The sequence below is a fragment of the Pleurodeles waltl genome, chromosome 2_1 (assembly GCF_031143425.1).
Source record: "Pleurodeles waltl isolate 20211129_DDA chromosome 2_1, aPleWal1.hap1.20221129, whole genome shotgun sequence".
NCBI lineage: Eukaryota > Metazoa > Chordata > Amphibia > Caudata > Salamandridae > Pleurodeles > Pleurodeles waltl.
In genome coordinates, this window is record NC_090438.1 from 21,484,809 (window position 1) to 21,556,897 (window position 72,089).

Below are 72,089 nucleotides of genomic sequence, written 5' to 3' on the forward strand. Positions count from 1 at the left end.
CTGAAAGTCAAGAAGAAATCTCCTGTGGGTCAACTGAATCTTCCTCCTGCTCCTGCAGGCACCAAACTTCAGCTTCACTGGTACTCTGGGTCCCCTCTCATCCTGACGAGCATGGCCCCTGGAACATAGGTGGTGGACCCAAGTGAGCCAGACTGTCCAGTGGTCCAACTGTCTGAATTTGGAAGAGGTAATTCCTTGCCTTCTCTCCCGAGACAGTAATCCTGTGCACTGTGTGATCTGCAGCTACAAGGGCTTCTGTGCACATTTCCAAGAAGTTCTGCATGCACAGTCGAGCCTAGGTCCCCAGCCCTCCGTCCTGCACTGCTCAGCTCCCTGAGTTGACCTCCAGTGTTGTGGGGCCTCTCTTTGCAGTGTTGAAACGACCGCCATGTTCAGTCTTCTTGAACCCATGTTCAAGTACTCCTGTGGGTGCTTCCCTCCTTTCAGTGGGCTCTCTACATTGCTGAAGGTCCCCTCTGTCTCCTCACCTGAGTGGTGACATCCTGGTCCTTCCTGGGCCAGGGCAGCACACTTTTTCTTCAACTGTGACTCTTGCAGGTAGCAAGGCATGTTTGTGGTATTTTGCCAAGGAAACAACGCTGCATTGTCCAGCACACCGTGGGACATCTTCTGCACAAAGTAGAACCTCCTACCTCCTTTTGTTGGTGCAAAACCAGCATCTTCTTCCAACCGGAGGCAGCCATTTTGCACCTTCATCTGGGGTTTAGTGGGCTCCTGCCCCCCCTGACACTTTAGCGACTCTTGGACTTAGTCCCCTTCCTTTATAGGTCTTCAGGTCCAGGAATCCATCTTCAGTGCTTTGCAGTCTGTTGTGGTCCTTGCAAAATCCTTTATCATGACTTTAGTGTGTTTTGGGGGAAATAGTAGTACTTTACTCCTACTTTCTGGGTCCTGGGGTGGGGTCTCTTTTACACCCTTATGCCCATATTTATACTTTTTTAGCACCACATTTGCATCATTTTGTGACACAAAAGCAGCACAAATTTACTAAATATAATTGTATTTTGTAAGTTTGCGTCGCTTTTGCGTCAAAAAGCAGCGGAAATGCAGCACTAAAAAAGTAAATATGGGCCTTAGTGTTTTCTCACACTCCCAGCGACCCTCTTCAAACTACACTTGCCTAGGGGTGCATTTGTGGTTCGAATTCCACTTACTTAGTATATGGTTTGTGTGGCCCCAAGGCCTATTGCATCCTATTGTGTTTTACAGTGTTTGCACTACTTTTTGACTGTTTTACTTACCTGATTTGGTTAGTTGTGTATATTTTGTGTATTCTACTTACCTCCTAAGGGAGTATATCCTTTCAGATGTTTTTGGCACATTGTCACTAAAATAAAGTACCTTTATTTTCAGTAACTATGAGTATTGTCTTTCTTATGATATAGTACCTATTTGATATAAGTGGTATTGCATGAGCTTTGCATGCCTCCTAGTTCAGCCTTTGCTGCTCTGCTACAGCTACCTCTATCAGCCTAAGCTTCTAGAACACTACTACACTCTACTAATAAGGGATAACTGGACCTGGTATAAGGTGTACGTACCATTGGTACCCACTACAAGCCAGGCCAGCCTCCTACAACAACCCATCCCAGCGACCAGGACAGTAGGAGTAAATCACAGCAAGTTTCCCAGAACACTCACAGACAATAAAAGAAGAAGAATGAAAAACCCAGAAAAGACTGCAAGACAACAACAGTGGATTCCTGGACAAGAGGACCTGTGGAAGAAGGGGACTAAGTCCAAGAAGCACAACAGAGTCCATGAAGGGCAGGAGCCCCTACCCACTAGGCTGAAGGTGCAAGAGGTGAGTTGACGGTGGAGAAGAAGAGTCAGCACTGCACCCAAAAAGACGAAGTTGAGTTCCTGGAGGATGCAGGTTATGTCCCACGCCGGAAGGAGGAATGCAGTCAGGTGTGCATCTTCAGATTCTGTAAACAAGTCTTGCACACGCAAAACTTGTGGTTAGCAGAAAGTGGAGCTGCCAGGACTAGCAAGGACTAGGTGGACTCTACTAAGGAGGGGGAATCAGAAAGGGCCCTCAGCAACCCAGAGAGCCCACAGAAGACCAGGCATTGCCCACAGAAGTCCCACAGAACGGGGACCCAAAAGTTGCAGAAGAGGCCCATGCAGCACTACGAAAAAGTTTCCTGCGCCACCGGAGAGTCACTCAGGGAGCTGTGCGTCGCAGGATGGTGTGCTGGGGCCTGGAGCTTCAGGATACCTGAAGATCTGATGGAGAAGTTGCCAACAAGCCTTGGCAGCTGCAAATGATGCTGTGCATGGGGGTACTGTCCTGTGTGAGCAGTCGACGGCTTACCTCCACTCAAGTTGGACAGCTGGAAGAGAGGACCGTCAAAATGACTTCAGTCTACCACCAGTGATGCAGAATCCACACAACTTGGCAGGATAGGGGATCCATGCAGCCAGTCATCAATGTGATTGGTGCCTGCAGAAGCAGGGGAGAGACTCCTTCACCCCAAGGGAGATTCCTTCTTCCTTCTGATGCAGGCTGAAGATAGGCTGTCCTCAGAGGATGCACAACTGGGGAAATGTTGAAGTTGCTGAAAGCAGCCATGGATACAATGTTGCAGAAGGCATCTTGCTTCTTTGTTGCAGCATGCAGGGTCCTGGAGCGTCCAGATGCAGTTCCACAGTCAGAAGTCAAAGTGGAGGGTGCAGAGGATTCCTGCTGGAGTCATGAAATCAGAATCTGAAGAACCACCCAAGAAAGGGACCCTAAATAGTCCTGAAAGGGGGATTGGTCACCTACCTGGGTGACCACCTATCAGGAGGGGACTCTGACGTCACCTGCTGGCTCTGGCTACTCAGATGCTCACGGAGTTCCCTGCCAACCTTGTATCCAAGATGGCAAAACCCAGGGACCCTCTGGAGGAGCTCTGAGCACCACCCCTGGGGCGGTGATGGACATGGGAGTGGTCACTCCCCTTTCCTTTGTACAGTTTTGTGCCAGAGCAGGGACTGGGGGTCCCTGAACCAGTGTAGACTGGTTTATGCAAGGAGGGCACCAAATGTGCCCTTCGAAAACAATGCAAGTGGCTTAGGGAGGTTACCCCTCCTAAGCCTGTAGCACCTTTTTCCAAAGGGAGAGGGTGTAACGCCCCTCTCCCAAAGGAAATTCTTTGTTCTGTCTTCGTGGGCTTGATCTTCTCAGGCAACAGGAGGGCAGAAACCTGTCTGGGTGGTGGCAGCAGTTTGGTCTGACTGGAAATCCTCAGAAGGTTGTAATGGCAATACTGGGGATCCTCTAAGGAGCCCATAGAGTGCATGGGATTATACAACCAATGCCTGCAAAAGCATTGGGGTATGATTCCAACATGTTTGATACCAAACATGCCTATGTTCGAAGTTACCATTATGGAGATGGGCATGGGTATTGACCTATGTCCAGTACACGCACAAGATGGCATCCCCGCACTCACAAAGTCCAGGAAAATGGGGACACCTCCGCTAGTGCAGGGGTGCCCTTACACAGATACTTTGCACCCTGCTCTCTGGGCTAGAAGGCCTGCCATAGGGGTGACTTATAAATGACCTGGTGGAATGTAACGTGGCAGTGAAAGGGTGCTCACACCTTTTCACACAGGCTACACTGGCAATCCTGCAGAACCCTTTTTCTTGGGCTCCCTATGGGTGGCAAAATATATGCTGCAGGCCATAGGGATCCTCTGGAACCCCAATGCCCTTGGAACCTAGGTACCATATACTTGGGACATATAATGGGGTACCAGTGTGCCAATTGTGGATAAAATACAGAGTTTTGGGGGAGAGAGCATAATCACTGGGGTCTTGGTTAGCTGGATCCCAGTGAACACAATCAAACACACTGACATCAGACAGAAAAAGGTGGTAACCATGGCAAGAAAGAGGGTACTTTCCTTTAGTCAGAGCCACATGTTTTTGAAACAATAGCACCATTAGTCTGCTTAGCTTGTCAAACTTTACATTAGAACTAGAAATGTGAAGCCGCAAGTCTGCTACTTTTATCTCTAATGTGGGGGGAATAAAACATGACCACAAGTTGCCATTTGAAAAACCAAAATTATGTAGTCAAATCCCAGTTTCATTTCAGCAGCAGCTTTGATCACTTAGTTCCATTAGAAAGTACAAGAGGACTCTTTAGGCAGCATGCCAAGTTCATGCTCCCTCCAGAAGTGGGGGTTTGCAAAGGGGGAGGCCATCAGCTGCTAGCAGCAGGCCTGGGTACTGAGTTTCAAAGGTGGTAGGAATTTGAAGCTCACTGCACATTCCTGAAGGAGGGGGTGTTAGCTCCTCCACCCAGGAAGGGCATTGTTTCAGAAAGCAGAGAGACAGGGCTCTCCCCCAAAGTTTGTATATTGGGTGCCTGGATGTGGCAGGCTTGCTGAACCCAGTCAGTAACCATGCCAGGATAGTTAGTTTTTGCAGAGGGCACCTCTAAGGTGACCCCTGGGTTTGCTTTATGATAAATCTAGTACTGGTACCAGTTTGGATTTATCATTGTGAGTTGTTTGATACCAAAACACCTAGGGTCCAGAGTAGCCATTATGTAGCTGGGAAACTAATATTGACCAGTATCCAGCACATATATTAAAATGGTTGCTCTGTTTACTCACTATGTCCCAGGTTTGGTAATGACACAGTGGTGGCATATTGCTCATGCAAATATACCTTCACATATTGTATGGTGCACCCTGCCTTAGGGCTGCAAGGCCTTCTAGAGGGGTGACTTACTCATAATATATGCAGTGTGGTGGACAGGGCACACTGGGAGTGTGCCACGCTGGGTTTGTATTTTAGGTTTGCACCAGTACACTTAGCCTTCTACGGCTTACCCATAGTACCCCATGCCCTGGGTACCTTAGTACGTTTTACTAGGGACTTATAGTGGTAGCTGAAGGTGTATCCAATTACTTTAACAATGTTTTAGGGAAAGAACGCTGACACTGGGAACCTGGTTAGCAGGATCCCAGTGCACTCCAGGCAAAGTTGCATTCGGAAACCAGGTAAAAAGTGAGTAGGGGGGTACTGCAACAAGGTGCCAGTCTCTCTCACAAGGTAACCTTGCTAAGTCTGAATGACAACATCACACATGAGTACTGAAAACAAACTTCTCAGTGCCACTCACATGTATTAGCAAGAGAGTGACATACAGAGACCAATACACACAAATGTCTAGATGTATTACACCCAATTAACTCAGAATGTGCATGTAAGTCAAGCTATGTACTAACAAGTCACAGACCCTTGCCAAATTGTTTGTGTGAAGAATGATATAGAAAACTTGATTGTGTCATTCCTTCTACTCATAGCTGATGTGAGTAATCACAATAACAAGATACACTCATTGGGCACGTTATATAGGTTGTGAAAAGCAAATGTGAGCATGTGCCATGTATGAAAAATTATGTGAAGCCACAGTAGAACACTTGTGAGAGAAGTTGGAAGACTTGGAGGGCTGGTCCTTCTGAAATGATCTACGGATACTAGTGGTACCTCAAAATACGAGGGCTCCAGCCATGGACCTGTTTGTGGATGATCTCATCCTGAAACACCTGCAAACATTTGGACTTCCAAAAATCTTTTAGTTGAGAGAGCCCACCACATTCCAGGTGAACCATGAAAGCCTAGAGCACACTCTTGACCGATCATAGCAAGACTTTTTAATGTCCCATATGGGACGTGAGTTACCAAGAAGCTCTCTGTGCCCCTCCATTGCATATAGGTAAAGCTTGGGTTACCTTCATCCACAATTTCTGTCTTTGGGTTCAGAGGCTGCGTCACAGTGTGCTCTAGGTGAAGAAGGCTCTGAGGAAATGGGATCACAAGTAAATAATGACTTTTCTGGCCCAGCTTTAATTAGTGGCAGCACACAAAACTCACTTCTTAGCAAACCCTAGTCTCAGTGCCACCAAACTTGCCACATTTTCAAGTATTGTCATCTGGGTCCATTCGGTGTAATTTGGTCAGCCTGCAGTGTCTGATTCCTTGGTTAGCAGTAAGCCAGTGAACTGGACTTCACTGATCTTTGGGTCTTTGTTGCAAGAGAATAATGCCTTCACTCTCGAGGGAGATCTTCAGTGATTTTCAGAAGAGTCGAGGTCTCTGGGGATATAACCCCTCAGAGGCAATTTTCTAGTCCTGGATGCAGCAGGCAGGGTTTGGCGCCATTTTCTTTGTTCAGCAGGAATGCAGATCTCGAACCTTGGGTTTTCTTTGTTGCTGATCATCTTGAGTCCTTCAAATTTGATCTGCAGGTCTAAGGGTGCCCACCGAATACTGCATTTAGTGGGAGTTAGGGGAGTTCCTGGTAGTAACCAATGGGTTATCAACTATGTGACCACTTTCTGTGGGCAGAGGCCACTTCGCTATCCCTGATAGGCCATTTTCCCACCATGCAAGAAGGAGGAAAATTAAATGGAGGGGTCACCTTGCGTGCAACACCTTAGGGGTGGTGAAAGCTGGGGGTGGCCACTCCTCCTGTCCTTTGTGCATTTTCCCACCATTGCTCCGACCAAAAGTGGGGTTTTGCTATAGGGGCAGCCATCTGCAATAAGCCCTTTGAAGCTTGCTGGCAAGGCAGTACACATGTCTGTGGGAGGAAGTGTAACACCACTGCCTAGGAAGGACTTTGTTCTCTGGACCCAGAGAGCACATACTATTAGCACAGGGTTCCAGGATCTTGTTCTGCCAGCAACCATTCCAGGGTAGTTAGATTTTGTAGGGGGCACGTCTAAGGTGGTCCTTGGGTAAATTTTGCAATAATTCCAATACTGGTACCAGTTTGGATTTATCATTCTGAGTTGTTTGATACCAAACAACTCAGGGTGCAGAGTGGCCATCATGTAGCTGTGAAACTCGTACTGACCAGTGTCCAGCACATGCAAGTAAAATGAATCCTCTGTTCACTCACTGTGCCCCTATGTTTGGCAGTAACACAGTAGGGACATATTGCTCATGCACCTATGCCCACATATGCAGTAAAGTACACCCTGCCTTAGGGCTAGAGGACCTGCCGGAGGGGTGACTTACCTATATTGCATGCAGTGTGCAGTGGACACAGTACACAGGCTGTGTGCCATGTCAGCTTTGTAATTTAGGATTGCACAAGGAAAACCAGTCTGCAATGGTAGTACTGGGTGCACTTGGATGCATAGTCCCTGAGGATGGCACAAGCTGTGCTGCTGTCCTCATGGACCTACCCTTGGAACCTCATGCCCTGGGTACCTTAGTACCATTTACTAGGGACTTATAGTGGCACCTAAAGGTGTTTCTAGCTGTACCAATGCATCACAGCAGTTTTGGGAAAGAGATCTGGCCCAAGGAACCTGTTTAGCATGGGCACTGGGCACTATCCACTTTGAAACCATATACAAAACTCAAAACTTATATACAGCCAAGCAGGTAAGAACTTTGTATTATTGCTAGTCCCTTGAAAAAAATCAGTTCTCAAGGACATTTAGCCCTGAACTAAAAACTATTTTCAAGACCATGGTGCACCTGATTGCACATTCAGATTGTGTTCTCTATGCTGTGTGTTGAGTGTCATGAGATGGTCCTTGAGCTGGAAAATATCAGGTGATGGAAAATAAATTCAAAACTTAGGGGGTCATTCTGACCTCAGCGGTAAAAGGCGCTTACCGCCGGTCAGAAGACCGCCATAACACCGCCGCGGCCGCGGAAAGCCGCCACGGTCATTCTGACCCACAACGGCCAAACCTCCAAAAATCCGACCTCCACTGCAGGCCGCCACATCAGCGGGCAGCGATAAACTGGAGATGACCAAACCTCCACCGTCACGCCAACAGAAATACGCCCATGCCATTTCGACCCACGAATCAACGCGGCGGGCTTTCCAACGCGGTATTCCATTGGCGGTACACACCGCCGCAGTCAAAATACACACACAGCACCAAAACACAGGCACATTGGACAATTACAAATACACACACCTGATACACATACACAACCCACTCCCACACAATCAACCAACCATAAAACACACCCCCACATCACCCACAAACCCCTACGACCACAATTACTGAGAGAAGGAGAGAGAGACACAGCAGACAATCCCTAGCAAAACACACTGAGGCACACTACACCATCACACACACCACATAGTAGCACAAAGGACCACACACCAACATACTCATCATCACATACACCACCCCACACCTCACCCACACCACCCCATGGCACCCCAAAGGCACCCACGCTTTTCGGACCAAGAACTCCAGGTCATGGTGGAGGAAATCCTAAGAGTGGAACCCCAGCTCTTCGGCTCACAGGTGCAGCACACCAGTATAGCTAGGAAGGCGGAGCTATGGCAGCGGATCGTGGACAGGGTCAACGCGGTGGGACAGCATCCCAGGAATAGGGAGGACATCCGCAAACGATGGAACGACCTACGGGGGAAGGTCCGATCGATGGTCTCCAGGCACAACATCGCGGTCCAGAAGACTGGCGGCGGACCCCCACCCACCCCTCCCGAATTCACATCATGGGAGCAAGAGGTCTTCAACATCCTGCATCCTCAGGGCCTCGCAGGAGTAGCCGGAGGAATGGACTCTGGTAAGTCCAATCTCAACTACTATATCCCCCCCACCCCACCAGCATGCCAACCCACACCCCCACCCTCACCCCCAACCCCCCAGCACACATCCTCCCTGACAATGTCTCACCAGCACAACCCACCCATCCCAACACCAACTCCTGCATGCCAACACAATCCATGGACACCCATCACCCAAGCATGACCACTGCACTTACCCCCCCCCCCACTAACTACCCTCACAACACCTCCCTCAAGGGAATGCCTGCACTGGGGGACGAGGGCACCCATAACACGCACGCCATTGCACACACAGAAACAATAACCAAACTCTCTTACCCCATGCAGGACCCGAACGCCAACACACCAGCCAGGAGGGTCCAGAAATGTCCATCCCACCCCGGAACAGGCCCACAGTGAGGACAGCAGCTCTGTCGACACTGAACCTGATGACCAGCCCGGACCATCGGGGACCTCTGGGCAGTCGGTTCCCCTCACCCAGACACAGGCCACACCAGACCCGACCCCCCCTGCCAACACCAGCACAGCTCCCACCCAGCGGGCCCATGCCTCTGTCTCTAGGACACGTCAATCAGCGGTGTGTCTGCCACTACAGGGCACCCAGGCTAACCCAACACCCCAACAACAACAGGCACCTGGGGGCAGTGGGAGCGGGCACACCGTCCAGGAGACAGAGGCCGGGGGAAACCGGGCAGCTCGAAGGGCTGCTGTGCGACAGGGGGGGGGGGAGAGGCCCAGGGAACCCACTCTCCAAGAGGCCCTCACCACCATCATGGGGGCCTACCACCACTCCCAAGAGACGATGGCGACGGTACTGTCCAGGTTCACGGAGATCCAGGCACAGCAGGAGGAACGCTACATGGGGTTCAGGGAGGAGCTGAGAATCATCGGGACCGCAATGGGGACCATCGTCCTGGCCCTCAACAGGATAGAAGACGCGTTGCGGGACCATGTGGCACCACACAGGGCCCCTGTCACTAGCCCGGACCAGGAACAGCCTACCACCTCCGCCGGCGCTAGTGGACAGGAGGCCCCAACACCACGACAGGGCACCAGAACCCCACCTCCTGCTGAAGAACAACCACCCCGTAAGAGGAGCCTGAGATCCCAAAAAAAGACAGAGTAGGATGTCAAGACCCCCGCCAGCAGGACATACCCCCTGAACTCTTCCCACTGTCCCACATTGCCACCCTGTCCAACCATGAACTGCCTCTGCTCCATCCTTCCACAGGCAAAAGGACAATGCACCTGTGAGACTGAGAACTGGACTCTGCCATGGACATTACTCCACCCCCACCCATCACCCTTATAATCACATGTACCAATATCTAGCACTGTAAATAAATCACATATTGCACACAAATCAGTTTGGAGTCATGCTGTATTATTAGCAAATGTATTACATATTACTGTTCAATATCTGTTCTGTCAATTAGTGATGACAACATACCAATGTCAATACGCTGTAGTTCATGGGCAAACCAAGCAGAAGTCAGGCACTGAGTCATACAGCACTGAGAAGGGAAGGGAAAAACAAAAATTACCCAAATAGCTCTGGTGGGAACTACAGAAAGTACAGATGCAGGAGGCTATAAGCAATTGTGAAATGGCGTGGGTGATTCTTACCTGGGTGTTACTGGAAATACTGTTGTATCACTCTGTCCCTATTGTCTGTGTCGTCCTCTGAGTCTTCCTCCTCTTCACTCTCCACAGGCTCCACGGCTTCTACAACACCACCATCTGGACCATCCTCCTGCAGGAAAGGCACCTGGCGTCGCAAAGCCAGGTTGTGAAGCATACAGCACGCCACGATGATATGGCACACCTTCTTTGGTGAGTACATTAGGGATCCACCGGTCATATGCAGGCACCTAAACCTGGCCTTCAGGAGGCCAAAGGTTCGCTCAATCACCCTCCTAGTACGCCCATGGGCCTCATTGTAGCGTTCCTCTGCCCTTGTCCGGGGATTCCTCACTGGGGTCAGTAGCCACGGCAGGTTGGGGTAACCAGAGTCACCTATTAGCCACACACGTTGTCTCTGTAGCTGCTCCATCACATAGGGGATGCTGCTATTTCGCATCACATACGCGTCATGCACTGACCCTGGGAACTTGGCATTTACATGGGAGATGTACTGGTCAGCCAAACAGACCACCTGGACATTCATCGAATGATAACTTTTTCTGTTTCGGTACACCTGCTCATCGTCTTTTGGGGGTACCAAAGCCACATGGGTCCCATCTATGGCACCAATGATGTTGGGGATATGTCCAAGGGCATAGAAATCACCCTTCACTGTAGGCAAGTCACCCTCCTCTGGGAAAATGATGTAGCTCCGCATGAGTTTCATCAGGGCAGACAACACTCTGCTCAAAATCTTAGAAAACATAGGCTGAGACAATCCAGATGACATGGCCACTGTGGTCTGGAATGACCCACTTGCCAAAAAATGGAGGACTGACAAAACCTGCACCAGAGGGTGAATCCCTGTGGGTTGGCGGATGGGGGACATCAGGGCTGGCTCCAGCTGGGCACACAGTTCATGGATAGTGGCACGGTCAAGTCTGTATCGAAGTATTATATGGCGTTCTTCCATTGTCGACAGGTCCACCAGCGGTCGGTACACGCGAGGATTCCTCCTTCTCATCGCAAGTCCCAGCGGACGGTGCCTAGGAAGGACAACATGGAGCACAGAGTCAGCCAAACCACAGGTACGTACAGACAGCTTGCACAGTTAAAGAATGGCAATGGGTTGAAAGGCGTGTATGTGTGGCAATGCAAGGCCTAGGCCTGTGTGTCGCAGTCAAAATTAAGCCATGTAGGCCCTTGAAATGGCGGCTGCCTGACCTGTGAAGTGGGACAATGGGATGTGAGGTCAATGCGCTGGCGGGACACACCGTGGCGGTAGGCGGTCGAAGACCGCGGCGCAAAGCCGCATTGGTTAATATTGAAGCCTATGGGTTTCAGGAGCCAATGACGAAGTGCGCCGGCGGTCGCGGTACGCACCGCCGCGGTACGCACCGCCGCGGTACGCACCGCCGCGGGCGTGACCGCCATTTTCTATCTGCTTAATCACTCGAGACCTGATCATCCACAGGAGAGGACCTATACTGCAAGTGCTGCTGTGACCTCGGTCTGGAAGATACAATGGCTGCTGCGACTGGGGAAAGGGCCCCTGCCTTCACGTCTGAAGAGTTGGAGAAGCTCGTGGATGGGGTCCTCCCCCAGTATGCGCTACTCTACGGTCCTCCAGACCAACAAGTGAGTACACCGGGTGCACATGGAATGGGCTATGCCTGTGTGGATTGGTGTGGATGTAAGTTGGTGGGGTGGGGGGCGAATGAGGAGTGCAACGCCCGACAGATGAGAGCATGTGCCATATGGCAAAGTTGGTGGGGGGGGGCAATTACATCTAACATGCAGGTCATTGATGATTTCCTCCTTTCCACCCTGTACATGTCAAATAGGTCAGCGCCCATCAGAAGATCGAGATTTGGCGTGCCATCGCCAAGGAAGTCCGGAACTTGGGGGTCCACAACAGACGGGGCACCCACTGCCGCAAGAGGTGGGAGGACATCCGCCGCGGAACAAGGAAGACCGCAGAAACACTGCTGGGGATGGCCTCCCAACCTAGGAGGGGTGCCAGTCGCACCATGACCCCCATGATGTCCCGGATCCTGGCGGTGGCCTACCCTGAATTGGATGGGCGCTTTAAGACATCACAGCAGACACAAGGGGGTGAGTATCAGCACATTCTCCTATCTTTCTGCGCAGTGGAGGCGTCTGGGTGGGGGAGGAGGGCTGTGGGTGACATTAGGCCAGGGCGCTTTCTGTAGTGTAGTCCTCTCCCTTAGGCATGGCCCTGTGCCCCCGCCCCCCACCTCGGTAGGGTGACAAGTACAGCCATTGAAGGTCCAGCATCTCCCATGTGCGCGTTTGACGTCTCTTGGCCTGTTGTCTTAGTCAGTAGTACTGAGTAGTGTACCCCGAATGCGCGGCTTAGTGCATTAGGCACCTGTGTCTGTCCTCTCCGCCAACGGTGTTGACATTGCATGCACTCAACCTGGTCTTCTTTTTTCTCCCCCCACCCTTTCTCTTCATCTTCTTGTGCATGTGTGCATTAGCATCATCAGGCGGAGGAGATTTGGCATCGGAGCCCGAGGGAGCTGCAGGACACAAGGCCCCGGTGGGCCCAGGAACAGACACCGAGGGCACCAGTGATCCGGAGGGCGAGGGGAGCACCACGACGGGGACCGCTGGTGAGAGCAGCGAAAGCGACACGTCCTCGGATGGGAGCTCCCTAGGGGTGGTGGCAACATCCGTGCCCCCCGCCTCTACAGGTACAGCCGCCACCCAGCGCACCAGCCCCGCCCTCCCAGCAGCCCCTCAGTCTTCGATCCGTGCCGGTTTGCCCAGGAAGGCGCGCGTCTCCTTCGCCCCAGGCACCTCAGCCCCTGCCCCTGTTGCCCCTGCTGCCCTCAGTGCGGAGCTCATTGACCTGGTAAGGACGCTCATTGTTGGGCAGACGACCCTTTTGAATGCCATCCAGGGTGTGCAAAGGGAGGTGCAACAGAGCAATGCGTACCTGGAGGGCATTCATTCGGGTCAGGCTGCCCATCAACGAGCGTTCACTGCTCTGGCCTCAGCACTGACGGCAGCCATTGTCCCTGTTTCCAGCCTCCCTCTTCTTACTGCCTCCAGCCTTTCTCTGTCTCCTGTTCCTCAGCCTATCCCATCCACACCATCAGACCAGCCTGCACACACCTCAACACCCAAGAGCAGCTCATCCAAACACAAGCACCACAGATCCCACAAACACTCACCCAAGCAACACCCAGATGCAGACATGCCAACAGCCACTGCCACCCCTGTGTCCCCCTCCTCCTCGTCTCCCTCCTCCCTCCCTGTGACGTCTACACTCACACCTGCATGCACCCCAACATCAGCCAGTGCTTCCATCACCACCTCACCCTCCAGTACAGTCCACACTCGTGCAGTCACCACCCCCACTGCCATTTACACGTCCCCTGTGTCCTCTCCCACTGTGTCTGTCACCCCCTCTTCCAAGACACACAAACGCAGGCAGCCACCCACCCAACAGCCATCCACCTCCTGACAGCCTACAGCACCAGCACCTTCACCCAATGACAGCACACCTGACTCTCCTACAACCACCTCCTCTACCTCCACTTCCATCTCCACTTCTCCTACCCTTTACCTTGGACCTAACAAACTTTTCATGGCTAACCTTGACCTCTTTCCCCCCGATGAGCTCCCCCATCCATCTTCAAAGAGTCCCAAGAGCACCGCAGCCACCACCAGCCCAGCTTCGGGTGTCACTGTTGTGCATGGGTACTGGAGCCCACCCTTTGCCAGCAGTGACACATCGATCAGCAGCAAGGACACGTCCAGCCCCCCCCGGCAAGAGGACCCGCAAAAACAAGGGCCGCCGTGCGAGGACCGACAGGGCTGCCCCCAAGGAGCAATGTGCGGCCACTTCACCACCCACACCATCTAGGGGAGGCAAGGGCCCGAGAGCCCCATCAGAGGAGCGGAAGGGCAGCAGGAGCGCGGAGAAGGTGGACCCCACATGCCACATCCCAGCTGGGAAGGAGGACACTAAGGAGGCCAGGAGTCCGTCCCCGAAGGGTCCAGAAACATCACGGTCCGAGGGCGACTGAGCAGGGAGTCCAGGCCAGGTCTGGCTCCCTTGACCTGCTGGATGAGCACCGCTGAACAGGGCCCGCCGTGCAGAAGAGCACCGCTGAACAGGGCCACGCCGTGCAGAAGAGCACCGCTGAACAGGGCCCGCTGTGAAGAAGAGCACTGCTGAACAGGGCCCGCCGTGCAGAAGAGCACCACTGAACAGGGCCCCGCCGTGCAGAAGAGCACCGCTGAACAGGGCCCGCGGTGAAGAAGAGCACCGCTGAACAGGGCCCGCCGTGCAGAAGAGCACCGCTGAACAGGGCCTGCCGTGGAGAAGAGCACCGCTGAACAGGGCCCACCGTGCAGAAGAGCACCGCTGAACAGGGCCCGCCGTGCAGAAGAGCACCGCTGAACAGGGCCCCGCCGTGGAGAAGAGCACCGCTGAACAGGGCCCGCCGTGCAGAAGAGCACCGCTGAACAGGGCCCGCCGTGCAGAAGAGCACCGCTGAACAGGGCCCCGCCGTGCAGAAGAGCACCGCTGAACAGGGCCCGCCGTGGAGAAGAGCACCGCTGAACAGGGCCCGCCGTGGAGAAGAGCACCGCTCTGCTGGGCCCTTCATCTCAAGCACCGCTCCGCTGGGCACCGCCGTCTCAAGCACCGCTCCGCTGGGCCCTTCATCTCAAGCACCGCTCCGCTGGGCACCGGCGTCTCAAGCACCGCTCCGCTGGGCACCGCCGTCTCAAGCACCGCTCCGCTGGGCACCGCCGTCTCAAGCACCGCTCCGCTGGGCCCTTCATCTCAAGCACCACTCCGCTGGGCACTGCCGTCTCAAGCACCGCTCCGCTGGGCCCTTCATCTCAAGCACCGCTCCGCTGGGCACCGCCGTCTCAAGCACCGCTCCGCTGGGCACCGCCGTCTCAAGCACCGCTCCGCTGGGCCCTTCATCTCAAGCACCGCTCCGCTGGGCCCTTCATCTCAAGCACCGCTCCGCTGGGCACCGCCGTCTCAAGCACCGCTCCGCTGGGCCCTTCATCTCAAGCACCGCTCCGCTGGGCCCTTCATCTCAAGCACCGCTCCGCTGGGCCCTTCATCTCAAGCACCGCTCCGCTGGGCCCTTCATCTCAAGCACCGCTCCGCTGGGCACCGCCGTCTCAAGCACCGCTCCGCTGGGCCCTTCATCTCAAGCACCGCTCCGCTGGGCCCTTCATCTCAAGCACCGCTCCGCTGGGCACTGCCGTCTCAATCACTGTTTATGGTTCACTGTGCCCACCATGCCTCCTCCTTGACCAGTGGAGACTGTCATCCACCTGATGGACTGTGGCTTTGCACTCCCCAGGATGGTCCAGTGGGCAGCCCACCCACTGTAGAGACATTGAGAGACTGTGGCTTTGCACTCCCCAGGATGGTCGAGTGGGCAGCCCACCCACTGTAGAGACATTGAGAGACTGTGGCTTTGCACTCCCCAGGATGGTCCAGTGGGCAGCCCACCCACTGTAGAGACATTGAGAGACTGTGGCTTTGCACTCCCCAGGATGGTCCAGTGGGCATGGTGGCTCCTCGTGGATCTGGCGTCGTGGACTCATGTGGCTGTGGTGCCCCCCCCTTCCCTTCCCCCTGAGGTGCCTGTAGTTTTTACATCTGATGCCCCTGCAGTGTTCTCTCCAAAGGACTCAGGTCTCCTGTGTGGGCTTTGCCCTTGTTTCTCAAAACTTTGGCCCACGGACATGATGAATTCGTAGGATGTGCAGGACTTGTTACTTCAGTTATACACTGATGTGTATGTCATTTGTTTTCTTGTGAATATCTTTCATGGTTGTACGATATTTTTCAGGAGCTTTTTGGTACATAAATATTTATTCTAAATTTGATTATGTCCTAGCATTTTTCTGGGGTGTTTGGGTGGTGTCACTGTGACTTGTTGCTCTGCATTGGTGTGTACATAGTTGGGGGGGGGGGTCGCATATGTGTGTGCCTGTAACCTTTCGTCCTCCCCCCTCCCGTGTGTCGTAGGTGCAGTACTCACCGTTGTCGTCTGCGCCGGACTTCGTACTCGTGGTAGATGAGAAGGTAGACGAGAGCAGGTAGGATGTTTAATTCGGGTTCCATGCTGTCCTCCTTCCTCCTGGAGTGCGTAGTGGTGAGCGTTTTCCCGTTCGTAGTCTGTTTCCGCTGTGTTTTTATTGGCGGTGCACCCGCCCCGGAAAAGGTGGCGGATTGGTGAGTTGTGATGGTGTGGGCGGTACATTGTCTGCCGCCTGGCTGTTGGCGGTGACCGCCGCGCTGTTTGTTTGTACCGCCGTGGCGGGCGGAGTGTTAAAGTGGCTGTATGCGTTGGCGGTTCCCGCCAGGGTCAGAATTCCATATTTTTTACCGCCAGCCTGTTGGCGGGTTGGCCGCCGCTTTAACACCGACCGCCAGGGTTAGAATCACCCCCTTAATCTGTAGCACAGTGCCAAGCAGGATCTTATCCCCAGATCCCACCTGCTCCAACAGTGTTGAAGGCTGAGGGACGGTCAAGAAGGATCAGGACAGCTGATTCTCCTCTATCGAGGTGGGTGTGAATGTCATCTGTGGCGACGATCAAGGCTGTCTCGGTGCTATGGTTGGCTCAAAACCTTGATTGGGAGGGGTCTACTAGGTTGTTTCTCTCCAGGTGTTTGGTGAGCTGATGGTTGATGGCCTTCTCCAGGACTTTGGTGGGAAAGGGGAGCAGTGACATGGGTCGGTAGTGCTGGAGATCACAGGATCTGCAAGGGTTTCTTGAGAAGAGGTCTGACTTCTGCATGCCTCCATGCATCAGGAAAGGTGGCTGTGGCGATGGATGGGCAGAGAATTGTGGTGAGTTGGTGGCAGATTTTGTTGCTTCCTAAGTTGCAAAGGCAGTGAGTGGGGACATGTACCAGTGGGTGCTCAAGAGCAGATGGATTTCCTTATGGCTGTGGTGTCCGGTGGAGTGAGCTGATTTCATGCAGTGAGATGTTGGTCGGGGAAGGCTTCTGTTGGAGTCGGGAGGCTGAGGATGTCAGAGGGTTGAAGTTCAAAGTTCCTGTGGATGGTAGATACCGTTTTGTAGAAGTGATTTACAAGAGCGCCACAGAGTTCCTGTGAAGGAGGGATCATGTTCTTAGTGGTTGTTGGGCAGATGATCTTTCTGACAATGGTGAGGAGCTCCTTGGAGTGGTTGGGGCTTGCCTCAATAAGGTCTGCAAGGGTGACATTTTTCATATCTTCGAGTTGTTTATGGTGTTTGTTGAGGGCTGACATGAAGGTGGCTCAGTCTGTATCATCTCTGCTGGTGCGTCATCCTCTTTCTAGTTGTTTGCAGCTGTGTTTCATTGTGCTGAGTTCTGGAGTGTAGCAGCTGGCTTGTTCAGTGGATATTCAGTTTTGGCTGGTTTGATGGTGGCAACTCGATCCGTGGCATTGGTGATCCAAGTGTAGAAGTTCCCGACTTCCTGTTTCAGGTTGTTTGCGGTGTCAGGCTGATTGGTGTTGAGGGCGTCCATCCACTGGTTCTGTGTCACTTTGCTACAGCTGTGGAAGGGCGTGCTGGGAGAGTTGGGAGTGGTGCAAGGTGTTCCTGCAGTGGTGAAGTGGACGATGGAGTGGTCCAGTTGAGTTACGTCAAATGGCTGTATTTAACTCTTATGCTAGAAGTGAAGATAGGGTCCAGTGTCTGTCCTACTCTGAGTGCGAGGTCTGTGACCACCTGGGAGATGCCAACATCCATTTGTTCTAAAAGTTTGGCAGAGATTTTGTCTATGGGGTCGTCCACGTGGAAGTTGAGATATCAGAAGAAGATGTTTTGCTTGGATTCTAAGGTGAGTGGGACGATGAAGTCTGTGATGGTGTCGCAGAGGCCAGTTCACGGTTCAGGGGGTCTGTTGGTGAGGGTTTCTTTAATGGTTTTATTGCTGTCAGTGTGGAGTTGGAAATTCAGGTGTTCCATGATTGGCATAGTTTTGTGTCTGGTGGTGGTGTAGTGGATTGATTCTTTGTGGATGATGGCAATGTCCCTTTCATGTTTGCTGGTGCGGTGCAGTCTTTCATTTCGTAGATGGTGGGCATTGCGCTGGTGATGTCAGGAGCCAGAGAGGGGTTAAACAATGTCTCTGTGGTGAAGGTCACATTGGGGGCGAGGGTGGAGATTGTGTCCCAGAATTCGACTGCATGTTGGCAGAGTGATCTGGCTTTGATCAGGAGGCATCAGAGTGGTCCCATGGTGGTGTTGGCTGGTGGGGTGGGAGTGGTGCAGGTTCCTACGAGGGCGGGCGGTGCTAGATTGCAGGGGAACTGACATTGGTGGCAGCTGAACGGTCCTGCTGTCTGGTGAGGAGATGTGAAGCAAAGCAGTTGTTAGGGCATCCGTGGTCTAGGACTCAGAGCTCTGAGGTGGAGTGTCGGTGGGTGTCCGGAGGTCAAGGGTTTCTACCGCTGGACTCAGTCCAGGAGAGGACAGGCACAGACAAGCTTGCCTTTGGTGCGTCTTCAGCATGTTGGTGGCACAATCCCACTCCAGCCTCCATGAAGTAGGTCCTGGGAGGGGAGCTGGAGATGCAGGCAGAGAGAGCGGCTGGCAGGAATCGATTGGTGGGAAAAATGGGAGACAACAGCGTGGAAACTGCCACAGGCTGGCAGGCGACAACCAAGGAATGGCAGGGGTAATAAAATTTAATTAAAAATAAAGAGTAGAAGCTGACTGACGGGGCATGCTAGGTCTGACCCACAAAGGGCAGGGAGAGCCTTAGAAGCAGTGCGGCAAAGGAAGCACTGATTGCAGCAAGGGGAGAGCTGGTGTAGGCCTGCTCAATGGGGCCATGCTGCGGCCTCCGTTAAGGAGGTCCTGAAAGGGTGGAGGAGGGCTGGGGATGCGGGCAGCGGGCAGCGGGAGTGAGTGGTGCAAAGCGGGTGGTGGGAAATACAGGAGAACATGGTGCAGAAACTGCCAAGGCCTGGCAGGAGACAACCAAGGAATGGCAGTTGAAATAAAATACATTTAAAACTAAATCGAAGAGTGGAATCTGACTGCAGGACAGGCTGCCTAGGACTTACCCATACTGGACAGGGACTGCCTTAGCAGCAGTGTGATGGAAGGAAGCACTGACTGCAGAGAGGAGGGAGCTGGTGAGAGCCTGATATCATTGCTCATAATACGGATGTTAGTTACTAGGATAGCCTGATATCAAGGGTGGTGCTATTGTACATTACGGCAACGTTTTCCTAGATTACAGTATGGTCATTTACTTTGCATGTAAGTATGTTTTTCATAAATAAAATATAAATAATCCAATGAATAAATGTGTATAAATATATGTGTGTATAAAATGATTGCACATCATAAAATTTTGCATAAATATTGTTTAACAATTAAAAGGTATTTTCTATCATACATATGTAATAGCTTTTAGTTACCAACATTTCATTAAAAATGCATGTTATAGTTACGTATTAGCAGCTTTTAAGGGTTCATGGGTGGGTGATATTTTTCTTAGATTGAGGCCTCAAATGTCAACAGTCTATTTTTGTGTGACAAGTGCTCAGATCAGCATAGGGAGCTCATGAGTGCTGGCTATGAGTTCCTGCTTGGCACTGTGGTACAGAATGTGTTTTGAATTTATTTTCCATCACTTGATGTTTTCCAGCTGAAGGGCAATCTCATGCTGTAGGAAAGTACCATCTTGCCTGGCATGTTACCCCCATTTTTCACTGTATATATGTTGTTTTAGTTGTATGTGTCACTGGGACCCTGGCATCCAGGGCCCCAGTGCTCATAAGTGTGCCTGAATGTGTTACCTGTGTAGTGACTAACTGTCTCACTGAGGCTCTGCTATCCAGAACCTCAGTGGTTCTGCTTTCTCATTTCTTTCAAATTGTCACTAACAGGCTAGTGACCAATTTTACCAATTTACATTGGCTTACTGGAACACCCTTATAATTCCCTAGTATATGGTACTAAGGTACCCAGGGTATTGGGGTTCCAGGAGATCCCTATTGTAGGAGGCTGGACTGGCTTGTAGTGAGTACCAAGGGGTACTTGCACCTTGCACCAGGCCCAGTTATCCCTTATTAGTGTATAGGGTGTCTAGAAGCTTAGGCTGATAGATAATGGTAGCTTAGCAGAGCAGCTTAGGCTGAACTAGGAGACGAGTGAAGCTACTACAGTACCACAAGTGTCACTTGCACAATATCATAAGAAAACACAATACACAGATTTACTAAAAATAAAGGTACTTTATTTTTATGACAATATGCCAAAGTATCTCAGTGAGTACCCTCAGTATGAGGATAGCAATTATACACAAGTTATATGTACACAATACCAAAAATATGCAGTATAGTCTTAGAAAACAGTGCAAACAATGTATATTTACAATAGGATGCAATGGGGACACATAGGGATAGGGGCAACACAAACAATATACTCCAAAAGTGGAATGTGAACCACGAATGGACCCCAAACCTATGTGACCTTGTAGAGGGTCGCTGGGACTATTAGAAAATAGTGAGAGTTAGAAAATTAGCCCTCCCCAAGACCCTGAAAAGTGAGTGCAAAGTGCACTGAAGTTCCCCAAAAGACAAAGAAGTCGTGATAGAGGAATAATGCAGGAAAGACACAAACCAACAATGCAACAACTGTGGATTTCCAATCTAGGGTACCTGTGGAACAAGGGGACCAAGTCCAAAAGTCACAAGCAAGTCGGAGATGGGCAGATGCCCAGGAAATGCCATCTGCGGGTGCAAAGAAGCTTCTACAGGACAGAAGAAGCTGCGGTTTCTGCAGGAACGAAAAGGGCTAGAGACTTCCCCTTTGGTGGACAGATCCCGTTCGCCGTGGAGAGTCGTGCAGAAGTGTTTTCACGCCAAAAGAATGCCAACAAGCCTTGCTAGCTGCAAATCGTGCGGTTAATGTTTTCGGATGCTGCTGAGGCCCAGGAGGGACCAGGAGGTCGCAAATTGGACCAGAGGAGAGAGGGGATGTCGAGCAAGACAAGGAGCCCTCTCTGAAGCAGGGAGCACCCGGAGAAGTGCCAGAAACAGGCACTACGAGGATGCGTGAAACGGTGCTCGCCGAAGTTGCACAAAGGAGTCCCACGTCGCCGGAGACCAACTTAGAAAGTCGTGCAATGCAGGTTAGAGTGCCGTGGACCCAGGCTTGGCTGTGAACGAAGGATTTCCGCCGGAAGTGCACAGGGGCCGGAGTAGCTGCAAAAGTCGCAGTTCCCAGCAATGCAGTCTAGCGAGGTGAGGCAAGGACTTACCTCCACCAAACTTGGACTGAAGAGTCACTGGACTGTGGGGGTCACTTGGACAGAGTTGCTGGATTCGAGGGACCTCGCTCGTTGTGCTGAGAGGAGACCCAAGGGACCAGTAATGCAGCTTTTTGGTGCCTGCGGTTGCAGGGGGAAGATTCCGTCGACCCACGGGAGATTTCTTCGGAGCTTCTGGTGCAGAGAGGAGGCAGACTACCCCCACAGCATGCACAAGCAGGAAAACAGTCGAGAAGGCGGCAGGATCAGCGTTACAGAGTTGCAGTAGTCGTCTTAGCTACTTTGTTGCAGTTTTGCAGGCTTCCAGCGCGGTCAGCAGTCGATTCCTTGGCAGAAGGTGAAGAGAGAGATGCAGAGGAACTCTGATGAGCTCTTGCATTCGTTGTCTAAAGTTTCCCCAGAGACAGAGACCCTAAATAGCCAGAAAAGAGGGTTTGGCTACTTAGGAGAGAGGATAGGCTACTAACACCTGAAGGAGCCTATCAGAAGGAGTCTCTGACGTCACCTGGTGGCACTGGCCACTCAGAGCAGTCCAGTGTGCTGGCAGCACCTCTGTTTCCAAGATAGCAGAGGTCTGGAGCACACTGGAGGAGCTCTGGACACCTCCCAGGGGAGGTGCAGGTCAGGGGAGTGGTCACTCCCCTTTCCTTTGTCCAGTTTCCCGCCAGAGCAGGGGCTAAGGGGTCCCTGAACCGGTGTAGACTGGCTTATGCAGAATTGGGTACATCTGTGCCCAAGAAAGCATTTCCAGAGGCTGGGGGAGGCTACTCCTCCCCTGCCTTCACACCATTTTCCAAAGGGAGAGGGTGTAACACCCTCTCTCAGAGGAAGTCCTTTGTTCTGCCATCCTGGGACAAGCCTGGCTTGACCCCAGGGGGGCAGAAACCTGTCTGAGGGGTTGGCAGCAGCAGCAGCTGCAGTGAAACCCCAGGAAAGGCAGTTTGGCAGTACCAGGGTCTGTGCTACAGACGACTGGGATCATGGGATTGTGCCAACAATGCCAGGATGGCATAGAGGGGCAATTCCATGATCTTAGACATGTTACATGGCCATATTCGGAGTTACCATTGTGAAGCTACATATAGGTAGTGACCTATATGTAGTGCACGCGTGTAATGGTGTCCCCGTTCTCACAAAGTTCAGGGAATTGGCTCTGAACAATGTGGGGGCACCTTGGCTAGTGCCAGGGTGCCCTCACACTAAGTAACTTTGCACCTAACCTTTACCAGGTAAAGGTTAGACAGATAGGTGACTTATAAGTTACTTAAGTGCAGTGTAAAATGGCTGTGAAATAACGTGGACGTTATTTCACTCAGGCTGCAGTGGCAGGCCTGTGTAAGAATTGTCAGAGCTCCCTATGGGTGGCAAAAGAAATGCTGCAGCCCATAGGGATCTCCTGGAACCCCAATACCCTGGGTACCTCAGTACCATATACTAGGGAATTATAAGGGTGTTCCAGTAAGCCAATGTAAATTGGTAAAATTGGTCACTAGCCTGTTAGTGACAATTTGTACAGAGAGAGCATAACCACTGAGGTTCTGGTTAGCAGAGCCTCAGTGAGACAGTTAGGCACCACACAGGGAACACACACATATAGGCCACAAACTTATGAGCACTGGGGTCCTGACTAGCAGGGTCCCAGTGACACATAACAAACATACTGAAAACATAGGGTTTTCACTATGAGCGCTGGGCCCTGGCTAGCAGGATTCCAGTGAGACAGTGAAAACACCCTGACATACACTCACAAACAGGCCAAAAGTGGGGGTAACAAGGCTAGAAAGAGGCTACTTTCTCACACAACCCCCCCCCAAACGAAGGACAATAAGGCTAACCTTGGCCAGTTGAGACTTTATTGTCTAAGTGGTGATAAGTAGAGAGTAGCTCTGCAATAGACTGGTTACTCCCTTTATCATCCACTATATGGTTACTTCCCTGTGGGGATGTAAACCACCCTGTTTGAAGTTTTTTAGCTAAGCAACAATGTGAAGATGTATTTTCAGAGATTCTATCAGTAAGTTTTAGTTTAGAGCAGTGGGAATTGTCCACTGAACCTATTTGTAGTGATGGAAATGCCAGACAGGGATGCTGTCTCAGTAAAGCCATAGCTGGGCAAAAACTTTGTCCATATGGCTGGAAGAGAGAACAGTGATGTTGTTTCTCTTGAGTTGGAGCAGGGCAGGGATGCTGTCCTATGAGCTCCACACTAGGGCAGGGATGCTGTCCTAAGTGTTGTGAGGCAGTGCAGGGTTTCTGCACTAAAATTTCTCTGGGAGGGTTGGAGGGGTGCTCCATGTTAACTAAAATGGTGCTCTTTTTCTCACCAATGTTAGTTATCCCACAGAGAGGTACTTCCACCTCAGGGAGTACAGTTTTGCCAACTGACGATTCCCTTGGAACAGGTGCCACCCCAGGAGAGGTTTCTCCCACCACAGGAATGGTATCCTGAATGGTAGGGTGGTTAGGGATACTGTGATACCCTTTTTACCTGTTGATGGAGAGGGATCCTGAGTTTTCAGGCCTTCTCTCCTTTGCTTTTTCATTTCAATTGAAATGAGAGGGAACAATTCCTCTGGGATGCCCAACATGGCTGCATGGGCATAAAACTCTACATCAGCCCAACCTGAGGCCTCTAGGTCATTACCTAAGAGACAGTCTACAGGTAAGCTAGGTGATACCACCACCTGCTTAGGGCCAGTAACTCCACCCCAACTAAACTGAATTATAGCTAAGGGAAGAAACTTAGTGGAGTTATGGACATCAATAATTTTATACTGTTGTCCAATGATGTGTTGATCAGGGTGCACTAGGTTTTCAGTCACCAAAGTGATACTGGCACCTGTGTCCCTGTAGGCCAAGGCCTCAACACCATTTATTGAAACTGTCTGCCTGTACTTATCCATTGTAAGGGGACAAGCAGCCAGTGTGGCAAGGGCAATGCCACTAGGTGTGACAGAAACTGTCTTGGGACTGACTACCCCAGTTTCTACTATGGACCCATAAGTGAACCCAACTACTCCCTTAACTTGACTGTTGCCAGCAGTCCCACCACTAGTACCACTACTGCTAGGGGCACTAGAGCTTGATGTATTAGTGGTGGTAGGCTCAGGGGGTTTACCTTGACAGGACTTATCCCCTGGCCTATGGCCTTTGTTTTTACACACAAAGCACCAAGGCTTTTTAATGTGTGTGGGTTGAGAAGAAGAGGAAGAATTTGTTTTATCCCCACCCTCTGAAGAGTGTTTAAGATTTGAAGAAGGATCTTTGGTTTTACCCTTATCCCCATGCTTATCTTGAGATTTTTCACCATCTTTCTTCTTATTGCCATCTTTGTCACCCCCTGTATGAACTTTTCTGTTCACCCTTGTTCTGACCCATTTGTCTGCCTTCTTTCCCAATTCTTGGGGAGAGGTCAGATCAGAGTCCACCAAGTACTGGTGCAACAAATCAGACACACAATTATTAAGAATATGCTCTCTCAGGATCAAGTTATACAGGCTGTCATAATCAGTAACTTTACTGCCATGTAACCACCCCTCCAAGGCCTTCACTGAATGGTCAACAAAATCAACCCAGTCTTGTGAAGACTCCTTTTTGGTCTCTCTGAACTTTATCCTGTATTGTTCAGTGGTTAAGCCATAACTATCCAGGAGTGCATTCTTAAGAACTGTAAAATTATTGGCATCACTTTCTTTCACAGTAAGGAGCCTATCCCTATCTTTTCCACTAAATGATAGCCATAGGATAGCAGCCCACTGCCTTTGAGGGACATCCTGTACAACACAGGCCCTCTCAAGTGCAGCAAACCACTTGTTAATGTCATCCCCCTCCTTATAAGGGGGAACTATCTTGTGCAGATTCCTGGAATCATGCTCTTTTACAGGATGACTATGGGGAATACTGCTTTTGCCACCATGGGTTTCTAAACCCAACCTCTGTCTTTCCTTCTCTACTTCTAGGGATTGTCTATCTAAATCCAGCTGTTGCTGTTTAAGCTTCAGTCTGGATTGCTCCACTCTCAATCTATTGAGTTCCCTTTCTAACATTCTGTCATCAGGGTGGGTGGGAGGGACATTCCTAGACACAGAAGTATGGTGAGAATGGACAGAAGGAGACCTGTCCCTTACAGAGGGCACCCTAACAGCTTGGCTGACAGTGTAATGTGAGAGCACATCATCTGTATGATGTGACTCCACCTCTTTACCAACTATGCTAGACTGTCTTGTAATGGGAAGGCTAAGAAGTTTCTTTCCTGAACCTTTACCTGGGGGAGTCCCTGGATCAGATTGAGAACCATTAGCTACTTTTTCAACAGATGGGGCACTTTTAGCCTTATCCTGTTCTCTAAGCATGTTAAGTAACAGTTCCAAGGAAGGATTCTTCCCTACACTCAAACCTCTCTCTATGCAGAGACTCCTTGCTCCTTTCCAGCTAAGGTGATCATATGCAATCTTAGACAGGTCAACATTTTGGCCTGTGCCAGACATTTTTAGAGAGAGTTAAAGTGATAGAAAAAGAGAAAAAAGTTTTCAGAACTTTTTAGAAAGACAGAAAAAAACTTTTTAAACTTTTAAGAACTTTTTGAAAGTTTAGAAGTACTTTTCAGCACTTTAGAAAAGAGTGAAAAGAGGAAATGCAAAACTTTTTAGCTATGTGTACACACACTGAACTTGTTTTGTATATTTTTCTCTTATGAAAAGTACAATGACAAGAGTGGTAAGTAGTCTCAAAGCACTTATCCCACCGCTGCACAACCAATGTAGGAGGCTGGACTGGCTTGTAGTGAGTACCAAGGGGTACTTGCACCTTGCACCAGGCCCAGTTATCCCTTATTAGTGTATAGGGTGTCTAGCAGCTTAGGCTGATAGATAATGGTAGCTTAGCAGAGCAGCTTAGGCTGAACTAGGAGACGTGTGAAGCTACTACAGTACCACAAGTGTCACTTGCACAATATCATAAGAAAACACAATACACAGATATACTAAAAATAAAGGTACTTTATTTTTATGACAATATGCCAAAATATCTCAGTGAGTACCCTCAGTATGAGGATAGCAATTATACACAAGTTATATGTACACAATACCAAAAATATGCAGTATAGTCTTAGAAAACAGTGCAAACAATGTATATTTACAATAGGATGCAATGGGGACACATAGGGATAGGGGCAACACAAACCATATACTCCAAAAGTGGAATGTGAACCACGAATGGACCCCAAACCTATGTGACCTTGTAGAGGGTCGCTGGGACTATTAGAAAATAGTGAGAGTTAGAAAATTAGCCCTCCCCAAGACCCTGAAAAGTGAGTGCAAAGTGCACTGAAGTTCCCCAAAAGACAAAGAAGTCGTGATAGAGGAATAATGCAGGAAAGACACAAACCAACAATGCAACAACTGTGGATTTCCAATCTAGGGTACCTGTGGAACAAGGGGACCAAGTCCAAAAGTCAAAAGCAAGTCGGAGATGGGCAGATGCCCAGGAAATGCCAGCTGCGGGTGCAAAGAAGCTTCTACTGGACAGAGGAAGCTGTGGTTTCTGCAGGAACGAAATAGGCTAGAGACTTCCCCTTTGGTGGACAGATTCCACTTGCCGTGGATAGTCGTGCAGAAGTGTTTTCCCGCCGAAAGAACGCCAACAAGCCTTGCTAGCTGCAAATCGTGCAGTTACAGTTTTCGGACGCTGCTGAGGCCCAGGAGGGACCAGAAGGTCGCAAATTGGACCAGAGGAGAGAGGGGACGTCGATCAAGAGAAAGAGCCCTCTCTGAAGCAGGTAGCCCCCAGAGAAGTGCCAGAAACAGGCACTACAAGGATGCGTGAAACGGTGCTCACCGAAGTTGCACAAAGGAGTCCCACGTCGCCGGAGACCAACTTAGAAAGTCGTGCAATGCAGGTTAGAGTGCCGTGGACCCAGGCTTGGCTGTGCACGAAGGATTTCCGCCGGAAGTGCACAGGGGTCGGAGTAGCTGCAAAAGTTGCGGTTCCCAGCAATGCAGTCTAGCGAGGTGAGGCAAGGACTTACCTCCACCAAACTTGGACTGAAGAGTCACTGGACTGTGGGGGTCACTTGGACAGAGTTGCTGGATTCGAGGGACGTCGCTCGTCGTGCTGAGAGGAGACCCAAGGGACCGGTAATGCAGCTTTTTGGTGCCTGCGGTTGCAGGGGGAAGATTCCGTCGACCCACGGGAGATTTCTTCGGAGCTTCTGGTGCAGAGAGGAGGCAGACTACCCCCACAGCATGCACAAGCAGGAAAACAGTCGAGAAGGCGGCAGGATCAGCGTTACAGAGTTGCAGTAGTCGTCTTAGCTACTTTGTTGCAGTTTTGCAGGCTTCCAGCGCGGTCAGCAGTCGATTCCTTGGCAGAAGGTGAAGAGAGAGATGCAGAGGAACTCTGATGAGCTCTTGCATTCGTTATCTAAAGTTTCCCCAGAGACAGAGACCCTAAATAGCCAGAAAAGAGGGTTTGGCTACTTAGGAGAGAGGATAGGCTACTAACACCTGAAGGAGCCTATCAGAAGGAGTCTCTGACGTCACCTGGTGGCACTGGCCACTCAGAGCAGTCCAGTGTGCTGGCAGCACCTCTGTTTCCAAGATGGCAGAGGTCTGGAGCACACTGGAGGAGCTCTGGACACCTCCCAGGGGAGGTGCAGGTCAGGGGAGTGGTCACTCCCCTTTCCTTTGTCCAGTTTCCCACCAGAGCAGGGGCTAAGGGGTCCCTGAACCGGTGTAGACTGGCTTATGCAGAATTGGGTACATCTGTGCCCAAGAAAGCATTTCCAGAGGCTGGGGGAGGCTACTCCTCCCCTGCCTTCACACCATTTTCCAAAGGGAGAGGGTGTAACACCCTCTCTCAGAGGAAGTCCTTTGTTCTGCCATCCTGGGACAAGCCTGGCTTGACCCCAGGGGGGCAGAAACCTGTCTGAGGGGTTGGCAGCAGCAGCAGCTGCAGTGAAACCCCAGGAAAGGCAGTTTGGCAGTACCAGGGTCTGTGCTACAGACGACTGGGATCATGGGATTGTGCCAACAATGCCAGGATGGCATAGAGGGGCAATTCCATGATCTTAGACATGTTACATGGCCATATTCGGAGTTACCATTGTGAAGCTACATATAGGTAGTGACCTATATGTAGTGCACGCGTGTAATGGTGTCCCCGCACTCACAAAGTTCAGGGAATTGGCTCTGAACAATGTGGGGGCACCTTGGCTAGTGCCAGGGTGCCCTCACACTAAGTAACTTTGCACCTAACCTTTACCAGGTAAAGGTTAGACAGATAGGTGACTTATAAGTTACTTAAGTGCAGTGTAAAATGGCTGTGAAATAACGTGGACGTTATTTCACTCAGGCTGCAGTGGCAGGCCTGTGTAAGAATTGTCAGAGCTCCCTATGGGTGGCAAAAGAAATGCTGCAGCCCATAGGGATCTCCTGGAACCCCAATACCCTGGGTACCTCAGTACCATATACTAGGGAATTATAAGGGTGTTCCAGTAAGCCAATGTAAATTGGTAAAATTGGTCACTAGCCTGTTAGTGACAATTTGTACAGAGAGAGCATAACCACTGAGGTTCTGGTTAGCAGAGCCTCAGTGAGACAGTTAGGCACCACACAGGGAACACACACATATAGGCCACAAACTTATGAGCACTGGGGTCCTGACTAGCAGGGTCCCAGTGACACATAACAAACATACTGAAAACATAGGGTTTTCACTATGAGCGCTGGGCCCTGGCTAGCAGGATTCCAGTGAGACAGTGAAAACACCCTGACATACACTCACAAACAGGCCAAAAGTGGGGGTAACAAGGCTAGAAAGAGGCTACTTTCTCACACAACCCCCCCCCCAAACGAAGGACAATAAGGCTAACCTTGGCCAGTTGAGACTTTATTGTCTAAGTGGTGATAAGTAGAGAGTAGCTCTGCAATAGACTGGTTACTCCCTTTATCATCCACTATATGGTTACTTCCCTGTGGGGATGTAAACCACCCTGTTTGAAGTTTTTTAGCTAAGCAACAATGTGAAGATGTATTTTCAGAGATTCTATCAGTAAGTTTTAGTTTAGAGCAGTGGGAATTGTCCACTGAACCTATTTGTAGTGATGGAAATGCCAGACAGGGATGCTGTCTCAGTAAAGCCATAGCTGGGCAAAAACTTTGTCCATATGGCTGGAAGAGAGAACAGTGATGTTGTTTCTCTTGAGTTGGAGCAGGGCAGGGATGCTGTCCTATGAGCTCCACACTAGGGCAGGGATGCTGTCCTAAGTGTTGTGAGGCAGTGCAGGGTTTCTGCACTAAAATTTCTCTGGGAGGGTTGGAGGGGTGCTCCATGTTAACTAAAATGGTGCTCTTTTTCTCACCAATGTTAGTTATCCCACAGAGAGGTACTTCCACCTCAGGGAGTACAGTTTTGCCAACTGACGATTCCCTTGGAACAGGTGCCACCCCAGGAGAGGTTTCTCCCACCACAGGAATGGTATCCTGAATGGTAGGGTGGTTAGGGATACTGTGATACCCTTTTTACCTGTTGATGGAGAGGGATCCTGAGTTTTCAGGCCTTCTCTCCTTTGCTTTTTCATTTCAATTGAAATGAGAGGGAACAATTCCTCTGGGATGCCCAACATGGCTGCATGGGCATAAAACTCTACATCAGCCCAACCTGAGGCCTCTAGGTCATTACCTAAGAGACAGTCTACAGGTAAGCTAGGTGATACCACCACCTGCTTAGGGCCAGTAACTCCACCCCAACTAAACTGAATTATAGCTAAGGGAAGAAACTTAGTGGAGTTATGGACATCAATAATTTTATACTGTTGTCCAATGATGTGTTGATCAGGGTGCACTAGGTTTTCAGTCACCAAAGTGATACTGGCACCTGTATCCCTGTAGGCCAAGGCCTCAACACCATTTATTGAAACTGTCTGCCTGTACTTATCCATTGTAAGGGGACAAGCAGCCAGTGTGGCAAGGCCAATGCCACTAGGTGTGACAGAAACTGTCTTGGGACTGACTACCCCAGTTTCTACTATGGACCCATAAGTGAACCCAACTACTCCCTTAACTTGACTGTTGCCAGCAGTCCCACCACTAGTACCACTACTGCTAGGGGCACTAGAGCTTGATGTATTAGTGGTGGTAGGCTCAGGGGGTTTACCTTGACAGGACTTATCCCCTGGCCTATGGCCTTTGTTTTTACACACAAAGCACCAAGGCTTTTTAATGTGTGTGGGTTGAGAAGAAGAGGAAGAATTTGTTTTATCCCCACCCTCTGAAGAGTGTTTAAGATTTGAAGAAGGATCTTTGGTTTTACCCTTATCCCCATGCTTATCTTGAGATTTTTCACCATCTTTCTTCTTATTGCCATCTTTGTCACCCCCTGTATGAACTTTTCTGTTCACCCTTGTTCTGACCCATTTGTCTGCCTTCTTTCCCAATTCTTGGGGAGAGGTCAGATCAGAGTCCACCAAGTACTGGTGCAACAAATCAGACACACAATTATTAAGAATATGCTCTCTCAGGATCAAGTTATACAGGCTGTCATAATCAGTAACTTTACTGCCATGTAACCACCCCTCCAAGGCCTTCACTGAATGGTCAACAAAATCAACCCAGTCTTGTGAAGACTCCTTTTTGGTCTCTCTGAACTTTATCCTGTATTGTTCAGTGGTTAAGCCATAACTATCCAGGAGTGCATTCTTAAGAACTGTAAAATTATTGGCATCACTTTCTTTCACAGTAAGGAGCCTATCCCTATCTTTTCCACTAAATGATAGCCATAGGATAGCAGCCCACTGCCTTTGAGGGACATCCTGTACAACACAGGCCCTCTCAAGTGCAGCAAACCACTTGTTAATGTCATCCCCCTCCTTATAAGGGGGAACTATCTTGTGCAGATTCCTGGAATCATGCTCTTTTACAGGATGACTATGGGGAATACTGCTTTTGCCACCATGGGTTTCTAAACCCAACCTCTGTCTTTCCTTCTCTACTTCTAGGGATTGTCTATCTAAATCCAGCTGTTGCTGTTTAAGCTTCAGTCTGGATTGCTCCACTCTCAATCTATTGAGTTCCCTTTCTAACATTCTGTCATCAGGGTGGGTGGGAGGGACATTCCTAGACACAGAAGTATGGTGAGAATGGACAGAAGGAGACCTGTCCCTTACAGAGGGCACCCTAACAGCTTGGCTGACAGTGTAATGTGAGAGCACATCATCTGTATGATGTGACTCCACCTCTTTACCAACTATGCTAGACTGTCTTGTAATGGGAAGGCTAAGAAGTTTCTTTCCTGAACCTTTACCTGGGGGAGTCCCTGGATCAGATTGAGAACCATTAGCTACTTTTTCAACAGATGGGGCACTTTTAGCCTTATCCTGTTCTCTAAGCATGTTAAGTAACAGTTCCAAGGAAGGATTCTTCCCTACACTCAAACCTCTCTCTATGCAGAGACTCCTTGCTCCTTTCCAGCTAAGGTGATCATATGCAATCTTAGACAGGTCAACATTTTGGCCTGTGCCAGACATTTTTAGAGAGAGTTAAAGTGATAGAAAAAGAGAAAAAAGTTTTCAGAACTTTTTAGAAAGACAGAAAAAAACTTTTTAAACTTTTAAGAACTTTTTGAAAGTTTAGAAGTACTTTTCAGCACTTTAGAAAAGAGTGAAAAGAGGAAATGCAAAACTTTTTAGCTATGTGTACACACACTGAACTTGTTTTGTATATTTTTCTCTTATGAAAAGTACAATGACAAGAGTGGTAAGTAGTCTCAAAGCACTTATCCCACCGCTGCACAACCAATGTAGGAGGCTGGACTGGCTTGTAGTGAGTACCAAGGGGTACTTGCACCTTGCACCAGGCCCAGTTATCCCTTATTAGTGTATAGGGTGTCTAGCAGCTTAGGCTGATAGATAATGGTAGCTTAGCAGAGCAGCTTAGGCTGAACTAGGAGACGTGTGAAGCTACTACAGTACCACAAGTGTCACTTGCACAATATCATAAGAAAACACAATACACAGATATACTAAAAATAAAGGTACTTTATTTTTATGACAATATGCCAAAATATCTCAGTGAGTACCCTCAGTATGAGGATAGCAATTATACACAAGTTATATGTACACAATACCAAAAATATGCAGTATAGTCTTAGAAAACAGTGCAAACAATGTATATTTACAATAGGATGCAATGGGGACACATAGGGATAGGGGCAACACAAACCATATACTCCAAAAGTGGAATGTGAACCACGAATGGACCCCAAACCTATGTGACCTTGTAGAGGGTCGCTGGGACTATTAGAAAATAGTGAGAGTTAGAAAATTAGCCCTCCCCAAGACCCTGAAAAGTGAGTGCAAAGTGCACTGAAGTTCCCCAAAAGACAAAGAAGTCGTGATAGAGGAATAATGCAGGAAAGACACAAACCAACAATGCAACAACTGTGGATTTCCAATCTAGGGTACCTGTGGAACAAGGGGACCAAGTCCAAAAGTCAAAAGCAAGTCGGAGATGGGCAGATGCCCAGGAAATGCCAGCTGCGGGTGCAAAGAAGCTTCTACTGGACAGAAGAAGCTGTGGTTTCTGCAGGAACGAAATAGGCTAGAGACTTCCCCTTTGGTGGACAGATTTCTCTTGCCGTGGAGAGTCGTGCAAAAGTGTTTTCCCGCCGAAAGAACGCCAACAAGCCTTGCTAGCTGCAAATCGTGCGGTTAACGTTTTCGGACGCTGCTGAGGCCCAGGAGGGACCAGGAGGTCGCAAATTGGACCAGAGGAGAGAGGGGACGTCGAGCAAGAGAAGGAGCCCTCTCTAAAGCAGGTAGCTCCCAGAGAATTGCCAGAAACAGGCACTACAAGGATGCATGAAACGGTGCTTGCCGAAGTTGCACAAAGGAGTCCCACGTTGCCGGAGACCAACTTAGAAAGTCGTGCAATGCAGGTTAGAGTGCCGTGGACCCAGGCTTGGCTGTGCACGAAGGATTTCCGCCGGAAGTGCACAGGGGCCGGAGTAGCTGCAAAAGTTGCGGTTCCCAGCAATGCAGTCTAGCGAGGTGAGGCAAGGACTTACCTCCACCAAACTTGGACTGAAGAGTCACTGGACTGTGGGGGTCACTTGGACAGAGTTGCTGGATTCGAGGGACGTCGCTCGTCGTGCTGAGAGGAGACCCAAGGGACCGGTAATGCAGCTTTTTGGTGCCTGCGGTTGCAGGGGGAAGATTCCGTCGACCCACGGGAGATTTCTTCGGAGCTTCTGGTGCAGAGAGGAGGCAGACTACCCCCACAGCATGCACAAGCAGGAAAACAGTCGAGAAGGCGGCAGGATCAGCGTTACAGAGTTGCAGTAGTCGTCTTAGCTACTTTGTTGCAGTTTTGCAGGCTTCCAGCGTGGTCAGCAGTCGATTCCTTGGCAGAAGGTGAAGAGAGAGATGCAGAGGAACTCTGATGAGCTCTTGCATTCGTTATCTAAAGTTTCCCCAGAGACAGAGACCCTAAATAGCCAGAAAAGAGGGTTTGGCTACTTAGGAGAGAGGATAGGCTACTAACACCTGAAGGAGCCTATCAGAAGGAGTCTCTGACGTCACCTGGTGGCACTGGCCACTCAGAGCAGTCCAGTGTGCTGGCAGCACCTCTGTTTCCAAGATGGCAGAGGTCTGGAGCACACTGGAGGAGCTCTGGACACCTCCCAGGGGAGGTGCAGGTCAGGGGAGTGGTCACTCCCCTTTCCTTTGTCCAGTTTCCCGCCAGAGCAGGGGCTAAGGGGTCCCTGAACCGGTGTAGACTGGCTTATGCAGAATTGGGTACATCTGTGCCCAAGAAAGCATTTCCAGAGGCTGGGGGAGGCTACTCCTCCCCTGCCTTCACACCATTTTCCAAAGGGAGAGGGTGTAACACCCTCTCTCAGAGGAAGTCCTTTGTTCTGCCATCCTGGGACAAGCCTGGCTTGACCCCAGGGGGGCAGAAACCTGTCTGAGGGGTTGGCAGCAGCAGCAGCTGCAGTGAAACCCCAGGAAAGGAAGTTTGGCAGTACCAGGGTCTGTGCTACAGACGACTGGGATCATGGGATTGTGCCAACAATGCCAGGATGGCATAGAGGGGCAATTCCATGATCTTAGACATGTTACATGGCCATATTCGGAGTTACCATTGTGAAGCTACATATAGGTAGTGACCTATATGTAGTGCAGGCGTGTAATGGTGTCCCCGCACTCACAAAGTTTAGGGAATTGGCTCTGAACAATGTGGGGGCACCTTGGCTAGTGCCAGGGTGCCCTCACACTAAGTAACTTTGCACCTAACCTTTACCAGGTAAAGGTTAGACAGATAGGTGACTTATAAGTTACTTAAGTGCAGTGTAAAATGGCTGTGAAATAACGTGGACGTTATTTCACTCAGGCTGCAGTGGCAGGCCTGTGTAAGAATTGTCAGAGCTCCCTATGGGTGGCAAAAGAAATGCTGCAGCCCATAGGGATCTCCTGGAACCCCAATACCCTGGGTACCTCAGTACCATATACTAGGGAATTATAAGGGTGTTCCAGTAAGCCAATGTAAATTGGTAAAATTGGTCACTAGCCTGTTAGTGACAATTTGTACAGAGAGAGCATAACCACTGAGGTTCTGGTTAGCAGAGCCTCAGTGAGATAGTTAGGCACCACACAGGGAACACACACATATAGGCCACAAACTTATGAGCACTGGGGTCCTGACTAGCAGGGTCCCAGTGACACATAACAAACATACTGAAAACATAGGGTTTTCACTATGAGCGCTGGGCCCTGGCAAGCAGGATCCCAGTGAGACAGTGAAAACACCCTGACATACACTCACAAACAGGCCAAAAGTGGGGGTAACAAGGCTAGAAAGAGGCTACTTTCTCACACAACCCCCCCCCAAACGAAGGACAATAAGGCTAACCTTGGCCAGTTGAGACTTTATTGTCTAAGTGGTGATAAGTAGAGAGTAGCTCTGCAATAGACTGGTTACTCCCTTTATCATCCACTATATGGTTACTTCCCTGTGGGGATGTAAACCACCCTGTTTGAAGTTTTTTAGCTAAGCAACAATGTGAAGATGTATTTTCAGAGATTCTATCAGTAAGTTTTAGTTTAGAGCAGTGGGAATTGTCCACTGAACCTATTTGTAGTGATGGAAATGCCAGACAGGGATGCTGTCTCAGTAAAGCCATAGCTGGGCAAAAACTTTGTCCATATGGCTGGAAGAGAGAACAGTGATGTTGTTTCTCTTGAGTTGGAGCAGGGCAGGGATGCTGTCCTATGAGCTCCACACTAGGGCAGGGATGCTGTCCTAAGTGTTGTGAGGCAGTGCAGGGTTTCTGCACTAAAGTTTCTCTGGGAAGGTTGGAGGGATGCTCCATGTTAACTAAAATGGTGCTCTTTTTCTCACCAATGTTAGTTATCCCACAGAGAGGTACTTCCACCTCAGGGAGTACAGTTTTGCCAACTGACGATTCCCTTGGAACAGGTGCCACCCCAGGAGAGGTTTCTCCCACCACAGGAATGGTATCCTGAATGGTAGGGTGGTTAGGGGATACTGTGATACCCTTTTTACCTGTTGATGGAGAGGGATCCTGAGTTTTCAGGCCTTCTCTCCTTTGCTTTTTCATTTCAATTGAAATGAGAGGGAACAATTCCTCTGGGATGCCCAACATGGCTGCATGGGCATAAAACTCTACATCAGCCCAACCTGAGGCCTCTAGGTCATTACCTAAGAGACAGTCTACAGGTAAGCTAGGTGATACCACCACCTGCTTAGGGCCAGTAACTCCACCCCAACTAAACTGAATTATAGCTAAGGGAAGAAACTTAGTGGAGTTATGGACATCAATAATTTTATACTGTTGTCCAAAGATGTGTTGATCAGGGTGCACTAGGTTTTCAGTCACCAAAGTGATACTGGCACCTGTGTCCCTGTAGGCCAAGGCCTCAACACCATTTACTGAAACTGTCTGCCTGTACTTATCCATTGTAAGGGGACAAGCAGCCAGTGTGGCAAGGCCAATGCCACTAGGTGTGACAGAAACTGTCTTGGGACTGACTACCCCAGTTTCTACTATGGACCCATAAGTGAACCCAACTACACCCTTAACTTGACTGTTGCCAGCAGTCCCACCACTAGTACCACTACTGCTAGGGGCACTAGAGCTTGATGTATTAGTGGTGGTAGGCTCAGGGGGTTTACCTTGACAGGACTTATCCCCTGGCCTATGGCCTTTGTTTTTACACACAAAGCACCAAGGCTTTTTAATGTGTGTGGGTTGAGAAGAAGAGGAAGAATTTGTTTTATCCCCACCCTCTGAAGAGTGTTTAAGATTTGAAGAAGGATCTTTGGTTTTACCCTTATCCCCATGCTTATCTTGAGATTTTTCACCATCTTTCTTCTTATTGCCATCTTTGTCACCCCCTGTATGAACTTTTCTGTTCACCCTTGTTCTGACCCATTTGTCTGCCTTCTTTCCCAATTCTTGGGGAGAGGTCAGATCAGAGTCCACCAAGTACTGGTGCAACAAATCAGACACACAATTATTAAGAATATGCTCTCTCAGGATCAAGTTATACAGGCTGTCATAATCAGTAACTTTACTGCCATGTAACCACCCCTCCAAGGCCTTCACTGAATGGTCAACAAAATCAACCCAGTCTTGTGAAGACTCCTTTTTGGTCTCTCTGAACTTTATCCTGTATTGTTCAGTGGTTAAGCCATAACTATCCAGGAGTGCATTCTTAAGAACTGTAAAATTATTGGCATCACTTTCTTTCACAGTAAGGAGCCTATCCCTATCTTTTCCACTAAATGATAGCCATAGGATAGCAGCCCACTGCCTTTGAGGGACATCCTGTACAACACAGGCCCTCTCAAGTGCAGCAAACCACTTGTTAATGTCATCCCCCTCCTTATAAGGGGGAACTATCTTGTGCAGATTCCTGGAATCATGCTCTTTTACAGGATGACTATGGGGAATACTGCTTTTGCCACCATGGGTTTCTAAACCCAACCTCTGTCTTTCCTTCTCTACTTCTAGGGATTGTCTATCTAAATCCAGCTGTTGCTGTTTAAGCTTCAGTCTGGATTGCTCCACTCTCAATCTATTGAGTTCCCTTTCTAACATTCTGTCATCAGGGTGGGTGGGAGGGACATTCCTAGACACAGAAGTATGGTGAGAATGGACAGAAGGAGACCTGTCCCTTACAGAGGGCACCCTAACAGCTTGGCTGACAGTGTAATGTGAGAGCACATCATCTGTATGATGTGACTCCACCTCTTTACCAACTATGCTAGACTGTCTTGTAATGGGAAGGCTAAGAAGTTTCTTTCCTGAACCTTTACCTGGGGGAGTCCCTGGATCAGATTGAGAACCATTAGCTACTTTTTCAACAGATGGGGCACTTTTAGCCTTATCCTGTTCTCTAAGCATGTTAAGTAACAGTTCCAAGGAAGGATTCTTCCCTACACTCAAACCTCTCTCTATGCAGAGACTCCTTGCTCCTTTCCAGCTAAGGTGATCATATGCAATCTTAGACAGGTCAACATTTTGGCCTGTGCCAGACATTTTTAGAAAGAGTTAAAGTGATAGAAAAAGAGAAAAAAGTTTTCAGAACTTTTTAGAAGGACAGGAAAAAACTTTTAAAACTTTTTAGAAAGTTTAGAAGTACTTTTCAGCCCTTTAGAAAAGAGTGAAAAGAGGAAATGCAAAACTTTTTAGGTTAGGTGCAAAGTTACTTAGTGTGAGGGCACCCTGGCACTAGCCAAGGTGCCCCCACATTGTTCAGGGCCAATTCCCCAAACTTTGTGAGTGCGGGGACACCATTACACGCGTGCACTACATATAGGTCACTACCTATATGTAGCTTCACAATGGTAACTCCGAATATGGCCATGTAACATGTCTAAGATCATGGAATTGCCCCCTCTATGCCATCCTGGCATTGTTGGCACAATCCCATGATCCCAGTGGTCTGTAGCACAGACCCTGATACTGCCAAACTGCCTTTCCTGGGGTTTCACTGCAGCTGCTGCTGCTGCCAACCCCTCAGACAGGTTTCTGCCCCCCTGGGGTCAAGCCAGGCTTGTCCCAGGATGGCAGAACAAAGGACTTCCTCTGAGAGAGGGTGTTACACCCTCTCCCTTTGGAAAATGGTGTGAAGGCAGGGGAGGAGTAGCCTCCCCCAGCCTCTGGAAATGCTTTCATGGGCACAGATGTGCCCAATTCTGCATAAGCCAGTCTACACCGGTTCAGGGGACCCCTTAGCCCTGCTCTGGCGCGAAACTGGACAAAGCAAAGGGGAGTGACCACTCCCCTGACCTGCACCTCCCCTGGGAGGTGCCCAGAGCTCCTCCAGTGTGCTCCAGACCTCTGCCATTTTGGAAACAGAGGTGCTGCTGGCACACTGGACTGCTCTGAGTGGCCAGTGCCACCAGGTGACGTCAGAGACTCCTTCTGATAGGCTCCTCCAGGTGTTGCTAGCCTATCCTCTCTCCTAGGTAGCCAAACCCTCTTTTCTGGCTATTTAGGGTCTCTGTCTCTGGGGAAACTTTAGATAACGAATGCAAGAGCTCATCAGAGTTCCTCTGCATCTGTCTCTTCCCCTTCTGCCAAGGAATCGACTGCTGACCGCGCTGGAAGCCTGCAAAACTGCAACAAAGTAGCTAAGACGACTACTGCAACTCTGTAACGCTGATCCTGCCGCCTTCTCGACTGTTTTCCTGGTGGTGCATGCTGTGGGGGTAGTCTGCCTCCTCTCTGCACTAGAAGCTCTGAAGAAATCTCCTGTGGTCGACGGAATCTTCCCCCTGCAACCGCAGGCACCAAAGAACTTCTTTACCGGTCCCTTAGGTCTCCTCTCAGCACGATGAGCGAGGTCCCTTGAATCCAGCAACTCTGTCCCAGTGACTCCAACAGTCCAGTGACTCTTCAGTCCAAGTTTGGTGGAGGTAAGTCCTTGCCTCCCCACGCCAGACTGCATTGCTGGGAACCGCGACTTTTGCAGCTACTCCGGCCCCTGTGCACTTCCGGCGGAAATCCTTTGTGCACAGGGTCCACGGCACTCTAACCTGCATTGCACGACTTTCTAAGTTGGTCTCCGGCGACGTGAGACTCCTTTGTGTAACTTCAGGTGAGCACCGTTTCACGCATCCTCATAGTGCCTGTTTCTGGCACTTCTCTGGGTGCTACCTGCTGCTGAGAGGGCTCCTTGTCTTGCTCGACGTCCCCTCTCTCTCCTGACGCAATTTGCGACATCCTGGTCCCTACTGGGCCACAGCAGCATCCAAAAACGGTTACTGCACGATTTGCAGCTAGCAAGGTTTTTTGGCGGTCTTTCGGCGGGAAAACACTTCTGCACGACTCTCCACGGCGAGAGGGATCAGTCCTCCAAAGGGGAAGTCTCTAGCCCTTTTCGTTCCTGCAGAATCCTCAGCTTCTTCTGTCCAGTAGAAGCTTCTTTGCACCCACAGCTGGCATTTCCTGGGCATCTGCCCATCTCCGACTTGCTTGTGACTTTTGGACTTGGTCCCCTTGTTCCACAGGTACCCTAGACTGGAAATCCATCGTTGTTGCATTGCTGGTTTGTGTATTTCCTGCATTATTCCCCTATCACGACTTCTTTGTCTTCTGGGGAACTTTAGTGCACTTTGCACTCACTTTTCAGGGGTCTTGGGGTGGGCTATTTTTCTAACCCTCACTATTTTCTAATAGTCCCAGCGACCCTCTACAAGGTCACATAGGTTTGGGGTCCATTCGTGGTTCGCATTCCACTTTTGGAGTATATGGTTTGTGTTGCCCCTATCCCTATCTGTCCCCATTGCATCCTATTGTAACTATACATTGTTTGCACTGTTTTCTAAGACTATACTGCATATTTTTGGTATTGTGTACATATCTTGTGTATATTTCCTATCCTCATACTCTAAGATACTTTGGCATATTGTCATAAAAATAAAGTACCTTTATTTTTAGTATAACTGTGTATTGTGTTTTCTTATGATATTGTGCAAGTGACACTTGTGGTACTGTAGGAGCTTCACTCGTCTCCTAGTTCAGCCTAGCTGCTCTGCTAAGCTACCATTATCTATCAGCCTATGCTGCTAGACACCCTATACACTAATAAGGGATAACTGGGCCTGGTGCAAGGTGTAAGTACCCCTTGGTACTCACTACAAGCCAGTCCAGCCTCCTACACATGCCACTCAGCACACAGCATACAGAACAAAATCTGAATGTGCAATCAGGTGCACCACGGAAATAGTTTTTAGTTCAGGGTTGAATGTCCTTGAGAATGGATTTTTTTCAAGGGACTAGCAATAATTCAAAGTTCTTACCTGCTTGGCTGCAGAAAGAGTTAATCCTGCATTGTTTAAGAAAAGCAATGCAGTAGTTATACACATGAGAGACATAAAATATTTGCCCCAGAGAACCTGAAGAAAGTAAATGAGACATTTGACTTAAGCCCTAAGTGGTTTATGTGCTGAATACTTAATTAAGTTCTCATTATGAATGGTCTATACTTTTTGACATAAGTGGTAACGCCTGTTACCGCATGCATAAGAATTATAAGTTTTGTGTTTTGTATTTTCTGATACATACTAAGTAAAATTAACTCATTCATCCCCCACTAACTCTTTTCAAATCAAAGCTCATGGATTTCAAGTAGATGAAAAGGGCCTGAAAATTACCGAGACATGAATATTTTGATGCAGCAAGCATTTTAGGGGAGCTACATGCTGAAGTCAATAAATAATGCATCAACACAATAAAGTTAAGTCACAAAAAGCGTAGTATTTTTAATTATCAGGTGTGATAAACACCTAAGCTAACTGTATAAAAGGGTCTTCTTTTAGCATGGTAAGCTCCCACTTTTTGCCTGGTATTTGATGTGGTTTCAAAGTTGTTAATAGCCAGGGCCTCTGCTAACCAGGTTCCGTGGGCCACATCGTTTTCCCAAAATTGTTGTGATGAATTGGCACAATCAGAAACACCTTTAGGTGCCACTATAAGTCCCTAGTAAATGGTTTAAAAGTACTCAGGGCACGAGGAACCAAGGGTATGTCCCAGAGGGCAACAGCACAGCTTGTGCCACCCTCAGGGACCATGCATCTAATTTCACCTAGTTTTACCATTGCAGGCTGGGTGTCCTGGTGCACTCCTAAATTACAAAACTGAGATGGCACACAGACTGTGTTCCATGTCCACTACACACTGCATGCAATATAGATAAGTCACCCCTCTGGCAGGTCTTCCAGACCTTAAGAAGGGTACACTATACTGCATGTGTAGGCATAGGTGCATGAGCAATATGCCCCTACTGTCTTCCGGACAAACCTGGGGCATAGTAAGTGAACAGAGGATCCATTTTACTTGCATGTGCTGGGCACTGGTCAGTACAAGTTTCACAGCTACTTGATGGCTGCTCTACACCCTGGGTTGTTTGGTATCAAGCAACTCAGAATGATACATCCAAACTAGCACCGCTATTTTATTTGCTATAAAATATACCCAAGGGCTACCTTAGAGGTGCTCCATGCAAAAGCTAACTACCCTGTCATGGTTGCTGGCAGAACAGGATTCTTGAACCCTGGGATGAGAGCCTGTGCTCCTGGGTCCAGAGAACAAATCCCTTCCTGGTCAGAGGTGTTACACCTCCTCCCTCAGAAATGTGCATTGCCCTGCCAGCGAGCATCACAGGACTTACCGCTTTTGAACTTCAGGCCACAGCCCTTCTGCTGGTAGGAGATTGCTGCCCGCATTGCAAACCGCTACTTTTGGTGGGAGCAATGGTGGGAAAATGCACAAAGAACAGGAAGAGTGGCCACCCACAGCCTGCACCACCCCTAAGATGTTACATATAACGTGACACCTCTATTTCATTTTCCTCCATCTTGCATGATAAGAAAATGGCCTACCAGGTATGGGGAAGTGACGTCTGCCCAACAGAAAGTGGTCAGATAGTGGGTGTAGCCACCCTAATGTATACGGCCCATTGGCCTTTACTTGGTACCCCCAGCACCCAATAAATACAATGTTTAGTGGGTACCTCTAGACCTGCAGATCAGATCACCAGCAACAAAGAGGACCAAAGGCTCGAGAAATGCATTCCTGCCACACAAATAAAAAGGCATCAAACCCTGCTGACTGCACCCAGGGCTCGACAATTGCCACTGAGGGGTTGCTCGGAGATTGGAATTCGCCAGAGGACCTCCATTCTTCTGAAAATCACTGAAGATCTCTTTCCAGAGTGAACACATCACTCTCTTGCAACATTGACCCAAAGACCAGTGAAGTTCTGACCAAGGAACCAGACACTGCAGCCTGAACAAATTTCACCTAATTGACTCAGATCACAATCCCTGAAAGTGTGCCATTTTCGGTGGTCTTAAGACCTCCAGTGGCTGAACCGTGAAATAGCCAGGTTTACTGGTTGCTCAGCGTTGGACACCAAGAAGAAAAATCCACATCTGGAACACCAGGAATCCCCAGTCAAGAGACTTCAGAAATTACCAGAATCACCCACGAGTGTGGCCCTGCTGACCTGCAAGCGACCCTCCAAGTGACTTCCCTCCTGTTTCCAAGGGCACCTTTGCACACAGCTCTTAGCTTATCTATCTGCTCTGCACCTGGCCTCCCTGGGCCCTGTCCTAGAGAACCAGTTGTGCTCTAAGGGTCCCTCCCAGCTTCTACACTCCAAGATGACCCACCAGACTCACCTTGAAATCCGCCTGTGCATTGCTTTCCCAAGTTGTCCCCCACAGTGGTCCTGCACCAACTCCAAGGACTTTTCAGGAGCTCTTCCCACCAAAACCAGGAACTAACCAAACTCTTCCAGCTCTCTCTTAAGACTTCTTGATGACCTTGACCTAAAAGCAAAAGGAGACATTGGAAACTGTATTGCCTGATTTTATATGCATATTTATTGTGTTCTCCAATTGATTCCTCTAGTGTGTAATTACACCCAAAAAGACTATTTTTGCTAAATTTTGAAAAATCATGACATAAAAAGTACTTACTCGATTTGGATGATTTTGGTTTTAATAGTTATATCGAAATCTGAGGTATTTTTGTAAATTGGTATTGAGGTATTCCTTTGAGTGTGTCACTTCATTTATTGATAATGTGAGTACAACAAATGCTGTTCACTTCTCCAAGATTGGCGTACTACTCGACCAAGCTACCATAAAAATTAGAGCATTAGGTGGTCTAGCTTTTACCTCTGTAAAACAGCGCATGGTTGCTCAGACTCTAAGCACAGTGTGCCTAGTTTTGCACACTATATAGAGAGCCAGCCTGCCACACTAACAAAGCAGCTCGCAATGAAGGCCTCAATTGGAATATGAAATATTTTTGGATTCCATATTGACCATCAGAATATGATTGATGGCATAACAATGATGAAAAGAATGCATCATAAACTACACCATGACCATTCGAAGACAGGAAGTATTGGATCCAAGAGCTTCCAAAACCACCACACTGTAGTATTAGACTACTTAAAACAATATTCTACTGTTTGATTAAATTATTCAAGACTCATACAGGCATTTGCCCCTATAAAACGAAGGGCCAAATTTAGGAAAAGAGGCACTGCATCCTATTTAATGCCACTTTTCCTGCACCCTTTAGCGCCACCTACCACCACCATGTGTTCGCTGTATTTAACATACAGTGCACCATGGTGGTAGTTAAGGAACTAGCATCAACATTTTTGACGGTAGTTTGGTGCTTTGCAAGATCAGCGTAAAAAATTTAACACTGATCCTGCAGAGCACCTAGACGCTCATTGAAAACAATGGGAGCCTCATTTTAGCGCCTGCTCTGTGCAGGCATTAAAAATGCAGCGAAAAAGTGGGGCGATGATGTCTGTGATGCTGTCGCAGAGGCCAGTTCGTGGTCCTGGGAGTCCGTATGTGAGGGTGTCTTTGATGGTTTTATTGTCGTTGGTGTGGAGTTGGAAATTCAGGTGTTCCATGATCGCCATAGTTTTGTGTCTGGTGGTGGGGCAGCGGATTGATTCTTTGTGGATGATGGCAATGTTCCCTTCTTGTTTGTTGGTGCAGTCCAAGTCTTTTATTTTGCAGCTGTTGGACATCGCAGTGGCAATGTCAGGGGCCAAAGTGAGGTTGAGCCATGTCTCTGTGGTGAAGGTCACATTTGGGGTGAGGGTGCAGATTTTGTCACAAACTGCGGCTGCATGTTGGCAGAGTGATCTGGCTTTAATCAGGAGGCATCTTAGTGATTCTGGGGTAGTGCTGGCTGGTAGGGTGGGAGTGGTGCAGGTTCTTGCAATGGCAGGTGGTGCTAGATTGCAAGGGAACTGACATTGGTGCCAGGTAAACAGTCCTGCTGTCTGGTGAGGAGATGTGAAGCAGCAGTTGTTGCAGCATCTGTGGTCCAGTGCTCGTAGATCTACGGTGGAGTACCAGTGGGTATCCAGAGGGCCAGGGTTCCTGCCGATCCAGGAGTGGACAGTGTAGGGAGCTGGCTTGGTGTGTGGTGAATGCCTATGGCATTTCACCTTATACCAGGTCCAGGTATCCCATTATAAGTGAAGTGTAGGCAGTGTCTAGAAGGCAGGCTCTCTAGAGATAGCTGTTGTCAGGACCCAACAACTCTGCCTAATTTGTCTACATCCTCAAGGGTGTTGGTTAATCATGTGCATGTAGCACCACTGGGTTGCTTGCAATGTCATTGTACTGTCTGCATTTCAGGATAGATATTGCCAATGTTTGATATGTACTTGATGTTACTAATGCTTGTTCCACTACATAGTTGTTTGTTGAACACATGTGACTGTGTCACGTGCTCGTGCTTCTAAATGTGCCAGATTCACTTGTTTATTGGTTGCCAGGCAACCGCAACAACCCAAGGTCTTGAGGAAGCAGCTGCCTCGTGTTTTCAAAGACATGAGTCATGCTGGCTAAAAATCTCGTGCTGTGCACATGACTCTGCTTGGTTTTCTTCCTGTCTGGCAAGGAAAGCCCTTTGCACTCTGGGATTCCCTCTAGGCCCCACTCGCTGCCCTCTTGACTCGGCTGGCAACAAAGAGCATCAGCAGAGAACTTCTGGAAAGAACACACTTCTGTCAGCTAAGTGGTGCATGCTGTCTGGAATTTGTTTTTTATTATGGTGGCTTTGTTTTTTGGTCAAAGCTGAAAACTGAGACTGATTGCACTCTAGCCTCACTGAGACTTTGAAAGGCCTCTTCTAAGGACACAGCGCCGGCGCTGGTTTGCGTCAAAAAATGTACCGCTGGCTAACGCCATTCATACGCGCCATGCGGGCGCCTTATTTAAGGATTAACGTTAGCCGGCGAAAATGGGGGTTGTGCGTCAAAAAATGGTGCAAGTCAGGTTTGAGTAAAAAATCATGGCTCAAACCGGACTTGCGCCATTTTCTGACGCACAACCCCCATTGAAATGACTCCATGGCCAATGGCCACGCCCAGGGGACTTCTGTTCCCTGGGCATGGCCATTGGGCACAGTGGCATGTACAGGGGCCCAAATTATGACCCCCTATGCCACTTTAAAAAATTAAAAAATAATACTTACCTCAACTTACCTGTACTTCCCTGGGATGGGTCCCCCCATCCATGGGTGTCCTCCTGGGGTGGGCGAGGGTGGCAGGGGGTGTTCCTGGGGGCCAGGAAGGGCACCTCTGGACTGCTTCCAGTGTCTGAGACCATGGAAGTGAGCCCACATGTCCCTTAACACCTGCCCTCACCCAGGTGTTAAAAAACAGCGCACATCAGGCTGGGTGCCATTTTTTAAGGCCCGCCCCCTTCTGTGCATCAAAATGACGCAGGAGTATAAATAAGGCGCACAGGCCTTAAAGTCATTTTTTGGACGGGAATGCCTACCTTGCATGTCATTAACGCAAGGCGGTTTCTTGCATCCAAAAAATTACGAACACAGAGGTTTTTTTATGTCCGCGGGGTCGGGCGTCATAGTGTAAATATGGGGCAAGGTTTGCGCCGAATGTGCGTCAACATTTTTAACGCAGATTTGGGGCAGACAGAGTATAAATATGCCCCTTAATGTGAAAGAGCAGATCCATGAAAGAGACTTGAAGAACTTCCTAATTTGTTTATAGACATTCAGATTTCATTACTTTTTGTAAAAGAAGAGATAGAGGGCCAAGTTGCTGATATTACCAGGTGAATGTACTGTGATGACAAACTTAAACTCATTTTATGAGATCAGTGCATGCCTTTTTGAATGATGTTTAATAAGATCAGGACATGCTTTATTGAATGTTGTGAAACAGTCTCTTAATAGGACATAACTTCACCAATACCGTAATTCATCACAGAAAGGCAACTTCCAGGGGCTCCACTGACAGTCCTTCATAACCCGAAGAACTGCACCCAGCTAGACCTGGTGAAACAGAGCTCAGTGTTTCTTTCTCTCTTTTTCCAAATCCCCTTCATTCTAGGGCTCCTGGTGTAATCAGCAGTACCGAGAGGTGCCTCAGGAGGTCAGGAGAACAGTCATCGCCACTGCAGACAGGCTTATTTTCAGGTGAGTGGCCGCGCCCCAACATAAAAGCCAAGCCACAACATTCAGGGCTCCCTGGGTGAAGGAATCCAGGAACCGAGAATCAGCATCCCCAACAAAGTCTCTGCTTGCAAAATTGTTTCCACAGCTTCTTCCAGTTCCTGTAACATTTCCCTGCTGTGCATCCTCTGAGGGTGGCAAGTCTTTAGTCTGCATGAGAAGGAAGAAGGAATCTCCCTTAGAGTGAAGGAGTCACTCCTCTGCATCTGCAGGCACCAACCTCAACAATGATCGGATGCTTGGATCTCCTCTCATCCTGAGCTGTGTGGATCCTGCATCCCAGGTGGTGGTCCAAAGTAGTCCTCTGGTCTTTTCTGTCAGCTGTCCAACTTTGTTGGAGGTAAGCCCTTGCCTTCCCATGCAGGACAGTACCCCGTGCACCGCGTCTCTAGCAGCTAAAAAGGCTTGTTGGTTTCTCTTACAAAGGATCTTCAGGCTCTGTGTAGCCCCAGCCCTCCTTCCTGCGACATACAGCCCTCTGCATGCTTCTCCTGTGGGGTTGAACTCTGCTCCATTTGTGCTCTGTGGGCTCCTTCACGATGCCTGGTTTCTCTTCCAGTGGGTCTCTTGTGGGGGCAGCCTTTTCTTGGACTCTCTGCCTTCTTGAGGGTCCCACCAGGACATCACCCCTGGGTTGAGTCCTCCTGGACCTTGCTGGTCCCCGGCAGCTCCACTTTTGCTTCTCCGCAACCTCTGCTTTTGCCAAGGCTTGTTGGTGCCTCTTCCACGCTACTGACGAACTTCAACCATCCTTCTGGCGTGGGACGTCAACAGCATCCATTTAACGCCTGCTCTGACCAGGCATTAAAAGTGCCGAACAAAATGGTGCAAGGAAATCTCTTAGAGTTTTTTCGGCGCCACTGAGTAAATATGGCACGGGGAGAAGGCCACTTTAGCGCTACCTCAGCTTAAAAAAAAACACGCTATGGTAGTGATAAGGTGGCGCTAGGGGCACTTAAATATGCCCCTTAGTGTGGGATGAATGTTTCAATTGTCCCTAGTACCTAGAAGATACAAAACAAAAAAGTATACTTGTTATGTATGCAGTGATAGGCGTTACCACTTACGTCAATAAATAGAGGCCATTCATAATGAGACTTAAGTATTCATCACATAAACCACTTAGGGCTGAAGACAAAAGTCTTGACCTCAAGTGCTTTCTTCAGTTTCTCTGGGGCAAATATATCACCTCTCTCGTGTTCATATAACTACTGCATTGCTTTAATTAAACAGTGTAGAATGAACTCTTTTTGAAGCCAAGCAGGTAAGAACTTTGAATTCATGCTAACCCCTTGAAAAAAAAAATCCATTCTTAAGGACATTCAACCCTGAACTAAAAACTATTTTCAAGACCATGGTCCGCCTGATTGCACATTCAGATTTGGTTCTGTATGCTGTGTGCTGAGTGTCATGAGATGGCCCTGCAGCTGGAAAACATCAGGTGATGGAAAAATAGATTCAAAACACATTCTGTAGCACAGTGCCAAGCAGGAACTTATATTCAGCACCCATGAGCTGCGTGTGCTGTTCTGAACACTTGCCTCACATAAATATTTAAATTGTTGACATTTGAGGCCTGAATCTGACACATGTAAAATTCTAATACTACCTAATCACTTCTGATCCATGAGCTGAAAAAACCTTTTCAACGCCCTAATAAATGAGACACCCATAAACCCTATACAAAACACTTAAAATCACATATCACCAACCCCTGAACCCTTCCCTGGAATATTTACATTTTATTTATTAAAAACAAACTTACATGAAAGTTAATGAACATAATGTAAACTAGAAAAACTTTGCTGCAATGTACAACAGCAACAACCTTAATATCAGGCTATCTTAGTTACTTACATGTGTTTCATAAGCAATGATGTCAGGCCCTCACCAGCACCCTCCTCACTTCAGTGAGTGCCTCCTTCTAGCACACTGCTGCTAAGGTTGTCCCTGCCCTGTGTGGGTCAGTAGTAGGTATCCTGCCCTATTCGTCAGCTTCCACTCTTTCATTTAGTTTTCTTTTAATTTTATTTCCCCTGCCATCCCTGCCAGCCCCTGGTAGTTTCCACACCATTTTTTTCTCGTATTTCCCACCACCTACCTTGCACCACCCACTCCCACCATCCGCCTTCCCAGCCCTCCTTCAAGGACTACTGAACAGAGGCCGCAGCATGGCCCCATTGAGCAGGCCTTCACCAGCTCCCCCCTCGATGCAGTCAAGGCCTCCTTTGACACACTGCTTCTAGGGCTGTACCTGTCCTTTGCAGGTCAGTCCTAGACAGTCTGCCCGGTCAGTTAGCTCCTACTCTTTATTTTTAATTTTATTGTATTATCTCTGCCATTCCTTGGTTGTCGCCTGCCAGCCCTTGCAAGTTTCCATGCAGTTTTCTCCCACTTTTTCCAACACCAGCTTCCTGCCACCCACTATCTTTGCCTGCCTCCCAGCTCCCCTCCTAGAACCTAATTCACAGAGGCTGCAGCGTGATCGTGAGGCTGACATGCTGAAAACGCATCAAAGGCAAGCTTGTCTGCACCTGTTCATGTCTGGTCCGGGCCCAGCATCAGAAACCCTGGCTCCCTGACACCCACCGGTGCTCCACCACAGATCTACATGCCCTGGACTACGGATACTGCAGCAACTGCTGCCTCCCATCTCCTCACCACACAGCAGGACCGTACACCTGCCACCGATGTCAGTTCCCCTGCAACCTAGCACTGTCTGTCCTCACAGGAACCCGCGCACTCCCACCTCCACCACCCAACACCACCCCGGAATCACTCCAATGCCCCCTGATCAAAGCCAGATCACTCTGCAAACATGCAGCCAAAGTCTGGGACACAATCTCCACCTTCACAACAGAGACATGATTCAATCCCTCTTTGGCTCCTGACAACACCACTGTGATGCCCAACAGCTACAATATAAAACATTGGGACAAACACGAATGGGGCACTGCCATCATCCATATAGAATCAATCCACTGCACCACCACAGGAGACACAACTATGCCTATCATGGAACACTGAATTTCTAACTCCACACCTACCAAACAACCATCAAAGACACCCTCACCTACAGACCTCCAGGACTGCAAACTGGCCTCTGCGATACCATCATAGACTTCATCGCCCCACTCGCTATCGAATCCAAGCACTACAACTTCCTTGGATATTTCAAATTTCACTTGGATGACCCCATAGAAACAAGTTCTGCCAACCTTTTGGAACAAATGGACAATGTCAGCCTCTCCCAGTTGGTCACAGACCCCACACACAGAGCAGGACAGACACTGGGCCCTATCTTCACTTCGAGCAACAGATTTAAATATAACCATACCACAGACCTCATCTGGACTGACCACTCCATCGCCCACTTCACCATTGCAGGAACCTTTCACCACTCCCAACCCTTCCAGCACCTCCTTCCACAGCTGGGGCAAAAAGTATCACTGAACCAATGGATGAATGCCCTCAACATTACCCAGTCTGACACTGCAAACAAGGTTGCCCCCATCAAACCAGCCAACACTTGAAGACCCACTACTGCTGCTACACTCCAGAATTCAGCACAATGAATTGCAACTACAAACAACTAGAAAGAACATTGTGCACCAGCCGAAATGATACAGACTGAGTCAACTTAACGTCAGCCCTCAACAAACACCCCAAACAACTCAGGGTTACAAAAAAGGAGGCCCTTGCAGACCGCATTGAGGCTTGTGTCAACCACTCCAAAGAACTCCTCACAATAATCGGAGAGTTCCTTTGCCCAACAACCACCAAGAACACGATCTCTCCTTCACAGGAACTCTGTGATGCTCTTGAAATCTCTTCCACAACAAGATATCCACCATCCACAGGAACTTTGAACCCCAACCCAACGACCTCCTTGCTCTCCCTACTCCTACAGTAGCCTTCCCTGACCATCTCACCGCATAGGAACAGCTCACCCGACTGGACAACACAGCCATAATGAACTCCATCTACTCTTGGGTACACAAATATCCATGTCCCCTCCTTTCTTTCAATCTAGGAAGCAACAAGATGAGCCAACAACTCACCACAATCCTCCACCCGTTCATCACTGCAGACACCTTTTCTGATGCATGGAAACATTCAGACATCAGACCTCTCTCAAGAAACTCTTTCAGACCCGAGTGATCTCCAGAACTACTGCCCCATCGCTCTGCTCCCATTTCCCACCAAATTCCTGGAGAAGGCCATCAACCATCATATCTTCGAACACCTTGAGAGAAACAAACTGGTAGACCCCTCTCAGTAAGGACTTTGAGCCAACCATAGCACCAAGACAGCCCTGATTGCTGCGACAGATGACATCCTCACCCACCTCAATAGAGGAGAATCAGCTCCCTCGATCAATCTCGACCCCTGTGCAGTATTGAACACTGTTTGCCACCACATGCTAATCAAGAGACTGCACCAGATCAGACTCAAATGAGATGCACTCAGATGGATTGCATCATTCCTCATGGGACGCACAAAGAGAAACTGTCTCCCTTCCTTCACAGCGCAACCCAAGATCACCATTTAATGCCTCCTCCAAGGTTTATCCCTCAGTCCCACCCTCTTGAATATCTGCATGACACCTCTAGCCGACATCATCACAACCCACAATAGCAACCTCATATTCTAGGCTGAGGACACCAAGCTCATCCTCGAGCTCTCAGCAGACCACACTACAATGAAGACCAACTGCACGAAGAAAGTCACTGCCTGGATGAAGGAAAACTGTCTGAAGCCCAACACAGACAAGACTGAAGTAATGATCTTTGGCAACCATACCTTCCTCTGAAACAACTGGTGGCCCGCTGAACTTGGATCCAGCCATGCATCAAAAGACCACACCTGCAACCTCTGTCTGATCCTGGACAGTTAACTCACCATGAAATGACAGATCAACACAGTTTCCTTGGCTTGCTACAACACACTGCATGCTCCAAAAAATCTTCAAAGGGCTCCCCACAAGCATAGGAAAAACAGTCACATAAGCCTTGATCACCAGCAGTCTGGACTATGTCATTGCACACCACGATCAAACTCATGAGAAGGTGCCAGATGATATATAACTCAGCAGCCAGAGTGATCCTCAACCTGCCCAAATGGACCTGCATCACCCAGCACCTGAGGCCACTGGCTCACCTTCTAAAAAAAAGATGCCAATTGAAACTACTGACACACCTATAAAGCCCTCAACAACCAAGGACCAGCATATATGAACCACCGCCTGAGCCTCCACCGGCCATCCAGAAACATTTGCTCCACCCCCCTCACCGTGACACAGATACCGCACATCCATCATAACCACAGCAGAGGAGGCTCCTTCTTCCAGCTTTCTTCGGGAAGAAACTCAAGATCTGGCTCTTTGACTAAGCTCAGCAACCCACCACCTAGGCACTCTCACAGATAAGAAGCCGATCTTTACAAGATACTACTTGAGAGATTTGAGGTGTCATTACTGATGTCATAAATGATGTCATAGAACACGTTTTTTGTGAAACACAAACAGATTTTTTTATCACACCCAACTATAGGGTTACTTTAACCTTTGTTTTTTTTCAGTAAATTTCTAGGGTTTTGTTACCAATTGAAAAGCCAACCCCCTCTGTAAAATGCAGCTCCCTTCTCCTTTTGTGGACATTTTTGCTCTGGGGATGGTCTCACCAGGGCCCATAATGTCTTGGCAGGGGGGCCATACACCCTGCCTTCCCTTAAGTACAACAATGGGGCCCCAGGAAACCATATCCCACGTTTGGATGCCATGATACCCATGGTTGAGAATGCAACCTCAAGAGATGTCACTGGAGCCATGGTAAGCCTTTGTCGGCATGCTGACGTCAGTTTCCACCCATTTTTTACATGTCTTTGTGGTGAAGAGGTGGAACTAACTGAAAATTGTAATCACAGTTCACAGAACCTTCAAACAAATATTTACATATCAAAACTTATATATACAAAACTTTTTTTGGTACATGCAAAAAAGCAGCAGGGAGGTGTTGGGGTCAATGAAAACTCCACAGGTAGAAATTGTATCTACCATAAAAAAAAGTTACTGAAGTTAAGTAACTTGCTCCTCTGATGGATACATCTACCTGTGGATTACACACCTTTTGAATAGAATTCCCAAGCAGTCCTACACTCTGAGGGGGGTGCATGTCCACGTATGCCTAAAACTCCTGAAAGAAAAGAATGAGCACCCTGACCTTCCTTCCTCACTTTGGAGTCTAGACAATAGTGAGAAGAGTGAAGGACGGCCCAAGTTGACGCTTTACAAATGCCAACTACAGGGATACCTCCAGCTAAAGCAGAAGTAGAAGATTTAGCTCTAGCGGAATGAGCACAAATATCTTCAGGAGGGTCTTTGTGAGCCATGGCATTGCAGATCTCAATGAAAAGGATGATGTATAAGATAGGAGCCCCAGTCCAATTGAAACAGGCCCCTTAAAGCTCCTTGCACCAGATACTGGAGGCTGCAGAATGACCTGCGACCTTCACAATGAGCTATGTTTTTTTTTCTTCTTTTAAAAAAAAAAAATTTTCAGCCCTTTATGAGCTATCTGGGACTACGAGGGAGCCCTTAAAGGATCCCACATGGTCCCTACTGATTATGGCCCTCATTACACTGGCGGGCGGCAACTGCCGCCCGCCAAGTTGTAACCACCGCACAGCCGCACTTCCGCGGTGGCCATTTCAACATCCCCGCTGGGCCGGTGGGCGGAAACTGAGTTTCTGCCTGCCGGCCCAGCGGGGATTGAGTCGAAGTCCGGCAAAAAGGTGATACTGGATGTTTATTGCAGATGAGAAAACAGTGGTCAGAGTTCCAATCGAAATTGACCATGCAACAAGACAAGTTCATACAGCAAAACAAGCAGACGCATGTTTCGTCTTCTAGACTTTGTCAAGGCTTAGGATTTGCAGACACATGTCGGTATGGACAAATGAACTCGAGTTCCAGAAAATTGGTCGGTGGAGAACTTCCAGTGGATCAATCATGAGAGGTAAATGTAACAAAGATGGCCAAGATAAGCCTTGTAGACTGTGGTAGAGTGACATGCTGATCGCGTCTGTATCTAAACGAGTATGTTACATTTACCTCTCATGATTGATCCACGGGAAGTTCTACACCTACCAATTTTCTGGAACTCCAGTTCATTTGTCCAAACGAAAGGCTGGCGGGAGAGGGACTCATAATCAGCGCTGCCCTGGTGGATTACAACCGCCGGGACCAACGTGGCGGTAAACCCTAAGGATTGCACCGCCAGCCTGTTGGCAGTGCAACTGTCAAAACAGCCCTGGCGGTCTTTGACCGCCGGGATTGTAATGAGGGTCTATGTTTTTAACTTTATTATTTTTTGTATTTATATATATTTTTTTTAATACAAAGCCCTTACAGGCTGCATGGTACTGCATCCCTGGCAGTGCCATTGCTTTAGCAAGCATGGAGCTGCTGTTACACCGTTTCCATGCTTGCTGAAGCATATCATCTTTGACAGAGATGAAAGCTTTAGATTTTGAAGGTGGGACCTGCTTTATAGGTCACAAACAAAAGTGTTTGCTGTGGCTTGGCTGCAGCTGCAAAGTTGTAGCCATACCGCAGCAAAGAGGTATATCCTATGGGACATGGCAGGAGCCATCGCTGGGGGGTGGTGGTCCCAGGGCCATCTGTGGCTCTAATGAGGACTTAGCCCCGGGGAGTTAGTGGTTCCCGAGGCTTGAGGTTCCCAAAGGGACCCCCTTTCTTTTTAAAAATATTTGTCCCAGGGGCGGTGGTCCCTGAGGGCAGCGGGGAGGCCACACAGCCCCTGCTCATAAATCAGTATAGCCATGGTGAGGTGGAGGCCCCCAGAGCTTGGGGGGGTCCCCTTTTGTTTTATTAAATATTTGCCCAGGGGTGGTGGTCCCTGGGGCAGCAGGGGTGTGTGTGGCCCCGTTCATCAATCAGTGTAGCCCCGGGGAGGTGGTGGTCCCCAGGGTTGTGGGAGAGGCCATCAGATCTCCCCACTAAACATTTTAGCTCCAGGTAGTGGTCCCCATGGTGCAGATGGCTACGTGGCCCCCACTCATATTTGTATATGTGCCCCGATAGGTGGCGGTCACTGGGGCTGTGGGGGAGGCCATAGGGCCTTTCCCACTGTAAAAGCTTTCCCTGGGGAAGGGGGCTGTGCAGTCCCCCACACACATTAGCTCAATTGCCCTGGGCAGGTGGTTGTCCCAGGGGTTTATTAAAGCCAAATTAGGAAGGCCCTGTGCGCCTCTCTTACATTAATCTTAAATAGACCCGGGACCTGGCCCCCCAAGGGGCAAATAAAAAAAAGTGCAGCATTTAAAAAACAAATCTGCTGATTTTTCAATTTTTTTCTTTCTAATGCTTTGTGGCCCTGGTGGGGTACCTCTCGGACACCAGCACCAGGGCTAAGGCGTTAGGGTGACTCTACCCTGGCCCCTTTTCTTTTTTTGTGTTTTTTTCTAGGACTCAGCTGAAGCTGAGTCCCAAGGCTGCCAACACTTCCATGTTGAATTGTTGGCATCAAATCAAATATCAGCACTGGGACAACTGGAGCCGCGTCTCTATATATCTATATTTTTTGGCGTTAAACTACTCCAAAACTACTGAATGGATTTATACCAAACCACAAAAAGCGTGATCTATGGAACAGTATCTGGCTTTGTGCCAAATTTTGTGTGATTCCATTCAGTGGTTCGGGCTCTAGGCATGTCTAAAGGTCCTATGACAAATGAATGGGGAAACCTTGTTTTGGGACTCCCCTTTTTCTCAGCCCCCGCTTGACAGATCAGCCTGAAACTTTGAAAACCGAACCTGAACTTAGTAAGTGGCGTCAAAGTTACAGGCAAAACAAAAAACTTTCTTCCTATGGAATATATATATAAATCAGTATAAATTTACTGAAAAAAAAGGTTACAGGGACATTATAGCTAGACTCACATTTTAAATGTATGAAATTCACCAGTTATAACTACCTCAAGTAGCCATAACTTGGGTCATAAGGTAACTATAGCTCACGCCCCCCCCCCCACTAGGCATGCTTGTTTGGCTATATTGGTCTTAGTTATCAATACCTTTCCAATTTGTTAATATTTCAATAAATTGGTACAGAGTTGGGTGGTTTCTTCCAAAGGTTATTTGGAAGGAGTTATGGTACCCTTCTACTGTGAGGTTTGTTTTTTGTATCAAACGAAGATGAGTAACTTTGTTTGAAGTCTGTACACAGAGTGGTGCATGTGGTCACAAAAAGTATCTTCCATGAAATCTGACAGGGTAGAGAGTTTTTTCCTCATTTGTCTGGTAAAATTGTAAGTCCATCAATAGGCTATAATGTGTAGTTACCCATTTTTGTGGTGACTTTAGTTTCTCAATGTTGTTGACAATTTGGACATAGGTAGCAAGCCAATACTGAGTGTGGATATTTGGAGTATAAGGAAGACTTGTATTGCTATAGGGGATATGCTTTTAGTATTGTTTGTATCATCGCATGTTCGAAGTCCATGGCTAATTGTGTGGGTAATAGTGATATGTGTTGTCTTTTATGTTGCTAACAGTTCTTGCCACATGGAGTTGTGATTGTTTTGGTATTAATGCATAGACTAATAGTTTATTGGTGTTTCATTGTTACCCAGTTATTGTGTACATGTGAGCAAATGATCCAGGGCATCATTTTAAGGATCAATCGATCAACCAATTACTGCATAAAGTAAGTGTTATTTAAGTTGTTTGTTGCAATAAGAATTATAAATGTTTCTCATTGTTATAATTTTTAAGCAAAAAGTTTTGTATAAGTTAATTTGAAATGCTCAGCAGTCTCTATTTCCTCAAATGTTATTGGTCCAGACCGCCATGCCTGCGGAAATTACTGCTGTAGAAAAGTACCATCTTTCTTGGCGTGTTACCCCCAATTTTGCATGTATGTCAGTTTGTTTTTGCCTGTCTCAATGGGATCCTGCTGCCAGGACCCCAGTGCTCATAGTTTGTGGCCTGAAAGTGTATACTTGTGTGGTGCCTAACTGTATCACTGAGGCTCTTCTAACCAGAACCTCAGTGCTCATGCTCTCTCTGCATTTAAATTTGTCACTATAGGCTAGTGACCACTTTTACCAATTTCAATTGGCATACTGGAACACCCTTATAGTTCCATAGTATATGCTACCTAGGTACCCAGGGTATTGGGGTTCCAGGAGATCCATATGTGCTGCAGCATTTCATTTGCCACTCATAGGGAGCTCAGGCAAACCTTTACACAGGACTGTCATTGCAGCCTGAGTGAAATAATGCACATGTTATTTCACAGCCATTTTCACTGCACTTAAGTAACTTATAAGTCACCTATATGTCTAACCCATACTTGCTGAAGGTGAGGTGCAAAGTTACTAAGTGTGAGGGCACCGCTGCACTAGCAAAGGTGCCCACACATAGTTCGGGGCCATTTCCCCGGACTTTGTCAGTGCGGGGATACCATTACACGTGTGCACTAAATATAGGTCAATACCTATATGGAGCTTCACAATGGTACCTCCGAATATGGCCATGTAACATGTCTAAGATGAAGGAATTGTCCCCCCATTCCAAATTTGGTTTTGGGGAGCCAATTCCCTGCATCCTCGGGGACCCACTATGGACCCCCAGTACTGACAAACCAGCTCTCTGGTGTTTTCTCTGCAGCTACAGCTGCTGCCACCCCACAGACAGGGTTCTGCCCTCCTGGGGTCTGGGCAGCCCAGTCCCAAGAAGGCAGACAAAGGATTTCCTCTGAGAGAGAGTGTTACACCCTCTCCCTTTGGAAATAGGTGTTAAAGGCTGGGGAGGGGTAGCCTCTCCCAGCCTCTGGAAATGCTTTGAAGGGCACAGGTGGTGCCCTCCTTGCATAAGCCAGTCTACACCGGTTTAGGGAACCCCCTGTCCCTGCTCTGGTGTGAAACTGGACAAAGGAAAGGGAAGTGACCTCTCCCCTGTCCATCACCACCCCATGGTTAGTGCCCATAGCTCCTCCATTGTGTCTCAGACCTCTGCCATCTTGTTTCCCGGGCAGCACCCTTTTTCTCCAACCACAACTCTTGCAGCTAGCAAGGCTTGTTTGTGGTATTTTGACAAGGAAACAACGCTGCATCCTCCAGCACGCCGTGGGACATCTTCTGCACAAAGAAGAACTTCCTACCACCTTCCGTTGTTGCAAATCTTGCAGCTTCTTCCAACCAGAGAAACCCATTTTGCACCTTCATCCGGGGTTTTTTGGGCTCCTGCTCCACTAGACACATTAGAGACACTTGGACTTGATCCCCTTCCTTTTCAGGTCTTCAGGTCCAGGAATCCTTTTTCAGTGCTTTGCAATCTGTTGTGGTCCTTGCAAAATCCTGTATCACGACTTTAGTGTGTTTCTGGGGAAATAGTATTTTACTCCTACTTTCCAGGGTCTTGGGAGTGGGGTATTCTTTCAACCCTTAGTGTTTTCTTACATTCCCAGTGACCCTCCACACACTACACTAGCATAGAGGTCCATTCGTGGTTTGCATTCCACTTTCTTAGCATATGGTTTGTGTTGCCCCTAGGCCTATTGCATCTTATTGTATTCTATTGTGTTTGCACTACTTTCTGACTGTTTTACTTACCTGATTTGGTTATTGGTGTATATTCTGTGTATGTTACTTAACTCCTAAGGGAGTATACCCTCTGAGATATTTTGGGCACATTGTCACTAAAATAAAGTACCTTTAGTTTTAGTAACTATGAGTATTGCCTTTCTTATGATATAGTACCTATATGATACTAGTGGTATTGCATGAGCTTTGCTTTAGCTACTCTGCTATAGCAACGTCTATCTGCCTAAGCTGCTAGAACACTACAACACTCTACTAATAAGGGATAACTGGACCTGTCACAAGGTGTAAGTACTATTGGTACCCACTACAAGCCAGCCCAGCCTCCTACAACTGCCACCGGCATGGCGGTCTGGACCGCCATATAAACAACAAGGGAAGACCGCCACAGGTGGCCCACCTCCGCTGCCAGACTTCCACCGACAGGTAGCCTGGCGATGGCGGATTTCTCTATCTGACAGGGCCGGACAGAGAACCCTGGTTCCTCCAGCCTCTCCCTGGTGGTTTTCCCCACCAGCGAAAGGCTGGTAGAAGCGGTGCTCCCGGGCTTCTGCACTGCCCATGCCAAGCGCATGGGCAGTGCAGGGGCCCCGTGCACAGCCCCTTCGCACAGGTCACTGCCCGATTTACGGGCAGTGATCTGTGCAACGGGTGCTGCTGCACCTGCTGCACCTGCTGCACTGCAGCATAGACTGCGGCATAGACTGCGGCATAGACGACGGCTCCATGTGGAGCCGTCGGCAATGTCCTGGCCCAGCATTCCTCTGAGCTGGCTGGCGGGAACACTGTTTTTATCCGCTGGCCCGGTGGAAAGTTTTTCATACAGCCAGTGGAGCCTCATGGGGGGTACCGGTCTATGTTTCGACCGCCAGCATTAACACGGCAGAGAATCCTGCCTTGTCATAATAACCCCCTGTGTCTCCATAACTGATGGCACAAGAATTGGGGACATGTAAAGAATATTGTTAATTGGATCACCAACTCCTTAATTACTTATGCTAAGAGAGTCCTTCACACAATTAAACAGGTGTTTGAGAACAGACTACTGTGTGCTCTGCAGCCATATCCTTGAAGATGATTTTGGCATGAATTAAAAGTCACTATAAAGCTTTCCTGTGCAACAGGGGGAGGACAGGCCCAGGGAACCCACTCTCCACGAGGCACTCTCCAACATCATGGGAGCGCACCATCATTCCCAGGAGACGATGGCAACGGTACTGGCCAAGTTTCAGGAGACCCAGCGGCTGCAGGAGGAACAGTATTTGGGGATCAGGGAGGAACTCAAGTCCATCAACACCACCCTGATCACCATTGTAGGGGTGCTGAAGGACCTTGTGAACACCAGGAGGGACACTGTGGCACAACAAGGGGCCCCTGACACTAGCCTCGATGATGAACAGCCCACCACCTCTGCAGGGGCCAGTGGACAGGAGGCACCGCCACAGGACCACGACCCCAGCACCCTACCCTTGCAGATGGAGAACCACCCCGCAAACGGTCCCTGAGATCCAGGACAAAGACAGAGAACAATGCCAAGACCCCCACCAAGAAATGAGACCACCCTGAATGTCATCCTTCTGTCCCACTTTGTCACTCTGTCCATCCTTAAACTGCCCTAGGTCCACTTCCTATGCCCCTTTGGACAATGCACCTGTGAGACAAATAACTGGACTCTGCCATGGACATTCCTCCACCATCACCCCTGACCATTTTACAACCCCCTCCACTATTTTGCACTTAAATAAACACCCTTGTATCACAAAACAATCTGGAGTCAGTCTGTGCTTTCACAAATGTGTATTTGCTATAACTAAGGAAAATGGCAATGTCCATTGTATTGTCAACATACCTTTGTCACACAGCTCTAGTCCATGAGGTAATATAGCAGAGGTCACACAGTGGGACCCACATCTGTGAAATGGAAATGGAAAGTAATAAGTCAAGGTCCATACACTGGGTGAAAGTGACAGACATATGATAGAGTATGAGATGTAGGAGGCAGTGATGTCTTCTTACCTGTGTCTCACTGGAAGTATTGCTGGATAACATTGTTTCTGTTGTCGATATCCTCTTCTTCTGCCTCCTCTTCTTCACTGTCCACAGGCTCCACAGCTGCCACAAGACCTCTTTCTGGACCATCCTCCTGCAGAAAAGGCACCTGTCGTCGCAAAGCCAGGTTGTGCAGCACACAGCAGGCCACGATGATCTGGCACGCCTTCTTTGGTGAGTAGTAGAGAGAACCACCTGTTATGTGGAGGCACCGGAATCTGGCCTTCAGGAGGCCGAAGGTCCTTTTGATCACTCTCCTAGTTCGCCCATGTGCCTCATTGTAGCGCTCCTCTGCCCTTGTCCTGGGATTTCTCACTGGGGTCAGTAGTCATGACAGGTTGGGGTAACCAGAGTCACCTTCAAATTTCGAGGGAGAACTGTTAGACACACACTAACCCTTAGGGACAACCCCAGACCTAGACAATCATTCACATGTTATAGGGTCCTTGTCCTCACCTATTAGCCACACACGGAGTTGCCCCATCACATAAAGGATGCTGCTACTCCCCAAAATGTAAGCGTCATGCACTGAGCCTGGAAACTTGGCATTAACATGGGAGATGCACTGGTCGGCCAAACACACCATCTGCACATTCATCGAATGGTAGCTCTTCCTGTTTCTGTAGACCTGTTCACTCCTGCGGGGGGTACCAATGCCACATGTGTTCCATCAATGGCACCTATGATGTTGGGGATATGTCCCAGGGCATAGAAGTCACCTTTCACTGTGGGCAAATCCTCCACCTGAGGGAAAACGATGTAGCTGGACATGTGTTTCAGCAGGGCAGACAACACTCTGGACAATACGTTTGAGAACCTAGGCTGGGACATCCCTGATGCAATGGCCACTGTTGTTTGAAAAGACCCACTTGCCAGGAAATGGAGTACTGACAGGACCTGCACTAGAGGAGGGATTCCTGTGGGATGGCGGATAGCTGACATCAGGTCTGGCACCAACTGGGCACACAGTTCCTGGATTGTGGCACGATCAAGTCTGTAAGTGATAATGATGTGTCTGTCTTCCATTGTCGACAGGTCCACCAGGGGTCTGTACACTGGAGGATGCCGTCATCTCCACACCTGCCCCAGCGGACGTGCCCTATGGATGAGAACAGCGAGCACAGAGTCAGCCAACACTGAGGTATTAAAAAATAATTTATTGCACACATTTGTCAATCCGCAATGTGCCTGTCACTGTGTGTATGCAAGGCCTAGATATGTGTGACACATTTAAAATTAATGCCATGTGGCCCCCTGAAATGGCCGCTGCCTGACTTGTAATGTGGGACAAGGGGATATGAGGTAACTGCACTGGCGTTGTACACCGTCGCGGTTGACGGTCGAAGACCGCAGCGCAATCCTGCATTGGTTAACATTGGACCCTATGGGTCCCAGGAGCCAATGACAATGTACGCCGGCAGTGACGGTGTGCACCGCTGTGGACGTGACCGCCATTTTCTCTCTGTTCACTCACTTGATACATGACCTTCGACAGGAGAGGACCTACACTGCAAGTGCTGCTGTGACCTCAGTGTGGAAGCGACGATGGCTCATGTGTCTGGGGAAAGGGCCCCTGCCTTCACTTCCGAGGAGTTGGAGAAGTTAGTGCATGGGGTCCTCCCCCAGTACATGCTACTCTACGGTCCTCCAGACAAACAGGTGAGTACACTGTGAGCATGCTGTATGGGCAATGCCTGTTTGGAGTGGTGTGGATGGAAGATACAGGGGGGACAAAGGCCTGCTTGTGCGGACGGTGAGTGTATGTGCGTCAGGGCAAGGGTGGGAACGTGGGTCAATGACTGTGACGGTCCGGATGGTTAAAGATTATCCTTTTCCCCTGTACTATTCCTCTAGGTCAGCGCCCACCAGAAGAAGGATATTTGGCATGACATCGCCAAGGACGTCCGGACCCTGGGGGTCCACCACAGATGGAGCACCAACTGCCGTAAAAGATGGGAGGACATTCGCCGCTGGAGCAAGAAGACGGCGGAGGCCCAGCTGGGGATGGCCTCCCAACATTGGAGGGGTGCCCGTCGCACCATGACCCGCCTGATGTTCTGGATCCTGGCGTGGTGTATCTGGAGTTGGATGGGCGCTTGAGGGCATCACAGCAGCCACAAGGGTGTGAGTACATTCACATGCATTTGACTCTGCGCGCATTACGAGGTGTCTGGGTGGGGGAGGTGGGATGTGGGTTTCCCTAGGGCAGGGGGAGTTTTGTAGGCAAGGTCCCTTCATGAGGCAGACTATGTGGCACCCCAACCCCACCAGTGGTAAGAGCCACATATTCAGGCTCCTGTGACTTCCATGTGTGCAGCAATCTGGCATAGGCCTTGTACCCCATGTCCCTGTGATTAATTAGGGAACTCTAAGTGCATGGCATAGTGCAGAGGGCTGCTGTGCCTGTAGTGTCCGCCAATGGTAGTGGTATTGCATGCACTGAACATGTCTTTCTTCTGTCTCCCCCCCACTTTTTGTGGTCTCCCTGTTCTTGTGTGCATTAGCATCATCAGGCGGAGGAGCAGTGCCACCGGAGCAGGAGGGAGCTGCATCACACATGGCCCTGGAGGGCGAGACTACGGAGTCTGAAGCCACCAGTGGGATGGAGGGCGAGGGGAGCACCACGGTGGGGATAGGAGGTGACATCAGCAACAGCGACTCCTCTTCTGATGGGAGCTCCGTTGCTGTGGTGGGCCTCTCTGTGCCCCCCGCATCAACAGGTACAGCCTCCACCCCCACCAGCCCCGCCCTCCCAGCAGCCCCTCAGTGTGTGTTTTGTGGCCGCTCACCCAGAAGGGTGGGCATCTCCTTCGCCCCAGGCACCTCAGGCCCTGCCCCAGTTAGCCCTGCTACCCTCAGTGAGGAGGCTATTGCCCTCCTGAGATCCCTCACTGTTGGGCAGTCTACCATTCCGAATGCCATCCAGGGTGTAGAGAGGCAGTTGCAACAAACAAATGCATACCTGGTGGGCATTCATTCTGGCCAGGCAGCCCAACAGCGAGCATTTCTGGCTCTGGCCTCTACACTGATGGCAGCCATTGTCCCTGTGTCCAGCCTCCCCCCTCCAACTTCCTCCACCCAGACCCAATCCCCTGTACCTCAGCCTATCCCAAGCACACCATCAGACCAGCATGCACACACATCAACACACAAGGGTGGCTCAGGCACACATAAGCACCACACATCCCACAGGCACTCACACAAGCATCATACCCATGCACACATACCAACATCCACTGCCTCCACTGTGTCCCCCTCCTCCACGTCTCCCTCCTCCCTCCCTGTCTGGTCTCCACTCACACCCGCATGCACTACATCTTCAGCCACTACCTCCATCACCAGCACGTCCATCACCACACACCGCTCACATGCACTCACCACCTCCACTACCATTCACACATCCCCAGTGTCCTCTACCAGTGTGTCTGTGAGCCCTCCTCCCAAACTACCCAAACACAGCCACACACCCACCCAACAGCCATCCACCTCACAACAGCCTCCAGCCCATGCACTTTTACCCAAAGTCAGAAAACGTACACCTCCTACATCCACTACCTCTTCCTCCACTTCTAAACCCCCTCCATCTACCCGTCCCAGTGTGTCTAAAAAGCTTTGCCTATCAAATGTTGACCTCTTCCCTACACCTCCCGGTCCGTCCATCCCCTAGGGCCCACCTTTCCAGGTCCCAACCCAGCACCCCAGCCACCACATCACCGGGCACAGTGATGCCAGCAATAGCGGGATTTTGGAGTGCGCCAAGCAACAGGGCTGTCAGTGTCCCATGGAGAGAGGGCAAGGACATTCCGCTACCTCCAAAATTAAAAAAGTTGCCCACATCCCGGAGGCAGAAGGCGAAAACACCTGCCACCAAGGGCTCAGGCAAAACAAGAGTGGAAAGTGGCAAGACAGCTGCGCCACCATCCAAGGTGGGGAAGGGCCAGAAAATCAAGGGCAGGTCCACATCAACGCCAACCTGCACAGTGGAAAAGACCGCCACCAGCACCGCCACCTGCACCGCCGCCACAGAGACCGCCGTCAGCACCGCAGAAACTGAGCCTGCCACCAGCACCGCAGTCACTGAGCCCGCCACCAGCTCCGCAGTCACTGAGCTCGCCACCAGCACCTCCGCCACAAAGACCGCCAGGGGGCACCGCCGCCACAAAGACCGCCACCAGCACTGATTCCACAGAGGCCGCCACCAGCACAGATTCCACAGAGGCCGCCGCCAGCACTGATGCCACAGAGCCCGCTACCAGCTCGATGCCACAGACCCTGCCGCCAGCACCAATGCCACAGAGTCCGCCGCAAGCACCGCCACTACTGACACCGCCGCCAGCACCGCCAGCGGCCCCGCGACATCCTGAGCCAGTGGCACCACCACAGACATGGCTGCCATCCCCAGGGGTCAGTTGTCCAAGGCTGGTGGTCAGTTCTAGGAGCCTGGGCAGCTTGCATGTTGCACCACCGTCAGTGGAGTGTCACATCCACTGTCTCAGACCTTGGCAGGATGAAGCACTCTGGGCACCAAGCCCCCTCCAGAACCAGTGGAGTATCACATCCACTACCTCCGTCTTTGGCAGGATGAAGCACTCTGGACACCAAGCCCCCTCCAGAACCAGAGGAGTATCACATCCACTACCTGAGTCCTTGGCAGGATGAAGCACTCTGGGCACCAAGCCCCATCCAGAACCAGTGGAGTATCACATCCACTACCTCAGTCCTTGGCAGGATGAAGCACTCTGGTCACAAAGCCCCCTCCTGAACCAGTGGAGAAAGGCATCCATTACCTCAGTCCTTGGCAGGATGAAGCACTCTGGGCGCAAAGCACCCTCCAGAGCCAGTGGAGACTGTTATCCATTTGAGAGACTGTGGCTTTGCACTCCCCAGGATAAAGCAGTGGGCAAACCACCCACTGGAGAGGCTTGAGAGACTGTGGCTTTGCACTCCCCAGGATAACGCAGTGGGCAAACCACCCACTGGAGAGACTTGAGAGACTGTGGCTTTGCACTCCCCAGGATAAAGCAGTGGGCAACCAACCCAGTGGAGAGACTTGAGAGACTTTGGCTTTGCACTCCCCAGGATAAAGCAGTGGGCAAACCACCCACTGAAGAGACTTGAGAGACTGTAGCTTTGCACTCTCCAGGATAAAGCAGTGGGCAACCCACCCGCTGGAGAAACTTGATAGACTGTGGCTTTGCACTCCCCAGGACCATGCAGTGGGCAACCCACCCGCTGGAGAGACTTGAGAGACTGTGGCTTTGCACTCCCCAGGACCATGCAGTGGGCAACCCACCCACTGGAGAGACTTGAAAGACTGTGGCTTTGCATTCCCCAGGATACATCAATGGGCATGGAGCCCCCTCGTGGAGCTGGCGTTGTGCACTCATCCGGCTGAGGTGCCCCCTTCCCCCTGAGGTGCCTGTTTCATTTCAATCTGATGCCCCAGCAGTGTTCTCTCCATTTGGAGTCTGGTATCGAGTGTGGGCCTCGCCCATGCATTTTGGGCCCAGTGGTCCACGGACTATGAATGGTGCACTATCCAGACTTGTATAGTTGGTGTACATAATGGTTTATACTGTATTTCATGTTTTGACTAATGGATTTTTATTGATTACAATCTTTCAACTCATTTCTTTTTGTCATTGCATTCTTCCAGGGGGTTTTTGGGGGTCTAAATGTAATGTTGCCCCATGTATTAGTTTTTATGATGTTGTGGGTGTGGGTGGGGGTGTTGCGTGTTGCATGTGTGTGTCACTCTCTTTTCCCTCCCCCCTCCCATGTGTTGTAGGTACCGTATTCACCGTGGTCGTCGCTGCCGTCATTCGTGCTCCTGGTAGAGGAGCAGGAATACTATTGCAGGGAGGATTTGGAGTTTTGGCTCCATGGTGTCCTGGTTCCTCGTGGGTTGTGTAGAGGTGAGTGTTTTCCCTTCCAAGTCCTGTTTCCGCTGTGTTTTTGTTTGCGTTGGTTCCGCCCCGGAAAAGGTGGCAGATTGGCCTCTCATGATAATGTGGGTGATACATTGTCTTCCGCCTGTCTGTTGGCGGTGACCGCCATGCTGTTTGTTTGTACCGCCGTGGCGGTCGGAGTGTTAAAGTGGCTGTCTATGCTGGCAGTTTCCGCCATGGCTGTGATTCCATTTTTTTTACCGCCAGCCTGTTGGCAGTCTTACCGCCGCTTTAACACCGACCGCCAGGGTTGTAATGAGGGCCTTTGTATTTGCTGATATCACTTTGTTAGTTTGGTGAGCACACGGATAACTCTCCAAATTGCCTTTAGTTAATTATTTATTATTTTCGTAATTGACTAAATTTTTGAAATAATTGTTAGAGCCCTGGTTAGGTCACTGCAACTCTAGCAAAACATTTTAAAAGTCCTTACCTTAGTTTGCCTATCCAAAAAAGGGATTCCAAATTCTTAAACAAGTCCCAACTTCAGCAAATTAAACACGTCTGACACAGAGACCAGAAACCAGGAGCTTGACCTGATACGTTATGAGGCATAGAGCTATGACCTATTAAGGAGGCCCTGCAGACAGTACAAAATGCATACTGGAAAGAATCTCAAAGCAGGGAAACTTAGGTTTCTGGTGGGTTAGCATGAAAAAGAAAATCTCCCAGATGAGATAGATGAAGATGATACATCTGTGGTGGGTGAAGAAGATTCTGTGGATAATGAGGATGAGGGTAGCTCCTCTTCTACCTGAAGCTCTAGAGCACCCACAGGAACAGACCTGGACATTGCCTGCTAACCAAGAGACTGGCCTTAGGGAGGCAGCTCTTGGAAATAGAGAAACAAATAAAAGAGTTGGTCCCAGGACCCATCTTTGGTGGCAGCATACTAATAACAAGCATTTGCAATGTAATAGGTCTGGATTTGGAGCTATTGGCATTGTAAATGCATAACTGGACTTTTTTTGCCACATTAATTGGTCAACCCGTCCACATATGTTGGTCTTTTCTGCCACATCATTCCAATGGCCCTGCACATAACTAAAGGGCTAGTAGGCCTACTGGAATATATTTTTTAAGCAAGGCCCTTAAAATACAAACTACTCCCAGGTGCAAAACATATTTTTGTGGCAGTTCCTACAGGCAACATTGCCTGCGGGACAATGAATAAATAATTACACTCTAAGAATTTGTGCTTACTGAATCACTGTCCATTTACTGCAGTCTGGGAAGTCAAACAAAACGCCCATGATTTTTCACACGCTTGAGGATAGCCATCTCACATGATATTAATTATCCTCAGATGATCTTGAGCTGAAATATTAGTTATAAAATATTGATCAGTGTACAGCATAATCAACTGTAAGCTATCCTTGAGGTTAGTTTATAAATACACAAACACACACAACAAACGTGTGTAGCTCATCTAGTCAGGTTTCTGCTTTGTATTTGCAGCTTGTATCACGTTATAAAAATAAAACTACAAGTCCCAGAATGCAAAGCAGAAACATAAACTAAATGTGTGAATCACAAATTGAACTAGAGAGCTGGACAACTCAACGAATACTACTCCCAGTGCTGGTTTCCATCTTCTATCACATTATAAAAATAAAACTACGAGCCCCGGAATGCAAAGCAGAAATATAAACTAAATGAGAGAATCACACATTGATCAAGGGAGCTGGACAACTCTACGAATACCACTCCAAGGGCTGGTTTCCTGCTTGTTAAAGCGCTAAATACTGAGGCAAAGTAATGTTAAAGCAATATTGGGTCTATATATTCCGTTTACAGCCACTCCTGGCCCCTTCGGCTCACTGTTACAGCAGTTATTTCCCCATTTGTGACATTTAGAGTGCATCGAAAGTAAAAATGTCAAACTGTAAAAATAACTCTAGCGATAAATGTTCTTTCTGGAGAGAGAACGTACCTTTGTCTAGTGAAAGCTATGATTCATTATACGGTAGCACAGAGGGTTAATGTATCTGCTGCAAAGAATGTGTAATAGACAAATTACAAAGTGCATATAATCTATAAATCTCAAAATAACTCTACCAATTAATGTTCTTTCTGGAGAGAGAAGATACTTTTGTCTAGTGGAAGGTTGGGCTCATAATAAGGTAGTGCTGCGAAGAATGTGTACTAGGCAGATCACAGAATGCATAAAATGTTAAAATGTTAAAATAACTCTTAAGATTAATGTTGTTTCTGGAGAGAGACCGTAGTTTTAACACAGTTTTATCTACTGGAAGCTTGGACTCATTATACGGTAGCGCGGAGGGTTAATATGCCTGCTGCACAAAACATCACAGAGTGCATCTAATGTAAAAATATCAAAATACCTCTGGAGATTAATGTTCTTTGTGAAGAGAGAAAATACTTTTTGTCTAGTGGAAGCTTGGACTCATATTAAGGCAGCTCAGAGGGCTAATATACCAGCTCGTGTGCTGCTACGCCTGACTGAAAAATGTAACTCTAAAACTGATGTGGCATCGGAACAAGAGGGGAACTTCAGTGGCCTGATCCAGTATTTAGTGTATGTGTCAGTCCTCTAGGAATTACTTACATTGCTGGTGAAAGCAGCTCTGCCCGAGGAGAATCTATTTCTGTTCTCATTAAACTGCAAATCAAATAAACTGCAGTAATAGTTACCAATTTAGCCAACAAGGGCACATTTGTTGAAAAGCCTTGAATGTTTTAATCTTTTCGCCACCATCCCCCCTTAACCCTTGATTGGTATTTCCCACTTTGTGCTCAACTTCTTGTAACCTTTTTGTTTTAGAGTAACAATGCCTTGAAAAGGTTTTGTTCTTGTGCCTGCCCTGCTTGCTTAGGTCTAAGTCTTGACAGGTACTTTCTCCAAAAGGAAATTACCCCCTGTGTCCTAATTGGGGAAACCTGTCCCAAACTGATTCTTTCTGAGCTGTTCACGCGAAGCCTCGGCCCACCTGTCCCTGGCTGCATGGTGAGGGTGCTCACGACCCGTGGCGGATGGCAAACTTCATTTAGGGGTCATCGGCCTTTAGATGAGCTGGCATGAGGAGCTTGATGTAAGCCCTGGGAGAGGGGTGCCCACTTGTTAGGCAGAGCATCTGCATCGCCAGAGCTTTACAAAAGAATATGTAAGCATTTAAATTCTAATGCAAGTTAGGTGTTTATTGTTATGTTAATTCTGGCCTGATCTAGTGGGGGTGAGGTGTCCTTGGGCAGCCCTCGGTTGGCACGTTCAGAGAAGTTATACTTCTAACTGAAGGTGATGATGGCCAGTTTCTGTGTCTACCAATAAGATTAAAAGAATTATAAAATGTTTAGCCAGGAGAGAAGAAACCCTTATTAATCACGGATATGAGCTGTTGCCTTATTAGGAGTGCCGTAAATCACCAGAGCAGTGACTGTGTCCGCAGGCGATGTTAGTCCTGTCCTAGTGGAGGGTAAATCGTTATACTGCGCCCTTCTGCTGAGACTAGACTGAAAGCAGTGTTGTGCTTATAAATGCCTGCTCCACTAAGGAGGGGGAGATAGACTGCGGCTTTCCCAGGATGCACTTTCATGCCCACTCCAATATCCTGAGATGCCTCTGCATGGACGGTGCTGCAGCCTCCCCTACTCTGGGCTCGGTCGCAGCCTGCAAACCTCAGCCACAGGAACCCGCCATGATGTGGGACGAGGGTGAGCTTCTAGTGGCGGACTCTCGACATCCCCGATGCAATTCTGAGAAAGCCCACGAGAGACAACATGAATTTGCAAATGAATTAATGTATTCTTGTGTCACGTAGCCGGTGCCTGTGCAAAGTGCTCCAATACACTTGGGTGGAGTTAGCACTACATAAAACTGTAAAAAAATATATTAATAGCATATTGTCCGAAGCCAAGTCAGACTCCGGTCAGTGAAGGAAATCTCTGACCCACTTGAGACATTAACCACAGATGACCAAAAGTACTGCAGTGCCCGAATGTTCACGATACCAAAGTTATTACCATTAATGTAACGAGAAACGTGTACTCATTTAAAATGTGTTTATTATATGTTAGCTGATTGTTCCTTCAGGGAGGGGCCCCTGGAGGGAGAGACTCTGGATGGGAGGCTCTGCAATGCAAGTTTTAACTGAACAGAGGCGCGGAGGGAAACAAAAGGGAGGAAGGGTGGGAGGGTAACTGACGGAAATGTTGACAAATCCTCCTGAAAAAATAGGATTGATTTGGAGGTTGATTAGCATAACATGCAGAGCTGTGGACTTCAGACCTGGGGATCGTGGTTCGGGTCTCAGCGTTGGCTCTCCTAGTTGTAGGAAGACGTGCCACACCTAAAAGGATAAGCACATTTCTAATAGAAGTAGTCATATATGCGCACCACAAATGCAGGATGCTGTGATTGGTACAAATTAGACACCCGTCAATGTGCCAAGTCAGGGCCCGCAAAGAATATGAGATGCTAGGAAGTGTGTGCTGATTGGCTAATGTTCACGGCCATAGCACTTGAAAAGAAACACTCGATAAATAGGAAAGGTAATGACAGCTGGGCTGTGAGACGGCCTCGTCATGACATAAATAACGTTATCGCGCATGCCGTGTGGTGGCCATTTTGAATTGGGGAATATACTTTTAATATTGTAACGGTAGCGATTTTCTCTACGCAGTGCATAAGAAAATCTGTTGTCTTTGCACCGGGGAGGCCGGGGTCAGAAATAGGCGACCTCATAAAAAAGCAATTAAAATTTGACCTCAGTCTTTAAAAGCACAGCACATGTAACCAGAGAAGAACATGATTTAGAGCCCTGTTAACAAAAACAGACTGGAGCCACTGGAAACATCCAGCGCTCTGGTCTCTGGTCAAATGCTATTAGCATCCGAAAAAAGTAGTCCCCAAGCACATGCTACATTGGCACAAGTGGAAGGGTACAAGTAATAGGGCCATTCTCCAGGGGAGTGTACAACTGTGCAAAAGGTGGGGTAAAGAGCAAGGATTGACCACTAGCAAGCAAGGATTTTTTTAAGGACACTGAAAAAAACCAATGAAAAAGCAGAGAGCCCTCAAAGAAGTATATACTAAAGTATATACAAGAGGTCTCGAATGCTCGACCTAAAAAAGAAGGAAGTGAAACCTTCCAACCTAAGTCTCCCAAAAGGAGTTGTCCCCCTACCAATAAGGAGATGATATCCAGAAATGGTTAATTTCCTTTGAGAGAGCTTGCATTGGGAGGGGTGTCCAAAAGAAGCACTGGAGCACTCTGTCATGGGAATTGTTCTCATGGAAGTGTAGGTATAGGCACCTGGCACTGAGTAAAGCAGATGCTGAATCTCATGACCTCATGAAGGGTACCCTGATTGATGGCATTTGATTTACCACTGAGGAATACCACATAAAACACAGGGGGACTCAAAAATCCTAGATTCAGTCTTCAGTA